The sequence below is a fragment of the Piliocolobus tephrosceles genome, chromosome 21 (genome assembly GCF_002776525.5).
Source record: "Piliocolobus tephrosceles isolate RC106 chromosome 21, ASM277652v3, whole genome shotgun sequence".
Classification (NCBI taxonomy): domain Eukaryota; kingdom Metazoa; phylum Chordata; class Mammalia; order Primates; family Cercopithecidae; genus Piliocolobus; species Piliocolobus tephrosceles.
This window is the reverse complement of record NC_045454.1, coordinates 41,151,549-41,223,279: the sequence shown is the minus strand read 5'-3', so window position 1 is coordinate 41,223,279 and position 71,731 is coordinate 41,151,549. Positions and strand designations below refer to the sequence as shown.

The following is a 71,731-nucleotide window of genomic DNA, read 5'->3' as shown; positions in this document are numbered from 1 at the left end:
CTGTAATCCCAGCTACCAGGGAGGCTGAGGCAGGAGAAGTGCTGGAACCCAGGAGGCAGAGGCTGCAGTGAGCCGAGATTGTGCCACTGCACGCCAGCCTGGGCAACAGAGTGGCCGCTCAGTGGCCAAAAAAAAAAAAAAAAAAAAAAAAATCCACAGATCCCTAGGGCAGAGGCACAGTGCAGCCAAGCGCTCTGCTGAGGAAAAGCAAAAGTGACCTCTGCTTCAGTTCCCAGTAAATACTTGTAAGTATTGTCCTTTCCATCTGAGACTTCCTCAGCGTGAGCTTTATTGTCTGTATCACTATCAGCATTTTGGTCACAACCACTCAGCAAGCCTCTAGAAAGTCCCAAACTCCCTCATCTTCCTGTTGTCTTCTGAGCCCTCCAAACTCTTCCAACCTCTGCCTGTTAAGTTCCAAAGCCAATTCCACATTTTCAGATCTCTTGATAGCAATGCCCTACTTCTTAGTACCAATTTTCTTGTATTACTCCATTCTTGCAGTGTGATAAAGAAATACCTGAGACTGGATAATTTATAAAGAAAAGAGGTTGAATCGGCCCATGATTCTGCAGACTGTATAGGAAGCATGGTACAGGAAGGATGGCATCTGCTCAGCTTCTGGGGAGGCCTCAGGAAACTAACAATCATGGTGGAAGGCAAAGGGGGAGCAGCACTTCACATGGCCAGAGAAGGAACAAGAGAGCAGGGCAAGGTGCCAGACTTTTAAATGACCAGTTCTCACAAGAACTTACTATCACAAGAACAGTACCACAGGGATTGTGCTGAACCATTCATGAAGTACCACCATCCAATCACCTCCCACCAGGCCCCACCTCCAGTACTGGGAATTAGAATTTGACATGAGATTTGGGTGGAGATTCAAATCCAAACCGTGTCCTTTTGCTTTTTTCTGTTTTCTGTTTACAGGGTAGATTTTTCTCCATCCCTTTACTTCAAGCCTATGGGTGTCACTGTGTCTGAGATGGGTCTCTTGAAGACAGCATACCATTGGATCTTGCTTCTTTATCCAGGTTGCCACTGTGCCTTTTAATTGGGGCATTTAGCCTGCTTACAGTCAAGGTTAGTATTTATTTATATATGTAGGCTTGATCCTGTCATGTTGTTAGCTGGTTATTATGCAGACTTGTTTGTGTGGTGGTTTTACAGTGTCACTGGTCTGTGAACTTAAGTGTGCTTTTGTGGTGCCTGGTAATGGTCTTTTCTTTCCATATTTAGCACTCCCTTCAGGACTTCTTGTACAGATGTTCTCTTCTATTGTAATCGCACAGGATGGGCTCTGTCCCCCAAATAACATGTGGTGATGAAACATGTGAAATGTTATCTGCCAGGGTTACTCATTACAGACTCTGTGCCCAGAGTATTTTATCATGGCTCTGTTTTCTGTTAGTTGTAATAGAATACCTGAAATCTGGCTGGGCATGGTGGCTCATGCCTGTAATCCCAACATTTTGGGAGGCTGAGGCAGGTGGATCGTTTGAGGCCAGGAGTTTGTGAACAGCCCAGCCAACGTGGTGGAACCCCATCTCTACTGAAATACAAAAACAAAGCTGGCATGGTGGTGCATGCCTGTAATCCCAGCTACTTGGGAGGCTGAGGCAGGAGAATTACTTGAACTGGGAGGTTGAGGCTGCAGTGAGCCAAGATTACCCCACTGCATTCCAGCCTGTGCAACACAGCAAGACTGTTTCAAAACAAACAAACAAAAAATACCCCTGAATTTGGGTTAATATATAAAAAATACCTATTTTGTACAATTCTCAAAGTTTGGAAATCCAAGGGCAAATGGGGTACATCCATCTGGTAAAAGCTTCTTGCTCTTTACTATCTGAGGCAGTGGAGATCACTAGGCAAGGGGGCTGATTGTGCTAACTCTGGGCTGTTTCTCTTCTTACAAGGCCACAAGTCTTATTTGTAGGATAACCCATTAATTCATTACCTCTTGAGTTCATCAGTGGATTAATCCATTCATGAGGCAGAGTCCTCATGACCTCTTAAAGGCCCTGCTTTCAGTACTGACACATTGGGGGATCAAATTGCGTTGAGTTTTGGAAGGGGAAATTATTCACAGCTAGCAAGGGCCGATTAGGTACACTGCTTCAGCTGAAAATATCAAACTCTGAGGGAAAATGGGAATTAGGCAAATACCATATTGTTTGCATAAGTAGTTAAGGCACACACAACCCCATGTGTTATTGGTGCAGGTCTTCCTAAATCTAGCCCCTAGATACCATCAAAAGTTCAACTTTCTAAATAAACATGTTAGACTATGCAGTTATGTTTGGGACTTTCTCATGAGAGGTAGTACTGACCCACTATGCAGAGAGACACTAGAGGTGGTCCCGGCAGCATATCTCAGTCTCTGAAATCACCAGTGAGAGGCGTGTCCTGTTGGCTGTCACTTTACTGAATATATTCAGTTCTAGCATCAGAATTGCTGTGATGGAGAAAGTGAGTGTAGACAGAAGAGGCTGACCAAGTCATTGAATAAAAGTCTATAGCATTGTGTGAACTTCCTCTAAAGTGAGTGTAGTTTCCTAGTGCTGTCTGTCTGAACCTTCCTCCTCTGCACATGTGAGATGTTTCAGGACTCAGTGACCTTTGAGGATGTGGCTGTGAACTTCACCCAGGAGGAGTGGGCTTTGCTGGGTCCTTCTGAGAAGAATCTCTACAGAGATGTGATGCGGGAAACCTTCAGGAACCTGATGTCTGTGGGTAAGGGTGACATCATTTCTTCACTTAGTCAATTACAGAACAAGTGTTTCCTGGTCATCTCCACTGCTCAATGATTTGGAACATGGTAGGCAATACAGTAGACCCTTGAACAAAGTGGGGGCTAGAGACTCTGTTCACACAATCTTTAGAGTCCCTAAAAAGTTAACTACTAATAGACTACTGTAGACCAGAGCTTTATTGATAACAAAGTCCATTAACACACATTTTATGTTTGGTATATATCTATATACATATATATGGCCAGGTGTGGGGGCTCAAACCTGTAATTCCAGTACGTTGGGAGGCTGAGGTGGGAGGATTGCTTGAGTTCAGCATTTTGAGACCAGCTGTAGCAATGAAGTGATAATCCTGTCTGTATAAAAAATTAAAAAATTAGCCAGGCATGGTGGCACACCTGTGTTCCTAGCTATTCAGAAGGCTGAGGCAGTCGGTTTGCTTGAATCAGGAAGGTTGAGCTTGTGGTAAACCATGATTGCACCACTACACTTTAGCCTGGGCAACAGAGTGAGTCCCTGTATGAAAAAAATAAAACTAAAAAATAAATGTGTGTGGCTGGGCGCAGTGGCTCACGCCTGTAATCCCAGCACTTTGGAAGGCCAAGGCAGGTGAATCACTTGAGGTCAGGCATTCGAGACCAGCCTGGCCACCATGATGAAACCCCATCTCTATTAAAAATACAAAACTTAGCTGGGTGTGGTGGTAGGCACCTGTAATCCCAGCTACTTGAGAGGCTGAGACATGAGAATCACTTGAACCTGGGAGGGGGAGGTTGCAGTGAGCCAAGATCACACCACTCCACTCCACCCCAGCCGACGGGAGAGTTAGTTTTCAAAAAAAAAAAAAAAAGTGTGTGTGTGTGTATATATATATGTTTAAGACAGTGTCTCTTAGACACAGACATGCTAGGTCTACAGGCGAGTGCCACCATCCCCAGCTACTTTTTGTACAATTTTTTTGTAAGGTAGGGGGGTCTTGAACTCCTGGCCTCAAGCTTTCCCCCTCCCTAGCATCCCAAAGTGCAGGGATTACAGGCATGAGCTACCATGCCAAGCCTGTTTGGTATATTATATGTACTGTATTCTTTTTTTTTTTTTTTTTTTTGTTTGAGACGGAGTCTCTCTCTGTTGCTCAGGCTGGAGTGCAGTGGCCAGATCTCAGCTCACTGCAAGCTCCGCCTCCCGGGTTTACGCCATTCTCCTGCCTCAGCCTCCCGAGTAGCTGGGACTACAGGCGCCCGCCATCTCGCCCGGCTAGTTTGTATTTTTTAGTAGAGACGGGGTTTCACCATGTTAGCCAGGATGGTCTCGATCTCCTGACCTCGTGATCTGCCCGTCTCGGCCTCCCAAAGTGCTGGGATTACAGGCTTGAGCCACCGCGCCCGGCCACATATGTACTGTATTCTTACAATAAAGTTTTTCTTTGCAAAAAAATTAGAAGAGAAGATATATTGTCTTTAGTAAGTAAACGTGGATTAGCAAGATGTTCTTGTCTTCACATTGAGTAACCTGAGCAAAAGGAGGGCTTGGTCTTGCTCTTAGGGATGGCAAGAGCTGATGAAAATGTGCATGAGTGGACTGTGCAGTTCAAACCCATGTTGGCCAAGGTTCAACTAAACTTTGGTGAATAAATCAGCCATAGCTACAGTGTCCCATGAACATAAATTCTAATAATTTTTCTATAATTTTGTAATAACTTATGACTTTTATGGGTCTAAATTTTATTCCTAAAATGTAAAGACCAGATCACTGAAGATCAGTACAATAATTCCAGAAGAAATATAAGGTAATATGCACTTACAACCTAGAGCTATGTCCCTTAAGATACTGTTAGAATGGACCAGGTGCGGTGGCTCACACCTGTAATCCCAGCACTTTGGCAGGCTGAGGTCGGTGGATCACAAGGTCAGGTGATCGAGACCATCCTGGTTAAGATGGTGAAACCCTGTCTCTACTAAAAATACAAAAAATTAGCCGGGCGTGGTGGCGGGCGCCTGTAGTCCCAGGTACTCAGGAGGCTGAAGCAGGAGAATGGCTTGAACCCAGAGGCAGAGGTTGCAGTGAGCCAAAATCGCGCCACTGCACTCCGGCCTGAGTAACAGAGTGAGACTCTGTCTCAAAAAAGAAAAAAAAAAATCTTAAAACTATGAATGTGGTAAAGCCTTGTGTAGTTTCAGTTTTCTCTTGAATAAAGTAATTTCCTGGTATTCTCAGGGATTGGTTCTAGCACCCCTTGAGAATGTATAATTTTGCTCAAGTGCTTTATATAAAAGTGTATTTGCTTATAACCTAGGCACATCCTCCTGTATCCTTTAAATCATCTCTAGATTACTTGTAATACCTAATGTATTGTAAATGCTATGAAAACTTACTGTATTGTTTAGGGAAGTATGACAAAAAACATCTGTACATATTCAGTACAAACACAACCACCCTATTGCTACCTACCTGGTACACATCATCTACAATACAACATTTTTTAAAAAAATAGTGATGGATTGGTTTCATTAAATGACCTGAAAGACTGTATTAACATTCTCTAAAACCCTGGTTATTTTCTCCTGGTAGCCCACACATGACGACGATTAGGATGCTCTGTGGTGCCTAAAGTTGCACTGTGTCAAGGTGCCAAGATATGGGGCGGTGTCGATAAGCAATGAGATATCAAATTAACTAGAATCATCTGACAGGACATTAGAAGTATCATCTAGGTTGGAGGTACCAAGTTGTGACTGCAGATGTTGACTCTGGTCAATACAAATGTTGGATCTATGGAATTTAAAACCAGCCAAATTTCTGAGCCCTCCTGTCCAGACTTCCTGGGTTATATTTCCAATTTCCAGATATTTTCAGCTGCCTCTGCCCCCAGTATAGGATTTCTTCTCCATTCTGCCCTACAAGTCTCAATGATCCTCCTCATATTTAAAATAGGCATTTGGCTTCTCTTTAAAATTGTTCTAGCTTGTTTCAACAGATGCCTCCAAGAGACCCCCGCTAGGTTCTTGGTGACCTAATCCTTGAGATTTTAAACTCACTCCAGCTGGAGACTGAAACCAACCTAACCCAAGAGGCTTTGGCTAAAATTTAATAGGTATCTGAGAACCTGTTATAAGTAAATGGCTAATTGCCCAATTGGCCACTGCCCTGCCACTAGGATCCCTGAATGGGATGGACCCAGAGCAGGTCACTGGTACCATGACAGAACACACAAACTTATGAATGCTGTCTGTGGACAGGTTAGAGCCAGTCCTTCGGAAGGGCTAACTGGGCCTACATTTTAAAAAGAGCTAAGCAGGCCAGGCGCGGTGGCTCAAGCCTGTAATCCCAGCACTTTGGGAGGCTGAGACCATCCTGGATAACACGGTGAAACCCTGTTTCTACTAAAAAAAAAAAATACAAAGAACTAGCCAGGCAAGGTGGCGGGCACCTGTAGTCCCAGCTACTCCGGAGGCTGAGGCAGGAGAATGGCGTAAACCCGGGAGGCGGAGCTTGCAGTGAGCTGAGATCCGGCCACTGCACTCCAGCCTGGGCAACAGAGCAAGACTCCGTCTCAAAAAAAAAAAAAAAAAAAAGCTAAGCAGACACTTGTTAACTAGAGGTCACATGTACTATGAGTTTTCTGAAAACCCACACCTTTTTAACTTGGGGGGCTCGAACTAACCAGAGCTCAGCTATACCAACCAATCAGAGCTAAGTGAGTTTCAAGTTTCAAACCTTCATTTGCATAAAAGCACTTGACTGGGAACCTGAAGGAAACTTCTGCTGTAAAACCTAAGCTTTCCCTGCCAGGTGCAGTGGCTCGTGGCTCATGCCTGTAATTCCAGCACTTTGGGAGGCCGAGGCGGGTGGATCACTAGGTCAGGAGATGGAGACCATCCTGGCTAACACGGTGAAACCCCGCCCTTACTAAAAATACAAAAAATTAGCCAGGCATGGCAGATCGCGTCACTGCACTCCAGCCTGGGTGACAGGGTGAGGCTCTATATCAAAACAAAACAAAACAAAAAAAACCTAAGCTTTCCCTTGTTCTCTGGAACAAATAATATTTAGGTTGCAAGCTCCTTATGCCTTTTCCCCAGAAGTATGTAGAAATGACTCCTAAAATGTGATCTTGATACCAGAGTGCAGTGGCACACTCTTGGCTTACTGCAACCTCCGCCTCCTGAGTAGCTAGAATTACAGGTGTGCACCACCACGCCCGGCTAATTTTTTGTCGTTTAGTAGAGATGGGGTTTCACCATGTTAGCCAGGATGGTCTCAATCTCCTGACCTCATGATCCACCTGCCTCAGCCTCCCAAAGTGCTGGGATTACAGCTTGAGCCACCGTGCCCGGCTGATAGCAGGGAACTCCCAGAGCAAAGCACTAAATACTTTCATTCCTCTAAGGTCTATGACTCTAATCAGCAGAAAGTAGAGCAGTCATCACTCCTTCCTCTTCAAGATTTAGGAATGGACATAAAAGGGATTTGTAACTACGACAGATTATGTGGTACAACTTCTATATAATGAAGTTGAGTTTTCAGTTGCCGTGGACCCAACACTGAAGGTCACATAATCTGAGCATGCCCAGATGAACCAAACGTGTAACCCCGGATGGAACCTGTATGCTCGGACTGAGGTGTGGAGATTAAAGTAAAAGGAGATACCAGGCTGGGCGCGTTAGCTCACACCTGTGATCCCAGCACTTTGGGAGGCTGAGGTGGGTGGATTGCCTGAGCTCAGGAGTTCGAGACCACCCAGAGCAACATGGTGAAACCCTGTCTCTACAAAAGATACAAAACAATTAACTGGGTGTGATGGCACAGGCCTGTAGTCCCAGCTAGTTGGGAGGCTGAGGCAGGAGAATTGCTTGAGCCCCAGAGGTGAGGGTTGCAGTGAGTGAGATTGTGCCACTGCACTCCAGCTTGGGCTACAGAGTGAGATTGTCTCAAAACAAAAAAAAAACAAAAAAAAAACCACACATGGCAGAATCCAGGATCTAATCAGGTTGGGCCCTGGTATCATCCCATGGCAGGATCCAATGGAGTCACATCAACCTGGCCATCAGATTATTGCAAGATCCAGTGAGTTCATGTCTTATTACCCTACACTTATAAAACTTGGCAAAGCCCCCAGTTCAGGGAGACAGATTTGAGCATTTCTTCCTTTCTTCTTGCCAAACTTGTTTTTTTTTGTTTTTGTTTTTGTTTTTTTGCCAAAGTTGTAAGTAAAGCTTCTTTCTTCAAAAGCTGGTGCCATGCAATATATTGGTTTGTGTGTACATCTGGAAGTAAGCCAGTTCATTGCTTGCTAACATAACAAAGAATCAGCAACTGTGAAAATGAAACAATTAAAATTATCTAGTCTGTGCTGGGCACAGTGGCTCATGCCTGTAATCCCAGCACTTTGGGAGGCCCGGTTGGGGGGGGTGGGTCACCTGAGGTCAGGAGTTCGAGACCAGCCTGACCAACATGGAGAAACCTGTCTCTACTAAAAATACAAAATTAGCCGGGCATGGTGGCACATGCCTCTAATCCCAGCTACTCGGGAGGCTGAGGCAGAAGAATTGCTTGAACCCAGGAGGTGGAGGTTGCAGTGAACCAAGATTGCGCCATTGCACTCCAGCCCGGGCAACAAGAGTGAAACTCCATCTCAAAAAAAAAAAAAAAAGAAGAAAAAAAATTACCAGTCTGTGGAAAAAAAAGAGGAAAGAAATTGAGAGAATGTTACTAGTATACCTGCCTTGCCAGTCATGTTAAAGTTCTTCAGAGCAAAGGAAACTGATGGAGGTTGGGAAATCAGATGTTTCAAAAACAAAACAAAACTTGTTAGAAAACAATTAAATGAAGGCACAAAAATGACTTTCTTTTCTTCTCCCTCATAGATAAATGTTTGTTCAAATGAATATCAACAATGTATTGGGTGGTTATAGCTTCTAACAGGTCAGATGCTTGACAGTGATGTTATATGGGATTGGAAAGAATTCAGAACACTCTAACATATTGGCACTACCCCCAGAAACCAGGATAGTGTGACTTGGAAACCAAAGTCCATTAGTTGCAAAATGTAAACTGCAAACTATGAAATTCACTAATAAAATTTAAGAAACAATGTAGGGCCGGGCGCGGTGGCTCAAGCCTGTAATCCCAGCACTTGGGAGGCCGAGACGGGCGGATCACGAGGTCAGGGGATCGAGACCATCCTGGCTAAAACGGTGAAACCCCGTCTCTACTAAAAAAATACGAAAAAACTAGCCGGGCGTGGTGGCGGGCGCCTGTAGTCCCAGTTACTCAGGAGGCTGAGGCAGGAGAATGGCGTGAACCCCGGAGGCGGAGCTTGCAGTGAGCTGAGTTCCGGCCATTGCACTCCAGCCCGGGCTACAGAGCAAGACTCCAGTCTCAAAAAAAAAAAAAAAAAAAAAAAACAATGTAAACTTACTATACTAATAGAAGCAAGCAAATGGAATATAGAATGCTCAATTAAAAGAATGCAGGAAAATAGAGCAAGTAGAAAAAAACACAAGTACAACAAAGGATATATATGAACATATTAATCTAATTATGTCTATTACCACTTTGAATTTTTTTTTTTGAGATGGAGTCTCACTCTGCCCAGGCTGGAGTGCAGTGGCGTGATCTCGGCTCACTGCAAGCTCCGCCTCCCAGGTTCACGCCATTCTTCTGCTTCAGCCTCCCGAGTAGCTGGGACTGCAGGCACCTGCCACCACACCCAGCTAATTTTTTTTTTTTTTTTGTATTTTTAGTAGAGACGGAGCTTCACTGTGTTAGCCAGGATGGTCTCGATCTCCTGACCTCGTGATCTGCCCGCCTCGGCCTCCCAAAGTGCTAGGATTACAGGTGTGAGCTACTGCGCCCGGCCTGAATGTGTATTATCTATATACACCAGTAAAAAAGACAGGGCACTGTCAGAGTAGAATAAAAAAGAAGGCCCAGGCTGGGCGTGGTGGCTCACGCCTGTAATCCCAGCACTTTGGGAGGCTGAGGCGGGCGGATCACGAGGTCAGGAGATCGAGACCATCCTGGCTAACACGGTGAAACCCCGTCTCTACTAAAGATACAAAAAATTAGCCGGACGTGGTGGCGGGCACCTGTAGTCCCAGCTACTCCGGAGGCTGAGGCAGGAGAATGGCGTGAACCCCGGAGGCGGAGCTTGCAGTGAGCCGAGATCGGGCCACTGCACTCCAGCCTGGGTAACAGAGTGAGACTCTGTCTCAAAAAAAAGAAGGCCCAGCAATGTGTGAAAGATAACCATTTTAAACAAAAAGACACATATACATTAAATAGAAAGGTATGGAGAAATATATGCCATTCTAGCCCTAATCAAAAGTATGGAACAGCTATATTAAATTCAGATAAATTAGGTTTTTTTTGTTTTTTTGAGACAGGGTCTCTGGCACTCAGGCTGGGGTGCAGTGGTGTGATTACAGCTCACCGCAACCTGTGCCTCCTGAGCTCAAGCAATCCTCCTACCTCAGCTGGGACTACAGGCGTGTGCCACCATGGCTGGCTAATTTTTGTCTTTATTTTTTGTAGAGACAGGGTCTCGCCATGTTGCTCAGTGGTCTTGAACTCCTGGGTTAAGTGATCCACCCATCTTGGCCTCCCAAGTGCTGGGATTACAGGCCTGAGCCACCACGCCCGGCCCAAAACACATTTTAGATCAAGGAAAATTACAAGGGACGGAAGGTTTGAAAATGATAAAGAGGTCAATCCTACCTTGACATACATTAGTATCTATGTCCATAAAACAGAGCACCAAAATACATAAGCCGAAAACGCATGAAACTGCACGGCAAGGCCGGGCACAGTGGCTCATTCCTGTAATCCCAGCACTTTGGGAGGCCAAGGAGGGTGGATCAACTGAGATCAAGAGTTTGAGACCAGCCTAACCAACATGGTGAAACCCTGTCTCTTCTAAAAATACAAAAATTAGCTGGGTATGGTGGCGTGCACCTGTAGTCCCAGCTACTTGGGAGGCTAAAACAGGATACCATGGAACATTCACCAAGGCAGACCACATAGCATAAAATATACCTTAACCAATTTAAAAAAATCAAATCCCATCAAGTATGAAATCAAACCATATTAGCATTAAACTGGAAATCAGTAACAGAAGCATAGTTTAAAAGCCTCCAGAAAGTAAAGATTTAAACCACAAACTTCTAAACTATGCAACAGACAGAATTCTCCAGAGATACTTAAATATTCCAAAAATTGAAAAAAACTTTTAGCAACATTTGTAGAATACAGCAAAGGCAGTGCTTAGAGGGCTATTTAAATAATTAAATGCAAACTCTTGAAAGTAAACATCTAAAAAACAAGGCTCTAAATTCCACTCCAGGAAACTAGAGAAAGAAGAGCAAGATAAATGTAAGTTAAGGAGAGGAAACCAATGAGATATTAATGAAACTGCAAACAGGAAATCAATGGAAAACATCAAAAATCCAAATCCTGGTTTTCTGAAATGATGAGAATTGATCAACACCCATGCTAACTCACAAAAGGGCAGGCATCTCTAAGATTCCCACAAACATTAAAAGAACCATAAAGGAATATTAAGAACAACTCCATGCCCATAGATCTGATACATTATAAGATGAATCAATTCTTTGAAAGACATAATCCAAAAAAAAAAAAAATCATAAAAATAGAACTAAGTAAATTAAAGCAGTTCTATATATCATCTTCCAGAAAAGAGAAGCAGAGGGAACACTTTCTAATTCATGTTAGAAGGCCAACATTGCCCTAATACCCAAACTAGACACATATTAGACTTGAAGAAGGGAGATGAGGCCGGGCGCGGTGGCTCAAGCCTGTAATCCCAGCACTTTGGGAGGCCGAGGCGGGCGGATCATGAGGTCAGGAGATTGAGACCATCCTGGCTAACACGGTGAAACCCCGTCTCTACTGAAAATACAAAAAAGTAGCCAGGCGTGGTGACGGGCACCTGTAGTCCCAGCTACTGGGGAGGCTGAAGCAGGAGAATGGTGTGAACCTGGGAGACGGAGCTTGCAGTGAGCCGAGATTGTGCCACTGCACTCCAGCCTGGGCAACAGAGCAAGACTCCGTCTCAAAAAAAAAAAAGGAGAAAAGAAATAAATTAAAAAAAGAAGAAGAAGAAGAAGGGAGATGAGATCAGGGAGGTACAACAGAATTGCCCCAAGGTTTATCTGCATACCTTTCCCCACATTCAAAAGGTTAGTCCAGTAGCTGGTTGTGGTGGTTCACACCTGTAATCCTAACATTTTGGGAGGCTGAGGTAGGGTAAATTACTTAATCCCAGGAGTTCAAGACCAGCCTGGGCAACATAGTGAAAGCCTGTCTCTACAAAAATTAGCCAGGTGTGGTGGTGCACAACTGTAGTTTCAGCTACTTGGGAGGCTGAGGTAAGAGGATCGCTTGAGCCTGGGGAGGTCGAGGCTGCAGTGGGCTGAGATCACAGAAATGCACTGTAGCCTGGGCAACAGAGTGAGACCCCTTCTCAAAAACAAAGTAAACTTAAAAACAAAAACAAGGTTACTCCACTCTCACTGTGGAGATGGAGCTGTAGGCCACAGTGGCACACTGCTAGGTAGCATGTGATGGAAACCAGAGCAGTCAGGAAAGTTCATTCTGGGAGCTCCACACGCCCTAATCTCCTCTCCTCACATAGTGGAAATGCTCTTTTCCCCGGGATTTCAGTTCTCACCAGGATTACTCCCTCTCCTGGAGAAGTTTAAGGTGATGACCATGGTGCCTTTTTTTCTGACACCACATGTGTGGAGACTGCTGAACACCAACTGATTCTCCAACACCAGCTGGGTGTCCAGGAATTCAATTCTGATAGGGTTAGCTCCAAACTCACAAGCTGACTGCTCATGGCTTCCACTACAGGTGCCATCTGCAAGCCCCACAGACCACCCTTGCAGCCGACTGTGTATATATCCAACAGCTCCATCCTCAGGTTCACACATTTTCCAAAACTATGCACAGAACTCAACAAAAACAGTTTGTTTAGGGTTATCAGTTTATTATAAAGGATATCTCAAGAAGAGCCAAATGGAAGAGAGGTATACAGCTAAGGAAAGGGGAGAGATGAGCAAAGCTTCCTCTGTGGGGTAACACCACCCTCCCTGAACATCAGTGCATTCACTCACCAAGCGGGAAGCTGTTGCAAAGTCTTTGTTCAATAATTTTTATACAACTCAATCTCCACCCTCCATTTCCTGAGGTCGGAAGATGGGGCTTAAAATTCCAACCCTTGTCATCATGCATTTGCTCTTTCAGGTCACCAGTCCTGATCCTGAGGTTACCTCAGCACAACTTCAGGTAAGGTCTAAAAGGAGCTTATGTTTTCTTTTCTTTTTTTTTTTTTTTTGAGATGGAGTTTTGCTCTTGTTGTCCCGGCTGGAGTGCAATGGCGCGATCTCGGCTCACTGCAGCCTCTGCCTCCCGGGTTCATGCGATTCTCCTGTCTCACCCTCCAGAGTAGCTGGGATTACAGGTGCACACCACCATACCCGGCTAATTTTTTGTATTGTTAGCAGAGACAGGGTTTCACTATCTTGGCCAGGCTCGTCTCGAACCCCTGACCTTGTGATCCGCCCCCTTCAGCCTCCCAAAGTGCTGGGATTAAAGGTGTGAGCCACCATGCCCGGCCTTTCTTTTTTTCTTTTTGAAATGGAGTCTTGCTCTGTCATCCAGGCTGGAGTGCAGTGTGCAGTCTTGGCTCACTGCAAACTCTGCCTCCTGGGTTCAAGCGATTCTCCTGCCTCAGCCTCCCAAGTAGCTGGAAGTACAGGCCTGCACCACCAGGCTCGGCTAATTTTTGTATTTTTAGTAGAGACGGGGTTTCACCACGTTGGCCAGGCTGGTCCCGAACTCCTGACCTCAAGTGATCCGCCCCCTCGGCCTCGCAAAGTGTGGGCATTACAGGTGTGAGCCACCGTGCCTGGCTTTGAAAGGAGCTTGTTGGGGATAACAAAACTAGGCACAAAGACCAAACACAGTTTTTATTATATCACAGACTCAAACTCTCATATTCCATAAACCCTTTGTCCTGCAGGCAGAACCAAAAAGTGTTTTTCTCTAAATAGGCTCCTGACAGAATTTCTCATTTTGTGCAACTTACACTCTGATTAAACCAAGTCAGTGAATGCAAAATGAAACTGCTGCTGATGCTGAATTTTATCCAAGCCCTATAATTATAGTGAATAGCTATGATTAAAGATATGATTCCAGCTTCCCCACCAACCAGTCCAGGGTATTCTGGACAAGCAGCCAAATGCATTGTAATAACCTCTACAATACTTAGACTATACCCATTTTTTACCGATAACAAGGCCAGATAAACACTGACCAAATTCTCATTCTTTGTCTCATAAATTACCAAAACAGCTGTGACTTCACTAATCAGTCTGAACAATATACTGTAAAGTAAACGTTACTTAAATTTCTCTCCTTCCTCCAGACCCTTGAACTCTGAAGTACCCTCAGCCTGAGCCAGCACACAGCCTCTCCTTCACCACCCTGCGAAGAACAGGCTGAAGGCAGGGTAAAACACACTCTGATCTAGGATGTGATTTTCACTCTCCATCCTGCCCTCCCCCTCCTACCTTGTTTGTTCTTCTGTTGGAAAGAAAAAACACTTTTCTGCCCAGTCTTTGAGATGTTTGCTTATCTTATGCTTGGTGCTTCTCCCTTTCCCTCTTTGCATTCCTTTCGAATGAAGTCATTTCTTCTAAATCCCAATTTATTATCCCTGAGAATGTCTAGCAACAGCCTTGCATCAGTAACAAATACAGCCTCAGACAGGGCATCACCCCAACTGCTCTGCCTGTGGAATTTCAGCCCTTTTCAGTACAAAGGGCTTCTCTCGTGGTCAGCGTGATCAGGCTGGGACACCTGCAGAGGCTTCCAGAAGAACCAACTGAACTAGGCCTTCAGTGATATTTTTTGTGCTCACAACTGGCCTTAGCTTGGAGTCACTGGCCTCAGGTCTCTGCCCCTCAAGGCTGGTCATTTACCCTTTTATGCCTTACATGGATATTTAAAAACAAAATATCATCTGGGCATGGTGGCTTACACCTGTAATCCCAGTGCTTTGGGAGGCTGATGTGGGAGGATCATTTGAGGCCAGGAGTTCAGTGGGCAACACAGTGACCAGTGTGGGCAACATAATGAGATCTCATCTCTACAAATAAAAATCAGCCACACATGGGGGTACATGCCTGTAGTCTCAGCTACTTGGGAGGCTGAGGTAGCAGGACTGCTTGAGCCCAGGAGTTTGAGGCTACAGTGGGCCATGATTACTCCTGCCTGGGTGACAGAGGGAGACCCTGTCTCAAAACAAACAAACAAACAAAAAACCAATGCTTGATGAATGCAGCAAAATCACTCCAATTCAGTGTTTGTGTTTATAGGAGGGAAGGAAATTGTAAGGCACTTATATTTTATAGCTCAATAGGAAAAGCGTAAGTAACTACCCATTTCAGACAAATATTTAATTTCTACTTCCATAATAAACTGTTTAGTAAACTAATATTATTTCAGTTCCTTAGGCTGTTGCAAATTTCTCTCCCATAGAATTTAGCATTAATCTGTCAGGTGCACATAAAAGGAACAAAAAAAGTTAACCCATTGTCCCAAATTCTCTACCCTATAAAGGAGAGGAACCGAAGTTTTGATGAGTCTTTATAATTCATTGTTGTACCTCCGACACTTTCTCATGAAAATATATTCTTGCCGGGCGCGGTGGCTCAAGCCTGTAATCCCAGCACTTTGGGAGGCCGAGACGGGCGGATCATGAGGTCAGGAGATCGAGACCATCCTGGCTAACACGGTGAAACCCCGTCTCTACTAAAAATACAAAAAACTAGCCGGGCGAAGTGGCGGGCGCCTATAGTCCCAGCTACTCCGGAGGCTGAGGCAGGAGAATGGCGTGAACCCGGGAGGCGGAGCTTGCAGTGAGCTGAGATCTGGCCACTGCACTCCAGCCCAGGAGACACAGCACCACACCTTTTATCCATTATGGCTACAGAAAAAAAAAAGAAAATATATTCTTTTTTTTTTCTGTAGCCATAATGGAAAACAGGTTTTCTCAAATTCTTTTCCCTCGTAGTATTTTCTCTGCTAAGCCCTCAAATTTCATTTGAAATCCTCCAATAAAAAAACAGACCTGAGAAGTTTACTACACAGGCTCTGGGGGGAAAAAAGGTAAGATTTTTAAAAAATGAAGACCAGGCGCAGTGGCTCATGCCTGTAATCCCAGCACTTTGAGAGGCCAAGGTGGGAGGATCACCTGCGGTCAGGAGTTCGAGACTAGCCTGGCCAACATGGTGAAACCTCGTCTCTACTAAAAATGCAAAAATTGGCCAGGTGTGATGGCAGACACTTGTAATCCCAGCTACTCAGGAGGCTGAGGCAGGAGGATTGTTTGAACCCAGGAGGCAGAGGTTGCAGTAAGCCAAGATCACGCCACTGCACTCCAGCTTGAGTGACGAGTGAAACTCCATCTCAAAAACAAAAAAAAGAGTAATATAGGACTAAATATAAAATTTGTTTCCTGAAATCCAACTCTTTCCTCTTGTTTTCCCTCAGTCTATCTCTAATGATAGGATATATTTTATAGTTAATAAAAAAGTAAATCTGAAATGCGTTTACAGATTTATTCAAGGTGACAAATCCATGGAGGGGCAATGCTGACTGAAAACAGACAAATCTGACTCAAGCATCAGGTCAGGTTCTCCTGTCACCTGAGATATACCCCTTCCCATGCTGCTCACCGAAGTGCTGAGTGACCACCCTCCCAGGAGACACTGCACTGTGTGCTTTTGAGGTTCTTGTACCACATCATTGGGGTGGGTTTTCCTTTCCTTAGGGTTAGTTTTTATCCTTAACTATGTGGCGGGCCAGGTCTCACTAACACAGGCCTCATAACAACTGTTTCAGCACTGACTGAGTGGTTAAGTTACATATTAAAAGTTGAGACAGCCAATGCCTCTAAACAAAGGCTGGAATGTAACAAAAACCCACCAAGAGTTTTGCCGAGGCCGTTCCTGGGCCTTGAAGCATGACAAGATAAGGAAGGTATTCTTAATGGGACTCGTTTAGGATTAAACAAATTTTAGTGGGGGTCTGAAGAAACTCCCCAAACCTCCATGATTTAGCAGGAGACAAGATAAGGGTAATCACCCCAGCACCTGGACCCATTTAGATTAAATGAATTTACTGAGGTTTTAGAGGAAGGAAGGTCCTCAAGACTCAGATCTTAGTTATAGATTAGAAGAAGTTAATCACTTATGTGTTTAGAGGAATGCACACTTACATGTAGACATATGGCTTACAAGGTACAGCAGCTCTGGAAAACTTGGTAATTTTGAGTTGGGCTGGTGATAATTTCCAGGTCTTCTCCCTATAACTGGTTATAGAAATAAAAATTCTCTTCTTCCCCAGTTCATTTGCATTTTGTCACTGGGCTTTGAGAATAACCAGCCCCACTGTTTGGGCCGGGAACAACTAGGCTAAGAGTATCCAAAGAACAGGAATCATTTCAATCCTTTCCCTTCAGTACCAGCAGTTGAGTGGCTGACCAGGCATGTGTCTCCATGAAATGGAAACTACACTCGGGGTGAGAAGAGCTGTGTCCCAAGGGCTTTGCTTGTGGTATGAAGGGTAAACCAGGAGACCCCTCCCATCTCAAGGCTTCCAGCTTCTGCCCTAGGACCCCTCACCCCTACATCTCCAGCTCTCCCTATGGGAGAAGTGACCAGGAACTGATATTCGTGAAACCCTCCTAGACAAAGCTGCTGTGTGCACCTTATGCCAGCCCCAGGCAGTTCTGAAATACACCACCACGAAAAGATAGAGGATGGGCTGACGACCGATCACCCTGTAAAATTTTCAAAGGAGAACCTCAACCCCAAGACATTCTAATAAAGTGCCTGTGCCTAGAGAAGATAAAAGGAAGAGAGGCATAAACTTAAGAGCCATAAACAATGGCTCTTTTAAAAAGTGTTTTCTCTTATTCATGAACATTTCATGTGTGAGGAAAGCAGAGGGTAACCAATTAACACTGTTTAAAACAAAAAAAAATGTTTAGGTTGGGTGTGGTGGCTCCCAAGGTGTAATCCCAGCACTTGGGCGATCACAGCGGGCGGATCATGAAGTCAGGAGTCCGAGACCAGCCCGACCAACATGGTGAAACCCCGTCTCTACTAAAAACACAAAAATTAGCTGGGCGTGGTGGTGCGCACCTGTAATTCCAGCTACTCAGGAGGCTGAGGCAGGAGAGTCGCTTGAACCCGGGAGGCGGAGGTTGTAGCGAGCCGAGATGGCGCCACTGTACTCCAGCCTGGGCAAGAAGAGCAAAACTCCGTCTCAAAAAAAAAAAAAAAAAAAAAAAAAAGTTTATTTGCCAAGGTTAAGGACGCATCCGTGACACAGTCTCAGGAGGTCCTGACCACACGTGTCCAAGGTGGTCAGGGTACAGCTTGCTTTTATATTAATACATTTTGGGGAGACATAATAAATCAGTCAATACATGTAAGAGGTACATTGGGTCCGTGTGGAAATGAGGGACAACACAAAGTGGGGGGGGAGGGGCTGGTCCCCAGGTCACAGATAGATTTTCCCATAAGTGGTTGTGGAGACCAAAGTTTCATCAAGCAGGTGAAGCCTTCAGGTGGTAGACTTCAGAGAGAATAGCTTGTAAATGCCTCTTACCAGACTTAAGTTGTGTTGATGTTAATACTGATAGGCTTTTCCTGGATTCCAAAAGAGAGGCGAGTATAATAGGGCACTCTCCAGCTGAAACGGTTTGACTGCGTCCCCACCCAAATCGCATCTGGAATTGTAATTCTTTTGATTTAGGCTATTGCGCCATAGAGCCCGCTTGCAGGAATTGTAATCCTATTTGTAATCCCCATATGTCGAGGGAGGGACCTGCTGGGCGGTGATTGGATCATGGGGGTGGTTTCCCCCATGCTGTTCTCCTGATAGAGTTCTCACGAGATCTGGTTGCTGGATAAGTGTCTGGGCTCCCCGCTTCTCTCTCTCCCTCCTGCAGCCTTCCTTCCCCTTCTGCTATGATTGTAAGTTTCCTAAGGCCACGTGGAACTGTGAGTCAATTAAAACCTTCTTAAAATAATAAATTACCCAGTCTCAGGTAGTATCTTTCTGGCAGTGTGAGAACAAACTAATACACCGACCACCCTTCCATGAACAAGTTTTTTTCAGGTTAATTTTGTAGCGCCCTTCGCCGGGAGGAGGGATCTGTTCAAAATGATTGGGGGGCTTAGAATTTTATATTTGGTTTAAAGAAGGAATAAAGGAATAAAGAACTGGGGACCCCAGACCGTACCTCCTTCCACGCACGAACCCCACACACGAGTTGGAATTTCCCCCCATGATCCTCCCGTGGCCCCCGCATTATCTGGGGAGACGCGGGGCCGCGGGCGCGGAGCTGCTCAGAGACGGCTCAGGGGCCGGGGCCACAGTCACCGCGAAGGAACGGGACAGGACGCCCGGGGTCCCGGCTGCCGGCCCAGCCCCACTCTGCGGCCGAGGGGACCGAGGGCCGAGCTGCGCCAGGGGGATTCCGGTCCACAGAACCCGGAGTCGCCGGCTGGGAGCCCGGGGTCCCGCCACGGCCAGTTCCAACCAGCCCCTCCTCCCGTCTCGGGATCCCTGGCCCCTCACGCTCACCATTTGCCGAATTCCTCCGTGTCCCACTCTCTGCGGCTCCCACGACCACTGCAGGTCCTTGTGTGACAGAGGCTGCCACAGACTCTCCAGAGTGCCTCTCAGCGACATAGACAGGAGCCCAGCGAAGTGGCGTGAAGACGCCACGGGCTTTTTCAACCTCGCACCCTCTTCCTTACAGGGCGCCTGATTGACAGTTCCCGCGAACCCGCCCCGCGGCCCTGATTGGATAGTGCGACAGATCCCGCCCCCTGACGACTGAGTGACAGAAGAAGCGATTTCACGCTGGGGAGTGGAGACCGATGAACGAGTTCCAGACGCAGCCCTTGGCAGGGTGGGCTTCTTCCCTGCGCTGTGCCCTGACCCCCTCCCAGGGGACATCTGCATTTAAGCAGAATCCCCCGTCTGTACTCAGTGGGACCTTCCTGCTTTTTCCTCCTAGACTGGGGGTCACGAGTGTGTGCAGAGAAGTCCGGACACATTGTCCAGTGGAGCCATTCCCTGGCCTCGGAGTAGGAGGGGAGCCGAGGCCACATGGGCCACACTGCAGCAAGAATAAGGGCTTAGGCTGGGCCTTATAGCTCACGGCCGTAATCCTAACACTTTGGGAGCACATTGGCCAGCACATTGCTTGAGCCCGGGAGTTCGAGATCATCCCGGGTAACATAGTGAGAGCCGTTCTCTACAAAAAATACAAAAATTAGCCGGGAATGGTGGCCTGTACCTGTAGTCCCATCTACTCGGGAGGCTGAGGTGGGAGAATCACTTGAGCCTGGGAGGTCAAGGCTGCAGTGAGTCAAGATCGTGCCACTGCACCCCAGCCTGGGCGACAGAACAAGACACTGACTCAAAAAATAAATAAATACAAATAAATAAATAAAAATAAGGGCCCGATGTGTTCCAGGGATCAGGAATTTTGGATGAGGCTGTTGGCTGCATGGCCAAGACTTTCTCCCACCTTATCTCTCAATCTACTCATTTTCAGCCAAGGAGGCAAAAAACAAACAAACAAAAAAGCCAAAAACGGAATAAAATCATTAGATGTATGGAAAAAGTGGAATCACATAGTAGCAATATTTTATAAGGAAATCGAAAGAGAAGAAAAGCAAACACTTGAACTAGTCGAGATAAGTAGCCTGCTGCACCTACAGTTCACAAACCCGCAGTCAGAAGGTGATGATACACATTCCCAAGCCTGTGAGTCAAACTTTGCTGAAACAGAGCCCCAGAGTGGATCACATCCTGTTTATGAGGCAGGGGCACTTAAGGGTTTAACTCTAGGAACTCAGCGTGGCCTCCTGCCCCTTCTCCAGAGTGTGGAAATGCTCCCTCCTTCAAGATCTTATTTTCTTTTTTTGTTTTTGTTTTTTTTGAAACGGAATCTTGCTCTGTCGCCCAGGCTGGAAGGCAGTGGCGCGATTTCAGCTCACTGCAGCCTCCGCCTCCCGGGTTCAAGCAATTCTCCTGCCTCAGCCTCCCGAGTAGCTGGGACTACAGGCGCATGCCGCCATGCCCGGCTAATTTTTTGTATTTTAGTAGAGACAGGGTTTCACCTTGTTGCCCAGGCTGGTCGCAAACTCCTGAGCTCAGGAAATCCGCCCATCTCGGCCTCCCAAAGTGCTGACATTACAGGTGTGAGCCGCTGCTCCCGGCCCACTAATTTTTATATTTTTAGTAGAGACGAGGTTTCGCCATGTTGGCCAGGCTGGTCTTGAAATGCTGACATCAGGTGATCCATCCACCTCAGGCTCTCAAAATGCTGGGATTAACAGGTGTGAGCCATCCTGCCCGGCCAAGACCTTCCTTTTCACCAGCAGGAAATTCTCATCTAAAAATCAGTTTAATGCATGGACCCATATTAACTGTCAAATTCATAACTCCTTTTCCAGAAGGCAATCTAATGAGTCGTTAAGTCTGACCTTCACAGGTTTTCGTCCTATATACAAATTACAGCCTGCCTCCTGTGACTCTGTGCATGCCCAAGGCAAAACACTTGAATGTACTGAGATCTCCCGTATTTACAAAAGAAAATGGTCAGATTAATATATTCTGTCTATGCCCTCAATAAGCAGGTAGTAGAACAGGTTAGAGAGGACAACATGAAATAAAATGGACGTGGAACTTACCCATGATATCACAGTCTATCCTGGAGGATTTTTGTTGTTATTTTGTTTTGTTTTGCTGTGCAGACAGCGTCTCACTGTGTCACCCCGGCTGGAGGGCAGTGAGTGGTGTGCTCCCAGCTCACTGCAGCCTCAAGCTCCTGGGTTCAAGCCATCCTCCTACCTCAGCCTTCCAAGTAGCTGGAACTACAGGCATGCACCACCATGCTTGGCTAATTTAAAATTTTTTTTGAGGTAGACAGGGGGCTCACCATGTTGCTCAGGCTGGTCTTGAACCCCTGGGCTCAAGTAACCCTGCCCCCTCAGCCTCCCAAAGTGCTGGGAATACAGGTGTGAGCCACCGTGCCTGATGATCATTTCTAAAAAGCAATTTACTTCAAAGGATTTAGAGAGCCACAGGTGGGTTCACCTGGGGCCAGTTAGACTGTTTGAAAAGCTATTTACGCAATAATGTGCAGCTGTCTAGGAAATGGCCCCAAAGTACCCAGAGTTACAATCTCAAAAAGGACGCAACCCCCTAGCTGCATCTACATGTGGTTTTCCCGCTTTCCAGGGCACTGCAGCTTCTCAGAATCCAGTCCTTTAGCTGTTCTGAGCAGCTGGAGGCCATTCGCAGGGGCAGGCAGGCTGCCCAGGAAGCTCCAAAGGGAGCTCCATCCTCCTCCCTTTGTAGGCTCAAGATTGCTCTCAGCTTAAAGTCACTGGCCTCAGGCTCTGCTGCCCACTCCAGGTTTGTAGGGCTCAGAAAACAATGCTCCTCAAAAAAGGCCTGGGAAGCAAAAGTTTTTCTCTAACCTTCTCTTGCCCTCCGATCTCTCAGTCCCATTCCCTACCAAGGGTAGCCATAGAAGCTAGAATCCCTCTTCCCCAAGAGCAGTCATAAAACACAAACAGATGACTTTCCCTGTGCCTTCCTTTGGAAAAACTGGTCACAAAGAATTTATCTGACCTACCTTATTTGACTGTAGGTCATAAGACTGTCATTTAAGAGAGGATTCTGGCTGGGTGCAGTGGCTCACACCTGTAATCCCAGTACTTCGGGAGGCTGAGGCAGGTGGATCACAAGGTCAGGAGATCAAGACCATTCTGGCCAACATGGTGAAACCCCTTTCTACTAAAATACAAAAAATTATTTGGACATGGTGGCACGTGCCTGTAATCTCAGCTACTTGGGAGGCTGAGGCAGGGGAATTGCTTGAACCCAGGAAGCAGAGGTTGCAGTGAGCCGAGATGGCACCACTGCACTCCAGCCTGGCAACAGAGCAAGACTCTGTCTCAAAAAAAAAAAAAAAAAAGGATTCTGTCTCATACTTAGAAGGAAGGAATGCTACTCAGACCAAGAAAAATCTAGACAGACAGGTCTTGCTGGGTTTCCTCACTCAGTCTATCAGCATTCAATCATAACTTTTTTGTTCAATCAGATTTCTACATAGCTGTTCACACATTGTTTAAACCCCAGCACAAAAATGTACAACTTTCCCTGTTTCTCTGAGTCTTCATTCTGAAGGCTCCTGTGTATATACATTAAATAAAATGTGTGTGCCTTTTCTCCAGTTAATCAGTCTTTTGTGAGTTGATTTTTCAGTGCAACATGAGAGGGTAAAGGGGAACTTTCCCCATGGCCCTTACAAGGTTATTCACCTGCCTTTTACCAACACTGGTTAGTTAAATGAGACAAAGACCCTCAATCCCACTGTTTGAATAAGAAGCCAGCAGACTCCTGGGTTTTCTCCTATGTTTATATATAAAGTAGGGGAAGAAAACTCTAAGGTATTTTATATGGGTTAAAAAAAATGAAAAAAAAAAAAAAAACCTGGAAATGGCTGGCTGTGGTGGTTCATGCCTGTCATCCCAGCACTTTGGGAGGCTGAGGTGGGTAGATCACTTGAGGCTAGATGTTCAAGACCAGCCTGGTCAACATAGTGAACCCTTATTTCTCCTAAAAATACAAAAATTAGCCGGGCATGGTGGCCCATGTCTGTAGTCCCAGCTACTGGGGAGGCTGAGGCATGAGGATTGCTTGAACCCAGGAGGCAGAGGTTGCAACGAGCCAAGATTGTGCCACTGCACTCCAGCCGGGGTGACAGAGCAAGACTCTGTCTCAAAAAATAAAAATAAAAAAAATTTAAAACCTGGATATAATTATTCCTTTGAGAAAACTAACATGCTAACAAACTTATTTTCATCTTAACAGTTATGTAAAACAACTAATCAGGCTGGGCATGGTGGCTCACGCCTGTAATCCCAGCACTTTGGGAGGCCAAGGTGGACAGATCACTTGAAGTCAGGAGTTCAAGACCAGCCTGGTCAACATGGTGAAATGCTGTCTGTACTAAAAATACAAAAATTAGCAGGGTATGGGGGAGCACGCCTGTAATCCCAGCTGCTTGGGAGGCTGAGGCACAAGAATCACTTGAACCTGGGGAGGTAGAGGTTGTAGTGAGCCGAGATTGAGCCACTGCACTCCAGCCTGGGTGAAAGAGCAAGACTCTGTCACAAAACAGACACAAAAACACACACACGCACACACTTATCAAAAGTGAACTCTCCCCTTTTCCCTCTGTTTCAGCAGCTCCCTGACCTTCACAGTTCATGGTTGTCATCACGTGCTTTGTACTCGGTGATGGACATGTCCAGTTTATCCATTTGAAACTCTCAACCCCACTCCATCACCACTGACCCATCCAGTAATTTCTGCAGCTAAATTCTAAGCATTGTATAAATACCTCTTGCCTTTAACCAGTCCAGCTGGCCCAGGTTGAATACACCTGTGGCTCTCTCAGTTCCCTCAATTTCAATTATTTATTCGAAACTATCTTCCAGGATTGACTGATATCTTGTATGATGACCACATTTATTTTATTTGCTTCTGTTTTTCCTAACCCATGTCGCCACCTGTTCATTGAGGGCACAGACAGAATATTCTAAGCTGACTATCTATCACCTGCTGTAAATTCTGGAGGTCCCAGCGCAACCCTGAGAAATCCACAGCGCAGAGAGGATGTTAATAATGCCATCCTTACCACAAGAGGGAGCTTCTTATTTTTCGCTTCCCGAAAATGACTAGTAACAGAATTTTGGAGGAGTTTTGCATAGAGCAATATAGATGATAGAAGTAAAGGTAACACCATTCAATTTTGTTTCATTTTCTTTCTTTCTTTTTTTTTTTTCTTTGAGACAGGGTCTCACTCTATTGCCCAGGCAGGAGTGCGGTACGACGATCACATCTCATTGCAGCCTCAACCTCCTGGGCTCAAGCGATCCTCCTGCCTCAACCTCCAGTTAGTCAGGACCACAGGTGTGTACCACCATGCCTGGCTTACTTTTCAAAAAGTTGTTTGTAGAGGTGGGGTCTCACTATGTTGCCCAGGTGGTCTTGAACTCTGGGCTCAAGTGATCCTCCTGCCTTGGCCTCCCAAAGTGTTAGGATTACAGGTGTGAGCCACTGTGGACAACCTGGTTTCATTTTTATGATTTAACTTTTCCTAGGTTAAAAAAGCAAATAAGGCCAGGCACAGTGGCTCACCTCTGTAATTCTAGCACTTTGGGAGGTCGAAGCTGGAGGATCACTTGAGCCAAGGAGTTTGAGACCAGCCTGGAGCCTGGGCAACCTAGTGAGACCCTGTCTCTACCAAAAAAAGAAAAAGAGAGAGAGAGAGCGAGCAAAAAAAGTCTGTGAATCTTAACTGAATTTCTCTGCATATAAGAAGTGCAAGGAAATCTCTCTACAAACAGAAAGATGTAGGAGTAACTGAGGTGGTACAAAGGATTCTCTCTGAGATGGTGACATTTACTGTGAGACCTGAAATAATATATTAGGGCAGTAAAAACTTAGGGCAGAGGATTCAGGGAAGATGGCAGAGTAGCAAGCATAAAAAAGCTGGCTCAGGCCGGGCGCAGTGGCTCACGCTTGTAATCCCAGCACTTTGGGAGACCGAGGGGGGCAGATCATGAGGTCAGGAGTTTGAGACCAGCCTGACCAGCATGGTGAAACTCTGTCTCTACTAAAAATACAAAATTGGCCGGGTATGGTGGTGCATGCCTATAATCCCAGCTACTTGGGAGGCTGAGGTAGGAGAATCGCTTGAACCCGGGAGGCAGAGGTTGCAGTGAGCCAAGATTGCACCACTGCACTCCAGCTGACAGAGTGAGACTCCATCTCAAAAAAAAAAAAAAAAAAAAAAAAAGCAAGCTGTCTCAGCTAGGCGTGGTGGCTCACAGCTGTAATCCCAGCACTTTGGGAGGCTGAGGTGGGCAGATCACCTGGGGTCAGGAGTTCAAGACCAGCCTGACCAACGTGGAGAAACCTCGTCTCTACTAAAAATACAAAATTGGCCACGTATGGTGGTGCATGCCTGTAATCCCAGCTACTTGGGAGGCTGAGGCAGGAGAATCGCTTGAACCCGGGAGGCAGAGGTTGTGGTGAACCGAGATCGCGCCACTGCACTCCAGCCTGGGCAACAAGAGCGAAACTCTGTCAAAAAAAAAAGCTTTCTCCCCACCTAGATAACCATTGCATTGACAGAATCATCCGATGTAGCAATGTTATAACTGTGCAGTCTACTGAAGCTTTGCAACTTCCATAAAAAGGATTAGACAGTAAACTATGGCTAATTGTAGTCAGTTTATCACTTAGCATAATACAAGCTATCCTTCCCACCCTTACCCCTGTTGCAGGCAGCTGCGCGTGAGTGTTTTCCTCTAATTTGGCCTCGGGATCTCTCTCAGAAGTGTGGCTATAAACTTTAGTGCTGCATTGACGGGCCTCCAGGACACTTGGTTGTGGATATTTACAGTGTCACTTTCATGGGGTCTAATGTTTACGTGTTAACCCAGACCAAATGTCCTTCACAAGAAACTTGACTATACTGGCAGATGCCCTTACGGTTCTACCTCTGCCAAATTCATCTCTCCCAAGATAGCCACTCTCTGTAGAGCCCTGACCTGGTAATAAGCTGGACGTGAGTGTGGCAGTCAGGTGAGATGTGTGAGACAGCATCAGGCAGGCCAATATATGCACTGTGGGAGTTTCAGAAGAAGAAGAGACAGAGAAAGGTCAGGGGAGACTATTTGGAGAACTAATAGCTGAAAATATTTCAAATTAGATAAAAGCCATGAATGCAGACACACAAGAAGCTCAACGAACTCCAAGTAGGATGAACGCAAAGAGAAGGACATGAAGACACATTATACTCAAATTGTCAAAGCCAAACACAAAGGGAGAACCTTGAAGGCAGCAAGGAAGAAGTGAATCATCCCATATAAATGATATTTTGTAAGATCATGAGCAGATTTCTCATCAGAAGTGTTGAAGGCCAGAGGTAGTGGGCTGATGCATTCAAGGTACTTAAAAAAAATAGCCATGGTGGCACATTCCTATAGTCCCAGCTATTCAGGAGTCTGAAGTGGGAGGGTTAGTTGAGGCCCAAGAGTTCAAGGCCAGCCTAGGCAACATGGCAAGATTCCATCTCAGAAACAAAGACAGTCAAGAATCCAGTATCTGGCAACATCGTCTTTCAAAAGTGAGGAGGAAATGAAGGCATGCTCACATGTACAAAAACTGAGGTAGTTTTGTTCTTTTTGTTTTTGCCATTAGATGTGTCCTGTGAGAAACACAAAAGCCTTCTACAGGTTGAAATAGAAGAACACTGGACAATATCTGGAAGGATATGCCCAAATAAAGATCTCAGCAGAAACAAATGCATGGACAATTATAAATGCGAATATTACTGGACAATAATTGTGAACTCCAGTTTTTGTCTTCTACATAATTGAAGACACAAATCCATTAAAATGATTAGTCTAAAAGTTAGCATTTTAGACTTGGCTTTTGAACTCTATATTTTGTTTTTATACACAGTTTAAGAGACTAATAAAAAAGCAACTCGTCGGCCGGGCGCGGTGGCTCAAGCCTGTAATCCCAGCACTCTGGCAGGCCGAGACGGGCGGATCACGAGGTCAGGAGATCCAGACCATCCTGACTAACGCGGTGAAACCCCGTCTGTACTAAAAAAACACAAAAAACTGGTTGGGCGAGGTGGCGGCGCCTGTAGTCCCAGCTACTCGGGAGGCTGAGACAGGAGAATGGCGTGAACCCGGGAGGCAGAGCTTGCAGTGAGCTGAGATCCGGCCACTGCACTCCAGCCTGGGCGACAGAGTGAGACTCCGTCTCAAAAAAAAAAAAAAAAAAGAAACTAGGCTGGGCGTGGTGGCTCATGCCTGCAATCCCAACTCTGTGGGAGGCTGAGGCAGGCAGATCACGAGGTCAGGAAATCGAGAGCATCCTGGCCAAAATGGAGAAATCCCATCTCTACTAAAAAAAGAAATACAAAAATTAGTTGGGCGTGGTGGCGCACACCTGTAATCTCAGCTACTCAGGAGGCTGAGGCAAGAGAATCGCTTGAACCTCGAAGGCAGAGACTGGAGACAGAGTGAGACTCTGTCTCAAAAAAAAAATAAAAGAATAAAAAAAAAGAAAGAAATGAATGCACCGAAAATATGTTTGCATTTTTGAATACATAAAGTATAAAGATGTAAATTTATGACATCAAACTGAAAGGGGTGTGAACAGGCATGCCATGGAGCACTGTATTTTTATGCTATTGATGTTTAATTGGCATAAATTTAGAGTGTTATAACCTTAGGATGGTAAACGCAATCCCCATGGTAATGAACAAAGCAGTAGTGTATACACAAAAGGCAACAATAAAGAAATTTAAATGTTTCACTATAAAAAGCAATTAAAAAGCAAAATAATGGAGAAAATGCATGAAATGAGAAGAAAAAAGCTACAAGACATATTGAAAATAAATAGGAAAATGACAAAACCAAGTCCTTATCAGGAATTACTTGATCTATTCATTTTGAGACAGAGTCTTGCTCTGTCATCCAGGTTGGAGTGCAGTGGTACGATCTCGGCTCACTGCAACCTCTGCCTCCTGGGTTCAAGTGATTCTCATACCTCCCAAGTAGCTGGGGTTACAGGCATGCGATTCTCCTGCCTCAGCCTCCCAAGTAGCTGGAATTACAGGCATGTGTCACCGCGCCCGGCCAATTTATTTGTATTTTTAGTAGAGACAGGGTTTCGCCATGTTGGCCAGGCTGGTCTGGAACTCCTGACCTCAAGGGATCCGCTCGCTTCGGCTTCCCCAAGTGCTGGGATTACAGGCATGAGCCACAGTGCCTGGCAATGTGAGTTAATTTTAATGTATAATGTGAGAAAGGGTTCTCAGTTCATCTTTCTGCAGGTCAGTATCCCATTTTCCCAGTACGTTGTTGAAAACCCATTCCCTATTAAAGTATCTTGTTGAAAATCAATGAGCCATAAACAAAGAGTGTCTTAATCCATTTGTGCTGCTATCATGGAATACCACAGACTGGGTAATTTATAAAGAATAGAAATTGATTTTCTCACAGTTCAGGAGGCTTAGAAATCCAAGAAGGCACTGGCATCTGGATTCAGCAATGCGCATTCTCACAGGGTAGAAGACAGGAGGGCAAGAGAGAGCAAACTGCATTCACCAAAGCCTGTATAATGGCATTTATTTATTTATTTATTTATTTATTTATTTATTTATTTATTTTTGAGACGGAGTCTAGCTCTGTCGCCCAGGCTGGAGTGCAGTGGCCGGATCTCAGCTCACTGCAAGATCCTCCTCCTGAGCTTAGGCCATTCTCCTGCCTCAGCCTCCCGAGTAGCTGGGACTACAGGCGCCCACCACCTCGCCCGGCTAGTTTTTTGTATTATTTAGTAGAGACGGGGTTTCACCATGTTAGCCAGGATGGTCTCGATCTCCTGATCTCGTGATCCACCCATCTCGGCCTCCCAAAGTGCTGGGATTACAGGCTTGAGCCACCGCGCCCGGCCATAATGGCATTTATCTATTCATGAGGGCAGAGTCTCATGACCTAAACACCAAAAGGCCCCACCTCCCGATAGTGTTGCAATGGGAATTAAGTTCTGACTTTTTTTTTTTTTTTTTTGAGACAGAGTTTCGCTCTTATTGCCCAGGCTGGAGTGCAATGGCGCCATCTCAGCTCACCGCAACCTCCGCCTCCCGGGTTCAAGCAATTCTCCTGCCTCAGCCTCCCGAGTAGCTGGGATTACAGGCATGCACCGCCATGCCCGGCTAATTTTGCATTTTTAGTAGAGACGGGATTTCTCCATGTTGGTCAGGCTGGTCTCCCTGACCTCAGGTGATCCGCTCGCCTCGGCCTCCCAAAGTGCTGGGATTACAGGCATGAGCCACCGTGCCCGGCCAAGTTCTGACTTACAAATTTTAGAGGGAACACAAATATTGAAACCATAGCAAAGGGACTCTTGATTCTGTCTTGCTGGTCTATATAGCTGACAATTTGCCAGTAAATCCGGTTACTTTACTACCCACCCTGATGATGGAGCACCCCATTCTATTCCACATGCTAGTCATGCAGGTATAGAAATGGTTTTAAAGCCACAAGAGCATCCCTTAGACAACCTAGATGTACTTCTATTTTAGGATACATCCTGTAAATGAAATTTTCTGAAAAACATAAAAATGGGTCACAGTCTTCACTCACTATTAAATCAGCCCAAGGACTGAACCCATAGCTCTTAGGAAAGCTTGCATATTGGGCAGAGAAGAAAACTGCCACAGACAGTAACCTTCCCCACCTGTAATCTCAGCTCCTCAGGAGGCTGAGGCAAGGGGATTCTTGAGGCCAGGAGTTGGAGGCCAGTTTTAGCCACACGGCCAGATTCCACCTCAAAAAGAAAAAAGAAAAAGAAAACAGCTACAATTGACACTGACACCAGACATGCTTTGGGAGTCTTTCATGCAGTGCACACAGTCTCAAAACCTGAAGGATTTACAACTTATTCTGGTTACCTATTACCTATCACCTATTACCAATGGACATGTCATTCATGCACTATTACAGGTTATTCATCTTCCTACCAAAGTGGCTACTGTTCACTGTTCAGTCCATATTAAGGAGATTTATCCTATGTCTTTCAGGAATGATAAGGCTTAAATACTGCTAAACAGAAAGACAGAAATGTACCCCTTTGTCCTTTCTCCCCCCAATTTATAAGCCTGCCTTTTTTCTTTTCTTTTCTTTTCTTTTTTTTTTTTGAGGTGGGGTCTTGCTCTGTTACCCAGGCTGGAGGGTAGTGGTATGATCACAGATCACTGCAGCCTCGATCTTCCAGGCTCAAGTGATCCTTCGACTTCAGCCTCCAAAGTAGCTGAGACCACAGACATGTGCCACCATGCTCAAATAATTTATTTTTTTATTTTTTGTAAAGATTGTCTTCAACTCTGGTTGATATGACTATCAAGTAAATGTCCGATAATCTGAAGGAGACCAGTAGATACAAAAGGGAGACAGGCCGGGCGCGGTGGCTCAAGCCTGTAATCCCAGCACTTTGGGAGGCCGAGACGGGCGGATCACGAGGTCAGGAGATCGAGACCATCCTGGCTAACACGGTGAAACCCCGTCTCTACTAAAAAATACAAAAAACTAGCCGGGCGAGGTGGCAGGCGCCTGTAGTCCCAGCTACTCGGGAGGCTGAGGCAGGAGAATGGCGTAAACCTGGGAGACAGAGCTTGTAGTGAGCTGAGATCCAGCCACTGCACTCCAGCCTGGGCCACAGAGCGAGACTCTGTCTCAAAAAACAAACAAACAAACAAAAAAACAAAACAAAAGGGAGACAAACAATTGTTGGAGAGATTATATACCTGTCTCATGATTAATAATTATAATAACTTGTCATTATTAATGAAAATCAGATTATACCAAACATACTCCCTGTACCCCTTTCTTTTTTTTTCTTTTTCTTTTTTTTTTGAGATGGAGTTTCACTCTTATTGCCCAGGCTGGAGTGCAATGGCATGATCTCAGCTCACTGCAACCTCCGCCTCCCAGGTTCAAGCAATTCTCCTGCCTCAGCCTCCCGAGTAGCTGGGATTACAGGCATGTGCCACCACACCTGGTTAATTTTTTGTATTTTTTTAGTGGAGACAGGGTTTCACCATGTTAGTCAGGCTGGTCTCAAACCCTGGAGCTCAGGTGATCCACCCGCCTTGGCCTCCCAAAGTGCTGGGATTACAGGTGTGAGCCCCCACACCCAGCCAGCCCCTTTCTTTTGATCTTTTGCTTTGCACTAATCTCCCACCAGTTGGACATTTACAGAGATGGGAGATAGTTAAGAAAATAAAAGGCAATTGGCTGTGCCCTGGCATTTACAAAATTTCTGGCCCAATTATTTCTCACAGCACTACTTACTTGTAAATGTCACACAATTTCATTCCTATGTATATATTCAAGAGAATTGAAGGCAGGGACTCACACAGACACATGTATTCTAATTCTATAGCAGCCTGACCTTTTCACAGTAGGCAAAATGTGATTGTGGAAACCCACATTTTTATCAACATATAAATGGATAAGAACAGTGTGTTTTGACTATACAATGGAAAATTATTCAGGCACTAAACAAGAATTTCTGATACCTGCCATCACATAGGTGAATCTTGAAAATGTTATGCTAAGGCCGGGCGTGGTGGCTCACACCTGTAATCCCAGCACTTTGGGAGGCCGAGGCGCGTGGATCATGAAGTCAGGAGATCGAGACCATCCTAGCTAACACGGTGAAACCTCATCTCTACTAAAAATACAAAAAATCAGCCGGGCATGGTGGTGACAGGCACCTGTAGTCCCAGCTACTCGGGAGGCTGGGAGAACCCGGGAGGTGGAGCTTGCAGTGAGCTGAGATGGCACCACTGCATTCCAGCCTGGGTGACAAAGCGAGACTCTGTCTCCCCCACCAACACACAAAAAAAGAAAAGAAAATATTATGCTAAGTGAAATTAGCCAGATATGGAAGCACAAATATTGTATGCTTTCACTTATATGAGGTGCTTAGCATAGTCAAATTCACCCAGACAGAAAATAGAATAGAGATTATCAGGACCTGGGGGTAGGAAAGAGTAGGGAATTATGTGTATGTATATGGAATACTAAGTAGAAATAGCAAGTGGTATGGTAACATGTATAGTATGATCCCATCCAGTATGTATTTTAGTTTGTACCAGCATTGAAAAAGCATCTTCCAGATGGATAGTCCCAGTGGTTACACTTGCCATAGGTAACCGTGTCCCCCAGGCCACATCTTGGAAGTCTATCTGAATTACATTTCAGTGCAATTTATTCTTACAATACTCTAATAAAACAGCTCTTATCAAGGCACCCAGTGACCAAACCCCTGCCAAAATCTACATCAACCCTGTTTCCTTGTCTTATTCAAACTCTCAGTTACCTGTGACAGAGTTGGCCACTCTCTCATCCTGAAATACCTTCTTCTGGAGACTTCCCTGAGAGGAAATCCACCTCTTACTCCTCCTGCCTCACTGGTCTGCCCAGTCTCTTTCAGGCTCTTCTGCTAACCTCAGGGGTCGCCAGCACCTGGACTCCTCTTGAGCACTCAATTTTTTTTTTTTTTGAGATGGAGTCTTGCTCTGTTGCCCAGGCTGAAGTGCAGTGGCATGATCTTGGCTCACTGCAACCTCCACCTCCTGTGTTCAAGCAATTCTTCTGCCTCACCCTCCCGAGTAGCTGGGACTACAGGCGCCCGTCACCACACCTGGCTAATTTTTGTATTTTTATTAGAGATGGGGTTTCACCATATTGGCCAGGCTGGTCTCAAACTCCTGACCTCATGATCTGCCCACCTTGGCCTCCCAAAGTGCTGGGATTACAGGTGTGAGCCACCGCACCTGGCTGAGCACTCATCTTCTGTTATAATTTGCTCCTAACTCTGAAAACAGGTGGCCTGTTCTGGACTCAGGGCTTCAAATAACCTCCACTTGATAATATTCTCAATATTCCATCCAGATCTTCCTCGCAAGCTCCAGACTCCCAGGTCCAGTGGCCTGCTCAACAGCTTCCCTTGTTTGGCTCAAATATATCATGGCTGAACCTGAAGCGTAACCCTTGACTTCCCCTCTTATCAACTCCCCTGAGTCTTGTTCCTCTGAGTGAGAGGCAGCACCCAGGGCTCTGAACAGTAGGATGTATCCTGGACTCTCCTTTCTCTTTTCACTTCATCAGAAGTTGTATAGGAGCTACCTCTGCCTGATTCACTCCTACTCACGCTTCCGGTTTTATTTTGAGCATCAGTCCCCACACCAGGGAAGCCCCCACTAACCTCTCAGACTCGTTTGGGAACCTCCTCCGTTGTCTTATGCCCTCAGATCCACACAAACTTCTCTACTGCACTGAACACGATCAGCACTGGTCCTTTATCTCTATGTCCGGACTCTACTAAATAGTGGGAATGGTGGGGCCTTTCTCTACTGTCCTACCCGGCTCCAAAAACACTGCTCAGGTTCATATCTAGATTTCTAAATACACAACCTTCTGTTAACATCCACTAACACTACCCAAGTCCAGGCCAGCACAACCTATCTTGCAACTACTAGTATGGTTTTCAAACTGGTCTTCCAGCTCCTCTCTACCATCTTTTTTTCCCACCCAACAGAAGGAGTAAGCTGCTTCAAATGCTAATGAAAATTGCTGCTTTGCTCAAAATCCAGTAACTGTCTATCACATGGTGACAAGATCCCATGTGATCTGGCCCCTGCCTATCTATTGAAGCCCGTCTGTTATTACTTGGCACTCTATCTGTGGTCCAAGGAACAGCAATATAGATGACACCTGGAAGCAAGTTAGGAATGCAGACTTCCTTTCTTCCTTCCTTTCTTCTTCTTTTTCTTGAAATGGACTTTCGTTCTTGTTGCCCAAGCTGGAGTGCAATGACGTGATCTCGGCTCACTGCAACCTCTGCCTCTCGGATTCAAGCAATTCTCCTGCCTCAGCCTCCTGAGTAGCTGGGATTACAGAGATGCACCACCACGCCTGGCTAATTTTTGTATTTTTAGTAGAGATGGGGTTTCACCATGTTGGCCAGACTGGTTTCGAACTCCTGACCTCAGGCAATCCACCCGCCTCAGCCTCCCAAAGTGCTGGGATTAGAAGCGTGAGCCACCGTGCCTGGCCAGGAATGCAGATTTTTATGCCCTACTCTTAATCTGCTGAATCAGAAGCTGAATATGAAGATCCGTATTTCCTGTGAAAGTTTGAGAAGTGAGTCTCATAAGCTTCCCCTTCAGCCTGATTCAGCCCTAAGGGTATTGCATATTCCTCACCACTGAGATATTTGAATCAACAGAATGTCTGAGGTGGTGGAGACCCAGGAGGGCTGCAAAAGGCTTGGGCTGGAACTGGGAGAGGACACTAGAAAGACGGTCCCAAGAAGACCATGCGGCCAAGGGCGAGGCTGCCTTTCCAGCACTGCCATGGCATGTCTCACCACTCCTGACGTACAAGAATGGCCACTCATGGGAACTGATGGGGAGTGACTGTGCGCTCAGTCAGCAACACACTGAGGCTGGAGTGCTTGTAGCAGGACGAGCCACAGACAAAACCCCTAAGACATCGAGTTAAAGAAGGAAGGGCTTTATTCAACCAGGAGCATCGACAAGACTCACATCTTAAAAACCGAACTCCCCAAGTGAGCAATTCCTGTCCCTCTTAAGGGCTGACAACTCTAAGGGGGTCTGCATGAGAGGGTTGTGATCGATTGAGCAAGCAGGGGGTACGTGACTGCGGGCTGCATGCACCAGTAATGAGAACAGAACAGAACAGGACAGGGATTTTCACAGTACTTTTCTTTGTTTTTTTCTTTTTTTGAGACGGAGTCTCGCTCTGTCACCCAGGCTGGAGTGCAGTGGCGCAATCTCGGCTCATTGCAAGCTCTGCCTCTCGGGTTTACGCCATTCTCCTGCCTCAGCCTCCCGAGTAGCTGGGACTACAGGCGCCCGCCATCTCGCCCGGCTAGTTTTTTGTATTTTTTAGTAGAGACGGGGTTTCACCCTGTAGGCCAGGATGGTCTCGATCTCCTGACCTCGTAATCCACCCCGTCTAGGCCTCCCAAAGTGCTGGGATTACAGGCTTGAGCCACCGCGCCCGGCCTTCACAGTACTTTTCTATACAATGTCTGTAATCTATAGATAAAATAACCGATTAGGTCAGAGGTCGATCTTTAACTACCAGGCCCAGGGTGCGGCGCCGGGCTGTCTGCCAGTGGATTTCATTTCTGCCTTTTAGTTTTTACTTCTTTGGAGGTAGAAATTGGGCATAAGACAATATGAGGGTTGGTCTCCTCCCTTATGCTCACACCCTGAGGCTGCGGTGCTCTCACCCTGAGGCTGGAGTGCTCGCACACTGAGGCTGGAGTGCTCGCAACCTGAGGCTGCAGTGCTCGCACACTGAAGCTGGGATGCTCGCACCCTGAGGCTGGAGTGCTCGCATACTGAGGCTGGAGTGCTCGCACACTGAGGCTGCAGTGCTAGCACCCTGAGACTGGAATGCTCGCACACTGAGGTTGGAGTGCTCACACCCCACGACCGATGTGCTCACACCCTGAGGCTGGAGTGCTTGCACCCCTCGACCGATGTGCTCACCCTGGGATTCAGGGAACCATGCACACAGGCAAGCAGGAAAAACACGAGGATCCTGGAAGGGGATGGGCAGAACGTGATGGAGGAGAGAGGTTTCTGCTTCCTCCGAGAGCCAAAAGTCACTGTCTGCCATGAGAACGACAGACTCTAACAGTTCGGGGTGGGATAGGGGCGGATATCCAGTACCTGCCACACAAGGCCAGTAGTAAAGTCACAACAAATACCAGAATGTCATGTTTCAAAGGTTCTTTAGATAAGCATTGATTTTAAACCCATATAAGAATTAAACTTGTTGCCAGGCACCATGACTCATGCTTGCAATCACAACGCTTTGGGAGACTGAGGCGGGAAGATGGCTCAAGGCTAGGAGTTCAAGACAGCCTGAGCAAGATAGCGAGACCCCATTTCTACGAAAAAAAAAAAAAATAGCTGAGTTTGGTACCATGCACCAGTAGTCTTAACTACTTAAGACTGAGGCAGGAGGATGTCACGAGCCCAGGTGTTCAAGGCTGCTGTGAGCTATGATCACACCACTGCACTCCAGCCTGGATAACAGAATAAGATGCTATCTCTAAAAATAATAATAAAGCCGGGTGCGGTGGCTCAAGCCTGTAATCCTAGCACTTTGGGAGGCCGAGACCGGCGGATCACGAGGTCAGGAGATCGAGACCATCCTGGCTAACATGGTGAAACCCCGTCTCTACTAAAAAATACAAAAAACTAGCCGGGCAAGGTGGCGGGCGCCTGTAGTCCCAGCTACTCGGGAGGCTGAGGCAGGAGAATGGCGTAAACCCGGGAGGCGGAGCTTGCGATGAGCTGAGATCCGGCCACTGCACTCCAGCCCGGGCGATAGAGCCAGACTCCGTTTCCAAAAAATAATAATAATAATAATAATAAAGAAATAAATCTACTTGTCTATTACACATAAACTTCAAGCAACTCAAGGATCCAAGAGAATACAAAATGGAAAGAAAAATTTTATTAACTGACTTTACCAAAACAAACCCACCACCTATTCAACCTATGAAAGCTCTTTTTTAAATCAACTTTTATTTTAGATTCAGGGAGTACACATGCAGGTTTGTCACTTGGGCATTTTGTGTGATGCTGAGGTTTAAAGTATGATTGATTCCATCACCCAGGTAGTGAGCATAGTATCCAACAGGTAGTTTTTCAGCCTTCCACCTCCCTCCCTCCCCCATCTACTAGTCCCCAGTATGTATTGTTCCCATCTTTATGTTCACGTTTACTCAATGTTTAACTCCCATTTATTATTATTTTTTTGAGATGGAGTCTCGCCCTGTCGCCCAGGCTGGAGTGCAATGGCACGATCTCGGATCGCTGCGACTTCCACCTCCCGGGTTCAAACGATTCTCCTGCCTTAGCCTCCCGAGTAGCTGGGATTACAGAAGCCTGCCACCATACCCAGCTAATTTTTGCATTTTTATTAGAGACGGGGTTTCACCATGTTGGCCAGGCTGGTCTTGAACTCCTGACCTCGTGATCTGCCTGCTTCAGCCTCCCAAAGTGCTGGGATTACAGGCATGAGCCACTGCACCGGGCTGTTTAACTCCCATTTCTAAGTGAGAATATGTGGTACTTGGTTTTCTGTTCCTGTGTTAATTTTTTTAGGAGAACAGCCTCCAGCTGCATCCATGCTGCACCAAAGGACATGATTTTATTCTTTTTTTTTTTTTTTTTCGAGACAGAGTCTCGCTCTGTCGCCCAGGTTGGAGGGCAGTGGCTCACTGTAACTTCTACCTCCCAGGTTCAAGCAATTCTCCCACCTCAGCCTCCCAAGTAGCTGGGACCACAGAGATGCACTACTACGCTGGGCTAATTTTTGTATTTTTAATAGAGACGGGGTTTCACCATGTTGGCCAGGCTGGTCTCGAACTCCTGACCTCAGGTGATACATGCCTCCCAAAGTGCTGGGATTACAGGCGTGAGCCACTTGCACCTGGCTTTTTTTTTTTTTTTTTTTTAAATGGCTGTGATGAACCTTTGTGTAAAGAAAATTTACAAAGATACCTCACATTAATTTATCAATATAAGACTTAGGAATCCATAGTGAAGATCCACTTTGTCAATGAGCGACTGAGAAAGATAATATTTACATATTTTATAACATCTCTTTGATGTGGCAACTTTTCTGGAATATTATACATGAATTAATTTGGTTAAAGCTTTCCTGAATTACTTATGTACATTTACCTCCAGTTGGGTGAAGATGAGGAGCCTTCAATCCAACACAGTTGTAGACATATATCCATGGAGGTGACAAGCAGGTCATTTCATCAGGAAACTCTCACACTTGTCAGCACATAGATGCTGCACATGGAATTAGTTCTATTCCTCAGAAATTTATATATATTTGTAAGAAATGTGATTTTAATTCAATAGTATATAGTTTATGTTATTGTGTACACAGCATACGTTTATTCCGTAAGCAGGAACTTGACTCCATTCTCAGGTTTAATACTTTTCCAGGTGTTTTGTTTTTAGTTTCCTGGGCAAACAGTGCTATCACCTCCAATCACAATACTTGTGTCTTCTGTCTGGTTCTTCATAGTGATTTTTTTTTTTTTTTTTTTGAGACTGAGTCTCACGCTATCACCCAGGCTGGAGTGTAGTGGTGCAATCTCAGCTCACTGCAACCTCTGCCTCCCGGGTTCAAGTGATTTTCCCACTTCAGCCTTCTGAGTAGCTGGGATTACAGGCACCTACCACCACACCCGGCTAGTTTTTGTATTTTTAGTAGATATGGGGTTGCGCCATGTTGGCCAGGTTGGTCTTGAACTCCTGACCTCAAGTGATCCGCCCACCTCGGCCTCCCAACATAATGATCATTTTTTGACAGTAAGTAATATAGACTACTGTAATAATAAATGACTTGGGTGAAATAGACATATTTGCTTTCTTTTTTTTTTTGAGACGGAGTCTCACTCTGTCACCCAGGTTGGAGTGCAGTGGCGTGATCTCGGCTCACTGCAACCTCCGCCTCCTGGGTTCACGCCATTCTCCTGCCTCAGCCTCCCGAGTAGCTGGGACTACTGGCACCCGCCACCACGCCTGGCTAAATTTTTTGTATTTTTAGTAGAGAGGGAGTTTCACCGTGTTAGCCAGGATGGTCTCCATCTCCCGACCTCGTGATCCACCCGCCTCAGCCTTCCAAAGTGCTGGGATTACAGGCGTGAGCCACCGCGCCTGGCTATATTTGCTTTCATTAGATTCTGTTCCTCCTTTCACTGGGAAACCTCTCACCTACCAGTTCCTCATCATGCTGTGCTTTGAAACATACCTTAATGAAGAATCCTATATCCAAAAAATTCATCTTCAAAATAGAAGACAAAAGAAAAACTATCCCAGGCTTAAAAAATATATATATATATAAAGAGAATGTGTTCCTACTACACCAGCCCTACAAGAAAGATCAAAGGAAGGTCTTCAATTTGAAATAAAAACATGTCAAAATCTACAGGGAAAAACAAAGAGCACCATTAGAGATTAAGTAAGCGGGAAAGACAAACAGTATGTGTATTTCTTCATCTTTCTTCTCGTTATAGATTTAAAAGGCAACTGCATAAAATAATAAGTAGTTAATGGATTGTGGGGCCTGCAATATAGAATAATGTAACATGTACATTATATTTACAAATGAAACCATAAAAAAGTGAGCTAACTAAATGACTACCATAGCAAAGTAGAAAGAATGTATTGTTGGATGTGTAAACCTAAAGGTTGTTAACACATGCAACAAAATACCTCAGAAAGGCAAAAATATAATAGGACTTTAGGTTGGGCGCAGTGGCTCACGCCTGTAATCCCAGCACTTTGGGAGGTCAAGGCGGGCGGATCACGAGGTCAGGAGATCGAGACCATCCTGGCTAACACAGTGAAACCCCATCTCTATTAAAAAAATACAAAAAATTAGCCGGGTGTGGTGGTGGGAGCCTGCAGTCCCAGCTACTCGGGAGGCTGAGGCAGGAGAATGGCATGAACTCGGGAGGTGGAGGTTGCAGTAAGCTGAGATCACGCCACTGCACCCCAGCCCAGGCAAGAGAGTGAGATCCTATCTCAAAAAAAAAAAAAAAAAAATAGGGCTTTAGAGGATAAATATGTTTGTATATCACTGGAATTTATCCATAGATCACTGGAAAATTGACCCTGATTGTGGTAAGTTATTTACATGATAAACACTTGAGTAAACATGACAGAACCTCAAGTCAACCTACATTGTAAAGACATATAGGATGAAAGCAGAATTTACTGTCCTTCCTAAATTAAAAAATGAACTCTACATACATTCTATAACATTATGAGGACAAGATTTCCCTCATTCATCCAACCTGGAAATTTCCATGTTATATTACATATTTCCCCTTCACCATTTACTCTACAATTAGAATCAGAAAATTGCTTCTTGTGCAGGTCATGATCTCTCTATATCTATTTCTTGAACTTCTAGCCCAGGTACAGAATTACATTTCAATGATCCCTTATGTTGCATTATATGTTCTCAATTTTTTATAGTTAGGAAATTCTTTTCTACTTTATTGTTATTTTTAGTTTGTGCTGCTTAATTTTTCTCATATTTTAGAAGGCTCAATCATGAATAAAACTTTTTCGTGGCTCAACTTCAGCTTATGAATATTATGCAGAGGAAATTAAGACAGTTCCTTCTAAACAGACAATAGGAAGGTGTTAGCATCATCCACGGGTCCAAAGTCAGTATGGCACAAATTGGGAGCAAAGCTGTGTGGCAGTAGGTGACCTAAGCCTGGGGATCAAATCTAAAGGTTGCCTGACAGTCAAAGAGATTGCATGGGAACAGGTTTTTCATGGACAGAAGAAAATGAACAAAGTGCTCAGGACAAGGAAACATGTGACCAAGGGCTCCTTGGTATCTTGATAATCCAAGTCTCTGCACTACTGTGGCTTTTTCCCGTGACTGTATTTATGGTGCAAAAATACACATAAAATAAAATTTACTCTCTCTTTTTTTTTTTTTTTTTTTGAGACGGGGTCTCACTCTGTCACCAAGTTGGAATGCAATGGCACGATCTCGGTTCACTGCAACCTCTGCCTCCTGGATTCAAGCGATTCTCCTGCCTTGGCCTCCCGAGCAGCTGGGACTGTAGGCGTGCGCCACCACACCCAGCTAATTTTTGTATTTTTAGTACAGACGGGGTTTCACCATGTTGGCCAGGATGGTCTTGATCTCCTGACCTTATGATCCCCCTGCCTCGGCCTCCCAAAGTTCTGGGATTACAGGGATGAGCCACTGTGCCTGGCCAAAATTTACCCTCTTAACCCTATTCATGAGGGCCCTACTCTCATGGTCTCATTTCATCCTAATGACCTCCCAGAGATCCCATCTCCTCATTCCATATATTAGAGAGTAGGCTTTCAACGTATGAATTTCAGGGAACAAATAAACTCAATAATATTGTACTCGCCACCCCAATTTATTTCCTCACATGCGGAATCATCATTCATTCCATCCTAATACCACCAAAAGTCTTGACTCATTCTATCATTAACTCTGAAGCCTAAAATCAAAGTCTCATTTAAATAGCATCTGAATCAGATAGAGGTGAGAGTTGAGGTCACATTCATGCTGAGCCAACATTCTTCTCCAGATGTAAAATCAAATCAGTTGTGTGCTTGTAAAATATAATGGTGGAACAGTTAAGAGATAAACAATGCTATTCCAAAGGGGAGCAATATAACAGGTGGAAGACTGACAGTTCCCAAGCAAGTCCAAAACCTAGAAAGGTAAACTTCCTAAGATCTTAAGGCTAAATAATAATCCCTTTTCATTCAGTACTGTGCCCTTAAGGAATTGGGACACAGCAATTGTGTCCCAGCAACTCTGTTAGACACGGGTCAAACCCAAATAGTGTTTGACGGCACCACATCCACACTTCTGGGTTTAGCTCATCTTGTTTGTGGACACTCCAAAATGTCCCCTACTGTTTATACTCAGGAGGCAGCCTTCGTGACCTCTAAACAGCTACAGGGATCCTTCTTCTCTTGTCTCTAAGAATACCACACATTCAGCTCTATGGATGAGTCCTGTAAAATAACACAGGTTCAACAACTTTCATTCCTTTCTTCCTGTGACCTTCACTTTCAGTTCAAAGGGGCTATTTTACTGCTGAGGTGGCTAAGTCCATGGTTGGCAAGCATACCACTCTTCCTATCCAAAGGTCTTGGACACACCCTTGGTGCACTCTTCCCAACATGCCTTTTCATCTTTGCAATAATCCTTTTCTAAACATTTTCATTTCAATTTCTTCTTGCTTAATATTTCCATCTCCAACATTTTTCTCTACTCACATTTTATTTATTTATTTATTTGAGACATCCTGTCGCCCAGGCTGGAGTGCACGGATGTGATCTCAGCTCACTGCAACCTCCGCCACCTGAGTTCAAGCGATCTCCTGCCTTAGCCTCCCGAGCAGCTGGGATTACAGGCACGCACCACCACACCTAGCGAATTTTTGTATTTTTAGTAGAGACAGGGTTTCACCACGTTGGCCAGGCTGGACTCGAACTCCTAACCTCAAGTGATCTGCCCGCCTCAGCCTCCCAAAGTGCTGGGATTACAAGTGTGAGCCACCGCGCCTGGTCTCTCCTCACATTTTAGTATATGCAGTCAAGAGGAACCAAGTTGATTTTTTCAACATTTCCAAGAACTATTGTCAGCTCAATATCAAGTTTCATCACTTCTTAGTTCTACTGTCTCCAAAACAGCACTGAAGTACAGTGGCAAAGTACAAGTTCTTTGCCACTTTCTACAACGGTTTATCTTTTCTGTATTATTTAATCATATTATCCTCAATTCTGAGACCACATCAGTATTGCCTTTATTGTCCATATATCCACCAAAATTTTGTACATGATTTTTTGTGTGCCCTAGTAAGATGAAAACTTGCTTTATGCCTCTTTTTATTTTTATGTTTTAGAGATGGGGTCTTGCCACACTGCCTAGGTTAGTCTTGAACTCCTGGGCTCAAGCGATCCTCCTTCCTCATCCTCCCAAAGTGCTGGCATTATAGGCATGAGCCACCATGCCCGGCCTGCCTGTCCTCTTTTGTGAGCTCTTACCAGTGTCCAAAGACAAAATTACAACAAATTTAGGTAGTGGCAGATTTAGTGTCTGATGAGGGCCTATTTTCTGATTCACAGATAGCTTCGTTTGTTTGTTTGTTTTTTGAGACACAGTCTCACTCTGTCACCCAGGCTGCAGTGCAGTGGCATGATCATGGCTCACTGCAGCCTTGGCTTCCCTGGGCTTGGGTGATCCTCCCACCTCAGCCTCCCGAGTAGCTGGAACTACAGGCATGTGCCACCATGCCCAGCTCATTTTTGTATTCTTTGTAGAAATGGGACTTTATCATGTTGCCCAGGCTGGTCTTGAACTCCTGGGCTCAAGTGATCTGCCCACCTCAGCCTCCCAGAGTGCTTGGATTACAGGCATGAACCACCATGCCTAGCCTCATAGATAGCTATCTTAATGTATGCCCCAAGGCAGTAGAGCAAAAAAGCAAGCTGTTGGGAGGATTCACAATAGGTAACCGATTGCATTATTGAGGCTCCACTCTCATGATCTAACCTAGTCTGTATTATATTCCAAAGAAGACATTCCCTAATTCTCTCACATTAGGGAAACGGATTAGAATGAGTGAATTTTATGAGGACACATTTATTCCATAACAGGTGGTCTGCTTTTTGTTGTTGACTTTTTAGAGTTCCCTCAGCAGTCTGCATATTAATTTCTTGTCAGATGCATGAATGGAAATGCTTTCTCTCATTCTATGGGTTGTCTATTTTGATGCCAAAAGTTTTAAAATTCCATACATTTCCATTTATTTTTTCTCTTACGGGTCATATCCAGAAAATCATTGGAAAATCCAGGTTCATAAAGCTTTTGCCTTATACTTTTTTATTTTTATTTTTTGAGACGGAGTCTCACTCTGTCACGAGGCTGGAGAGCAGTGGCGCGATCTCAGCTCACTGCAACCTCCACCTCCTGGGTTCAAGCGATTCTCCTGCCTCAACCTCCCAAGTAGCTGGGATTACAGGCATGCGCTACCATGCCCAGCTAATTTTGTATTTTTAATAGAGACGGTGTGGTCAGGCTGGTTTTGAACTCCTGAACTCAGGTGATCTGCCAGCCTTGGCCTCCCAAAGTGCTGGGATTACAGGCGTGAGCCACCGCGCCCGGCCAGGAAGGGGACATTTTCATTCTGTTGCATATGGATGTGCATTTTCCCCCAGCATCATTCTATGGAAACACGATCTTATCCTCCATTGTGTCATCATAGTATGCGTGTCAAAAATTGTTGGACTCACTAGGCAAACATGTATTTCTGTCCTGTGTATTTTGTCACAATGGTCTATTTCTGTGTCAGTATGCTGACACTAAATTTTTTTTATTAGTATAAATTTGCTCTAAGTTTTGGAATCAGGAAGTGTCAGTCTACCAACTTTGCTCTTGTTTTTCAATTCTTGTTTTGTCTGTTCAGAGTCCCTTGAGATGCTATATGTAAAAAAATGGAAAAATGGGTCCTAAAAACTAATCAAGTGGTCGAAGTTATCCCTAAAAGGCTAGCAGGGAGCAAAAAGTGCTATTTCTCAATGAGAAAATAAAAATCTTAGAGAGATGTTTTGAAAAATGCCATGTCACTTTTGAAAGTGGGCCACATGGTAAGAACAAACTAAGCATTCACACACTAAAGCAGAAAGAAGCTGAAATTCTTGGAAGTCTTAGAGCTGCCTCTATAATGGGAAAAACGACCCCTCTGCTTCATGATAAACTGTGTGTAAAGACTGAGAAAGCATTAAGTGTGTGGCTAGAGGACACGTCGCTAAACAACATCCCTTTTGATAATAAAATAAAGTGTGAAAAAACAGCCTCTATGAATATCACTGTGAGAAGGTTGAGGAGAGCAAGAAAAAGGAGTTTCAGGCCAGTATTGCCTGGCTGTGCTAGCTACATAAAGCACCAGAGCCTCAAACATTTAAAGACCACAGGAGAATTGACACTGGCTTATGCCAATGCAATATTAGCATTCCCAGCAGAGCTCACAAAACTCATAGAAAGAAAGTCTACCTTCCAAAGCAAGTCCTCCATTGCAATGAATTGGGTAAGCCCTAGAAAAAGAAAGAGGTCCAGTGGTACCTACATCCATGACTGCCAAGGAGGCCCTGGGGTTCAGGGCTTGGAAAGATCACCTACTCTGGTGCAGTGTGGCAATGTGGCAGGTCACAAGAACAAGCCAGGCCTTGGCTCCTGAGCAAATAATCCCTAGGTCCTTTAGAACAAAAGCAAAACTTGCCTGCCTCCATTCTGGCAAAAATACAGGAAGGCTTGGGTGATGGCCATCTTGTCCTTGGAATACTTCTACCAAGGCTTCATCCTGATGTGAAGAAATACCTTGAAGAGGCTGGGCGTGGTGGCTCACGCCTGTAATCCCAGCACTTTGGGAGGCCGAGGTGGGCGGATCACGAAGTCAAGAGATCAAGACCATCCTGGCCAACATGGTGAAACTCCATCTCTACTAAAAAAATATATATATATATACAAAAATTAGCTGGGCTTGGTGGCGTGTGCCTGTAGTCTCAGTTACTCGGGAAGCTGAGGCAGGAGAATTGCTTGAACCCGGGAGGCGGAGGTTGCAATGAGCCGAGATCGCACCACTGCACTTCAGCCTGGTGACAGAGCGAGATTCCATCTCAAAAGAGAGAAATACCTTGAAGAGAAGGGACTGCCACTCAAGGTCCTTCTCATAATTGACAATGCTCCTGGTCATCTCCAATCTCTGCTTTTCCACTAAGAATGTGAAGTGATGTCCCTGCTCCTAACACTACATCACAGTGACAGCTACTCAATTAAGGTATAATCAAGTAGATTAAGGTGACTTATACTCACCTGACCTTCGGGAGGATTCATGCCATCCTGATGCTAACTCTGACTGTACCATAGTGGATTTATGAAAGCACTTCACAATTGCACATGCAACAGTTCTTACTGCAGAGGCTCTAGATGCCCCAAAGCTCAAGAACCCCAAAGCAAGCTGGAAGCCATTATGGAGTGAGGGAGTCAATGATTTCAGGGGCTTCCCCACTATTGATGCAGTAGTTAGGAATATCTTTTACTTTTTATGCTTTATTTTTTTTGAGATGGAGTCTCGCTCTCTTGCCCAGGCTGGAGTGCAATGGTGTGATCTCGGCTCACTGCAACCTCCACCTCCTGGGTTCAAGTGATTCTCCTGTCTCAGCCTCCTGAGTGGCTGAGATTACAGGTACATGCCACCACACCTGGCTAATTTTTGTATTTTTAGTAAAGACAGGGTTTCATCATATTGCTCAGGCTGGTCTCGAACTCCTGACCTTAGGTGACCCACCCTCCTCGGCCTCCCAAAGTGTTGGGATTACAGGCATGAGCCACCGCGCCTGGCCAAGAATATCTTAAATATTGCAAGGGAAGCTGGTAAGAAAGGCTATCTCTGACAGGACTGAAGACGATGTTGAGGAACACACAGAAGAGCATAAATTCTTACAACAAGGAACTCAAAGATGTGCTGAAATGCTGTATAGATTGATGATGATGACGATGACTTAAAAGAGGCAGGGCCACAGATTTGGACACTTGAAACATGTGCAGTTTTTCAATAGACAAAAATATTAAGAAAGTTCCTCATCCTCAAGTAAGATCCGTTGATGGAACTAAGCCTCCATGTCACCCACGGAATAACATGCCAACAAACAGTGCAAGATTTTTTTGATGACTCAAAAAAAAAAAGAAAAACTAGTCCTACACTTCTCACTAAGCACCTGCAAACGTAAACACAGAACCTTCCATGGTTAAGGATCTGCAGCACTGAAGCTGAACAGATCTTGACAGTAGTATTATTTGATCTCCTCCAACAAGTCAACATCTGCATCAGAACCTAGTTCTTTCAACACTGATGATCATCCTGACATTCTGTCAAGATTCAACTTAGCCTGGTGTCTCACTGCTTATCTATAATGCTACAACACATGACAGTGTTAGGCACCATCCAGCAATCATCATCACCATCATTATACTTGGGTTATCAAGAGAGAAGCAGGATTTTGATGAGTGTTAACATGCTCGTTCAGGTCACAAAACAAAAGCAATCTGTGAATGTTAAAACAAAGAAATTTTAATGTTCTGGGTGACATATACTCTGTAGGCGGGCCTGCAATGGTTGTGTCTGTGTTGAACATGTAGAGACTATTTTTCTTGTCATGATTCTCTAAACAATACAATCAAACAACTATTTACATAGCTTTTACAACGCATGAGGTATTAAAAGTAATCTAGAGATGACTTACACAGTATACAGGAGGATGTGCATAGGTTACATGCAAATATGCCATATAACAAAGGACTTGGCATCTGTGGATTTAGGGGGTGCTGGAACCAATCCCCTGCAATATATTGGGGGATAACTATATTTAAAAAATTGAAACTGCTTAAGGCTTTATCCCGTGTTTACATTCATAGGGTCTATCTCCAAAGTGAGTTCTTTCAAGTTTCTGAAATTAAGTAAAAGTACTGAATGTTTTCCCACATTCCATACATTTACAGAGTATCTTTCCAGTGAGTCCTTTTATGTCTATGCAAGGAACGGAGAGAACTCAGTGCTTTCCCACATTCCTTACATTCATACAGCTTCTCTCCAGTGTGAGTTTTTTCATGTCCTCGAAGGAAACGGGAACGAGTGAAGGCTTTACCACATTGGAGACATTCATAGGGTTTCTCTCCAGTGTGAATTCTTTCATGTCTTAGAAGGCAAGTGAGCCAAGAAAATGCTTTCCCACATTCCTTACATTCATACGGCTTCTCTCCAGAGTGAATCCTTTCGTGGACTTTTAAGTTACTGAAATGACTGAAGGCTTTCCTACATGTTTTACACTCGTAAGGTTTTTCTACTGTGTGGATCCTTTTATGCTGAGAAAGGTATTTGAAACAACTGAATGCCTTCCCACATTCCTTACACTCATACGGCTTCTCTCCAGTGTGAGTTGTCTCATGATTTTGAAAGGAAGAGAGATCACTAAAGGCTTTCCCACATTTACATTTATACGGTTTCACTCCAGTGTGAGTTGCTTCATGTCTTCGAAGGGAACCGGAAAGACTGAAGGCTTTACCACATTGTTTACATTCATAGGGTTTCTCTCCAGTGTGAGTCCTTTCGTGTCTTTGAAATAAACTGGGACAACCGAAGGCTTTCCCACATATCTTGCATTTCTGGGGTCCATCTCCTGTGTGTGTTATCATGTGACTTCGAAAGCTTGAGCTATGAGATAAAACTTTCCCACACTGTTTACATTCATAGAGTTTCTCTCCAGTGTGAGTCGTTTCATGATTTCGAACCGAACTAGGACAATCAAAGCCTTTCCCACATATCTTACATTTATGAGGTCCATCTCCAGTGTGCCTTATCATGTGTCTTCGAAAGCTGGTGTGATGATAAAACGTTTTCCCACATTGCTGACATGCGTAGGGTTGTTCTCCCGTGTGAGTCCTTTCGTGGAGTCGAGTGTAATAGTAACAGCTGAAGGCTTTCCCACATTGTGTACATTTATAGGGTTTCTCTCCGGTGTGAGTTCTTTCATGTCTTAGATAGGTACTGTAATCAGGAAAGGCTTTGGAACACTGTTTACATTCATACGCTTTCTCTCCCGTGTGGATTCTCTCATGTCTTAGATAGGAACTGTAAAAAGGAAAGGCTTTAGAACACTGCTTACATTCATACGGTTTCTCTCCAGTGTGCGTTCTTTCGTGCAAATGAAATAAACTGGGCCAAACAAAGGCTTTCCCACACAACTTACATTTATAAGGTCCATCTCCATGGTGTGCCGCCATGTGTCTGCGAAGGTTTCCAAGAGAACTAAAGGTTTTTGCGCATTCTTTACAATCGAAGGGTTTCTTTCCGGTGGGAGGCCTTTCATGTGTTTGAAAGGAGTGCTGATGACTGATGGTTTTCCCACGTTGTTTATGTGTATATGGCTTCTCTCCATATTCCTGATGCTCACATGATTTGTGTCCAGTGTCAACTCTGATGTTGCAATTAAGAGATGAATGACCCATGGCGACTTCTCCACACTCACTGCTGTCACATGAATTTCCTCGAGGAGTGTTCTTGGTCACAGTACTATCTGGAATCTGGCCAAAACTTTCTCCACATTGACTATCATCTTTAATTTCACATGGATGACTTCTGTAACGAATAAGAAATACATTACTAAAGGTTTGTTTACAAGTGATTTTATGTGTATTGAAGTACTAGATTTACATTTTTAACATTATCATGCAAAGTACAGGCTTCATCCCCTGTTTGAATGTGAAGTGACAGTGCTGTGTAAGATGGTCCCATGACAGCTATTAGCAAAACAGTGATATTCACATGGAGATTCTTTCTTTTTTTTTTTTGAGACAGAGCTTCGCTCTTGTTGCCCAGGCTGGAGTGCAATGGTGCAATCTTGGCTCACCGCAACCTCTGCCTCCCGGGTTCAAGCAATTCTCCTGCCTCAGCCTCCCAAGTAACTAGGATTACAGGCATGCGCCACCACGGCTGGCTAATTTTGTATTTTTAGTAGAGACGGGGTTTCTCCATGTTGGCCAGGCTGGTCTTGAACTCCCAACCTCGGGTGATCCACCCACCTCAGCCCCCCAAAGTGCTGGGATTACAGGCGTGAGCCACCGCTCCTGGCCCACATGGAGATTCTTAATTCCATTTCCAAGGGAACTGTTTTGCAAAGACTGAATAGCTATGTCACATTTAACTATATGTTCCTGGGGAAATTTTTTTTTATAGAGATGGGGATCTCACTATGTTGCCCAGGCTGATCTCAAACTCCTAGACTCAAGTAATCCTCCCACTTTGGCCGCCCAAAGTGCTGAGATTACATGTGTGAGCCACTGTGCTTGGTCAGAAAAAGAATTATTAGAATGAATAAATTTAAGCTGGGCTTGTTTATTTTCTCTGCTTGTTTTTAAAATTTTCTTATCATTCTATGAACCACTGTAGGGGCATAGCTTTCTTTTGTGAGCGCAAATTACCTTAGATTTCTCCTGGGATTTTGGCACTGATCTCCAATGCTCTGGTCCTCCCATTTCGTTTCTAAAAGGTAGACCCAGGAAAATCACTAAAAATTTTTACAAAATTGTAGAAAAACTCTTAAGATTTTACGTGTACTGCAATCATGCATGATTCACTCCCCAAAGTACACGCGAGTCTTCAATAACACGGGTTTGAACTGCACAGCTCCACTTATACATGAATGTTCTTCAGTCTCTGCTACCCCTGGGATGGCAAGACCAATCCCTCCTCTTCCTCAGCCCACTCAATGTGAAGACGACAAGGGTGAGAACCTTTATGATGATCTACTTCCACTTAATGAATAGTAAATATAGTTGCTCTTCTTTTTTTTGAGACGGAGTCTCGTTCTGTCTCTGAGACTGGAGGGCAGTGGCGCGATCGGCGCGATCTCAGCTCACTGCAAGCTCCGCCTCCCAGGTTCACGCCATTCTCCTGCCTCAGCCTCCCTAGTAGCTGGGACTACAGGCGCCCACCACCATGCCCAGATGATTTTTTTTGTAATTTTAGTAGAAACGGGGTTTCACCATGTTAGCCAGGATGGTCTCAATCTCCTGACCTCGTAATCCACCCGCCTCGGCCTCCCAAGGTGCTAGGATTACAGGCGTGAGCCACCGCGTCCGGCCACTTTCTCTTCTTATGATTCTCATCAACATTGTCCTTCCCTAGCTCACTTTATTGTGAGAGTACAAGACATACAATATATGGATTAATCTAATGTTTATGTTATCGATAAGTGGGCCAGTCAACAATAGGTTATTAGTGGTTAAGTTGTGGGGGACAAAAAAAATTCTTAAAGGATGTAAGTCTGTTTGAGGGGCTGGCACTTCTAATCCCTGTGTTGTTCAAGGGCCAACCATATGCTCTTTCCATATTTCAATCCATGAACAGGGTTGATGACCAGGAAACAAATGTCTCCAATTGACTGAGTGAAGAGATGACGTCATCCTTACCTATACAGTCCAGGTTCCTAATGGTTTCCTGCATGACATTTCTGTAGAGACTCTTCTGTGATGGACCCAGCAAAGCCCACTCCTCTTGTGTGAAGTTCACAGCCACATCCTCAAAGGCCACTGAGTCCTGAAACATTCCACATGTGCAGAGGAGGAAGGTTGAGACAGACAGCACTGAGAATCCATACTCACTGCATAAACTTTGCATGATGCTGTGGTTTCCAAGCATTTATTCAATGACATAGTAAACCCACTCTTATTCTGTCTACACTCACTTTTCCCCCACAAAACCATTGTGATGCTTTAGTTGAATGTGTTTGGTAAAGTAACAGTCGAATAGGAACCTGCCTCTTGTTGGTGAGTTAAGTGAGTGAGTCTTATTGCCTGTGTCACCCCGATGTCTATTTCTACAGCGGTTTGTGTAGTTCTTGTCATGACAACGTATAACTACCTATTGTGTAGAAGAATTACCACTCCCAGTCCTGAAACTGCATATCCTGACAAAGGCTCATTTGCAAACTTGGATCTTTCATGGTGTCTAGGCACTGGACTAAGAACGGGGTCCCACCAACGTAACTAAAGCAGAGGCTGAGCGTACCTAAACTGTTTATGCAAAAATATAGGGGCCAGGCACGGTGACTCAGGCCTGCAATCCCAGCACTTTGGGAGGCCGAGACGGGCGGATCACGAGGTCAGGAGACCGAGACCATCCTGGCTAACACGGTGAAACCCCGTCTCTAATAAAAAACACAAAAAACTAGCCGGGCGAGGTGGCGGGCGCCTGTAGTCCCAGCTACTCGGGAGGCTGAGACAGGAGAATGGTGTAAAACTGGGAGACGGAGCTTGTAGTGAGCTGAGATCCGGCCACTGCACTCCAGCCTGGGCCACAGAGCGAGACTCCGTCTCAAAAAAAAAAAAAAAAGAACAGGAGTTTAGGCCGGGCGCAGTGGCTCAAGCCTGTAATCCCAGCACTTTGGGAGGCCGAGACGGGCGGATCACGAGGTCAGGAGATCGAGACCATCCTGGCTAACACGGTGAAACCCCGTCTCTACTAAAAAAAATACAAAAAACTAGCCGGGCGAGGTGGCGGGCGCCTGTAGTCCCAGCTACTCGGGAGGCTGAGGCAGGAGAATGACGTAAACCCGGGAGGCAGAGCTTGCAGTGAGCTGAGATCCGGCCACTGCACTCCAGCCTGGGTGACAGAGTGAGACTCCGTCTCAAAAAAAAAAAAAAAAAAAGAGTTGATTGGGACTGGATGCGGTGGCTCACATCTGCAATCCCAGCACTTTGGGAGGTCAGGAGATTGAGACCATCCTGGCTAATACAGTGAAACTCCATCTCTACTAAAAATACAAAAAATTAGCCGGGCGTGGTGACGGGCGCCTGTAGTCCCAGCTACTTGGGAGACTGAGGCAGGAGAATGGCGTGAACCCGGGAGGCGGAGCTTGCAGTGAGCCAAGATCGTGCCACTGCACTCCAGCCTGAGCGACAGAGCAAGACTCTGTCTCAAAAAAAAAAAAAAAAAAGAGTTGATTGGATCTTGAGGGTTTGGACCTCAGGAATGGACTAATCCATTCGTAGATAAATGGCTTAATGAATAAATACGGTATCTCAGGAGTAAGCCTAGTGTCCTTATGAGAAGAGGAAGAGACCTGAACTAAACACTGGGCCCCTGGCCATGCAATATCCTGTGCCACCTAGGGACTCTGCAGAGTCCCCACCAGCAAGGAGGCTCTTACCAGATGCTAAGCCTTGATCTTGGGCCTCCTAGCCTCCAGAAGTATAAAAAACAGTGTTTTTTATAAATTACCCAGGCTCAGGTAATCCTGTTATAAGTAACAAATCAGACTAAGACAGTTATGAGAAAACACTCTGGACACTGGATCGCTACTGAGGGACCCTAGTAGCTAACGTTTCACATGTTTGGTTGCAATTTGTTACATGGGATATTCAGCCCATCCTATGTAATTACACTAAGAGACAACATTTGGAAACTGGCAACTGGTTTCCTCTAGACCAAACGTAGTTAAGCATGACAAAAGACTATTAAAAATATTTTGCAGGCCGGGCATGGTGGCTCACACCTGTAATCCTAACACTTTGGGAGGCCGGATGGGCGGATCACCTGAGGTCAGAAATTCAAGACCGGCTGGCCAACACGGCGAAACTCCGTCTCTACTAAAAAGTACAAAAATTAGGGAGGCATTGTGGCGGGCGCCTGTAATCCCAGCTACTTGGGAGGCTGAGGCAGACAGAATTGCTTGAATCGCAGAATTGCAGACAGGTTGCAGTAAACTGAGATCGCGCCACTGGACTCCAGCCTGGGGAAAAGAGCAAGCCTCTGTCTCAAAAAAAAAAAAAAAAAAAAATTACAAATTTTGCATTGGATAATGACAAAGGAGAAGGAAAGACGGGGAAAGATTGCACATGTTCTAAGAAAAAACTCAATGTTACCTCTCATGATTATCTATAATATTCCCTAAATTCCTAAAGAGACTTTTAGTAGTCAACAAAGATTATATTGCCAAACCTAATAAAAGTCACCAATGTCTGAAAAGGTTAAAAACCGTCTAACCAGCCGGGCGCGGTGGCTCACGCCTGGAATCCCAGCACTTTGGGAGGCCGAGGCCGGCGGACCACAAGGTCAGGAGATTGAGACCATCCTGGCCAACATGGTGAAATTCTGTCTCTACTAAAAATACCAAAAAACTTAGTTGGGTGTGGTGGTGTGTGGGCATGTAATCCCAGCTACTGAGGAGGCTGGGGCAAGAGAATTGCTTGAATCTGGGAGGCGGACACTGCAATCAGCCAAGATCGCGCCACTGCAGTCCAGCCTGGTGACAGAGTGAGACTCCGTCTCAAAAACAAACAAACAAAAAAAAAACAAACAAAAAAAACAAAAAGAAATCCCCCAAAAAACCCTTCTAACCAAGAAAGTTATAGCTTTCCAAAAACAGATAAAGGATTTTGAAACTATAATATTTGGCATCCCATACTATTAACAGGGAGATAAACAGACAGAAGAAGGAAAGCAAAAAATGGTAGAAGAGCTTAGTGGAGTTTTTATCTGTCCTTGGCCCAATCCCTCCTCACATCAGAGCCAATCTCGAAGACAGCAGACCAAGTTTTCAGTGTGGATCCCTAGAGGCAGCAGATCAGGTCTTATTTGCAAATTATTGCCTTTGTATTTTCCAATCGGTACGGGGACTATCCAAAGATCTGAAAGGAGGTTCTCTTTTCTACTTCATCAGTAATGGAACCCAATCAGGGTCAAATGTGTCAAGAACTGCTTCAAAATGTTGCAAAATACACAGAAAGCCTGCAATCTCCTGGAACAACAGATTACAGTTAAGACGCACAGCAGACCTACTAAGTCGTGGGAAGAAAAGCTGGACATAAAATTTCCTTCTGAAATTAGGGTACTGAAGGCCAGGCACGATGGTTCATGCCTGTAATCTCAGCACTTTGGGAGCCCAAGGCAGGTGGATCACCTGAGGTAAGGAGTTCAAAACCAGCCTGGCCAACATGGCGAAACCCCGTCTCTACTAAAAATACAAAAAAAATTGGCCAGGTGCGGTGGCTCACGTCTGTAATCCCAGCACTTTGGGAAGCCAAGGTGGGTGGATCACGAGGTCAGGAGATCGAGACCATCCTGGCTAACACGGTGAAACTCCTAATACAAAAAACAAATTAGCCAGGTGTGGTAGCGGGCGCCTGTAGTCCCAGCTACTCAGGAGGCTGAGGCAGGAGAATGGCGTGAACCCGCGAAGCAGAGCTTGCAGTGAGCCAAGATTGAGCCACTGCACTCCAGCTTGGGCGTGGTGGTGAGCTCCTTGTAATCTCAGTTACTCAGGAGGCTGAGGCAGAGAGAATTGCTTAAAACCCAGTAGGCGGAAGTTGCAGTGAGCTGAGGTCGCACCGCTGCACTCTAGCCTGGGCAACAGAGTGAGACTTCATCTCGAAAAAAAAAAAAAAAAAAAAAGAAATTAAGGTACTGAAAAGCACCCAGTTATATTAGGGAATATTTTTGTTATACCTACCTGATCTAACAGATACAAACCTGTTTGAAATAATACTAGCAATGTATTGGGTAGTAACAGGTTCCAATAGGGCAAATGAATGACAGTGATGTTATATTGGATGGGAGGAAGGAATTTGGAACAGTAAGTAATACCAGTGCTACTCTCAAAGCCAGTATAGCATTATTTGAAACTGAAGGTCCATTAGCTGTAAATGGTATACTACAAACTCTAGGGAATTCACTAAGAAAATTTAAGAAACAAGTAGACTTATGGCTGGGTGCGGTGGCTCACGCCTGTAATCCCAGCACTTTGGGAAGTGAGGCAAGTGGATCACGAGGTCAGGAGATCAAGACTAGCCTGACCAACATGGTGAAACCCTGTCTCTACTAAAAATACAAAAATTACGGCCGGGCGCGGTGGCTCAAGCCTGTAATCCCAGCACTTTGGGAGGCCGAGACGGGCGGATCACGAGGTCAGGAGATTGAGACCATCCTGGCTAACACGGTGAAACCCCGTCTCTACTAAAAAATACAAAAAACTAGCCGGGCGAGGTGGCGGGCGCCTGTAGTCCCAGCTACCTGGGAGGCTGAGGCAGGAGAATGGCGTAAACCCGGGAGGCGGAGCTTGTAGTGAGCTGAGATCCGGCCACTGCACTCCAGCCCGGGCGACAGAGCGAGACTCCGTCTCAAAAAAAAAAAAAAAAAAAAAAAAAAAAAAAAAAATTAGCCGGGCATGGTGGCATGCCTGTAATCCCAGCTATTGGGAGGCTGAGGCAGGAGAATCGCTTGAACCTGGGAGGCGGAGGTTGTAGTGAGCCGAGATCGTGCCATTGTACTGGGTGACAAAAGCAAAACTCCGTCTCAAAAAAAAAAAAAAAAAAAAAAAAAGAATCATACAGAATGCTCAGTTAAAATGAAAGCAGAAAAAGTGAAGAAGTTGAAAAAAACAGTCAAGTATAAGAATAGAAAATAATAACATGTATACATATTACCAATTATGTCAATACCACTTTGAATGCATATTAGCTATATATACCAGTTAAAAAGACATGGACTGGCCGAATAGAATTAAAAAAACAAGGCTGGTCGGCACGGTGACTCATGCCTATAAGCCCTGCATTTTGGAATGTTGAAGCGGGTGCATTGCTTGAGGCCAGGAGTTTGAGACCAGCCTGGCCAACGTGGTGAAATCCCGTCTTTACTAAAAATACAAAAAAATTAGCCTGGCGTGGTGATGCATGCCTATAATCTCAGCTACTTGGGAGGCTGAGGCATGAGATTCACTTGAACCCAGGAGGCGGAGGCTGCAGTAAGCTGAGATTGTGCCACTGTACTCCAGCCTGGGCAAGACAGCAAGACTCTGTCTCTAAAAAAAACCAACAAATAAAACAAGACTCAGCAATGTGTACATGAAAACCATTTTAAACTGAAAGACACACGTACATGAAATATAAAGATATGGAGGAATATATGCCATTCTTACCCTAATCAAAAGAAATATGGAATAGCTATTTTAAATTCAGATAAATCACGTTTTAGGTCAAGGAAAGATACAAGGGATGAAGAGATTTCATAAAGATAAAGAGGTCAATTCTACAAGAAGACATAATAATCCTTAATATCTATGCTCATAAAACAAATCATCAAAATACATAAGGCAAAACTTATAAAACCACGTGGCAAAATACACATGCCCTAGAAGGCTTCCCAGTACCTACTGGCATTCAATGCTTGCTAACCTCTTCTTTCTGGGATCTCTAAGTAATACATAGTTTCTGTTATTTCTTGCATTTTGTTGAGTTGCTTTCTCTGTGTCTTACCTGACCAATATACCTGAATCTAATTTCTACCCAGTCAGGGCTTTCTTTGTAAGATTATTTTGGCAGTGGCTACCTTGGTAATAATAAAATAAAAACAGGTCAGACAATGGGCCATAAGGTGTCTACCAGGAAAAACAATTAGGTCACCTGGCCAGATAAAGAAGTACTATCCTACAGGTTACGTTTGGAAATTAACCTGTTTGGGGAGGTCTTATGATTTAGGGCTTACATCTTGCCCCTGAGTAAAGAATCTTTTTTTTTTTTTTTTTTTTTTTGAGACGGAGTCTTGCTCTGTCGCCCAGGCTGGAGTGCAGTGGCTGGATCTCAGCTCACTGCAAGCTCCGCCTCCCGGGTTCACGCCATTCTCCCGCCTCAGCCTCCTGAGTAGCTGGGACCACAGGCGCCTGCCACCTCGCCCGGCTAATTTTTTGTATTTTTAGTAGAGACGGGGTTTCGCCGTGTTAGCCAGGATGGTCTCGATCTCCTGACCTCGTGATCCACCCGTCTCGGCCTCCCAAAGTGCTGGGATTACAGGCTTGAGCCACCGCGCCCGGCAAGAATCTTTTTTTTTTGAGACAGAGTTTCACTCTTGTTGCCCAGGTTGGAGTGCAATGGCGTGATCTCGGCTCACTACAACCTCTGTCTCCTGGGTTCAAGTGATTTTTCTGCCTCAGCCTCCCAAGTAGCTGGGATTACAGGCCTGTGTCACCCTGCCCAGCTAATTTTGTATTTTTAGTAGAGACAGGGTCTCACCATGTTGGTCAGGGTGGTCTTGAACTCCCGACCTCAGGTGATCCACCCGCCTCAGCCTCCCAAAGTGCTGGGATTACAGGCATGAGCCGCCGCACCCGGCCGTTTTCTTATGTAAGTAGGTCCTAAAGGAAGGAACTGAGAAATTCAACTCTGAAAATTAAGAAGAGTTGTGCGTGACTTACGCCTGTCATCCCAACACTCTGGGAGGTTGGGGCGGGAGGACTGCTTGAGTTTGAGATCAGCCTAGGCAACATGGCAAAACCTCATCTCTACAAAAAAATTTAAAAATTAGCCAGGAATGGTAGCATGTGCCTGTAGTTCCAGCTACATAGGAGACTAAGGCAGGAGCATTGTTTGAGCCCAGGAATCTGAGGCTGCAGTGAGCCATGATCCCAGAACTGCACTCCAGCCTGGGTGACAGTGCAAGACCCTGACTTAAAAATTAATTAATTAATTAATGAGAAAATGGCTGAAAATTATTTCACAGAAGATGAAAGACCATATAGAAAAAATGCTCAGCTAATCAATAAAAAGCAACATATAATCACATGGAGATAAATATTTGTAAGGAATAAACACACATGCACACATGGTCTGCCAGTTAATCCATATGTGCCAACAGGTTTTCCTAGTACATTTAAATTTATCCATAATCTACAACCCAGCACATTTCCCCCCATATGTACAAAATTTATAAAGTGTTATCATTTGGAGACAAAAATAAAGATGACATTGTCAACAAAGTCCAACAAAAATGAAACAATTCAAATCCCATGAGCTGTGGAATATGAGAGTGAAGTGGGTGACCCACGCCTCAGACAGCAGCATGTATCAAACAGACGGAGGCAAAGAAACTAAAAAAAAAACCGGCCAGGCACGGTGGCTCACTCTGCAATCCCAGCATTTTGGAAGGCTGAGGCAGGTGGATCACCTGAGGTCGGGAGTTCGAGACCAGCCTGACAAACATGAAGAAACCCTGTCTCTACTAAAAATACAAAATTAGCCAGGTGTGGTGGTGCACGCCTGTAATCCCAGCTTCTCAGGAGGCTGAGGCAGGAGAATCACTTGAACCCGGGAGGCAGAGGTTGCCATGAGCCGAGATTGTGCCATTGCACCTCAACCTGGCCAACAACAAGAAACTCCGTCTCAAAAAAACAAAAAACCTTTTCAGCATCATATTAATGGAATTTTTTTTTTTTTTTTTTTTTTTTTTTTAGAGGGGGTTTCCCCCTCTCTCCCCCAGGGGGGGGGGCGGTGGCCGGATCTCAGCTCACTGCAAGCTCCGCCTCCCGGGTTTATGCCATTCTCCTGCCTCAGCCTCCCGAGTAGCTGGGACTACAGGCGCCCGCCACCTCGCCTGGCTAGTTTTTTGTATTTTTTAGTAGAGACGGGGTTTCACCGTGTTAGCCTGGATGGTCTCGATCTCCTGACCTCGTGATCCGCCCGTCTTGGCCTCCCAAAGTGCTGGGATTACAGGCTTGAGCCACCGCGCCCGGCCGTTAATGGAATATTAAGTGTAATATCAATTAACTGAAAACTCAGAAGAGAGAAAACTATGCATCTGGATTCATACATGTATAAACATATAATGAATAATAGACAGTCAGTTTAAGGCTTTGACCTGTGGTGCCCCTGACTTCTCATAACAAAGGTGTGCTGTTCGCTGAACACCAACCAATTCTCCAGCAACAATTGGGTGTCCGATAATTCAATTCTTACCCTACCCAGAATTAACACAGATCCCTTAAGTTTCTTACTAGAGGGCTCAGTCCCACAACAGGCCCCCACTGCAGATGTCATTTATAAGCCCCAGGAACTAACCTTTCTAACCTTTTAACCAACTGTGTATAAATACAACAGCACCATCCTCCAGTTCAGTAATTGGCTAAAGGCCGGGCACAGTGGCTCACGCCTGTAATCCCAGCATTTTGGGAGGCCAAGACAGGTGGATCACCTGAGGTCAGGAGTTCGAAACCAGCCTGGCTAACGTGGAGAAACCCCACCTCTACAAAAAAGGCAAAATTAGCCAGGCATGGTAGTGCATGCCTGTAGTCCCAGCTACTTGGGAGGCTGAGGCAGGAGGATCGCTTGAATCTGGGAGGCGGAGGTTGCAGTGAGCCGAGATGGCGCCACTGCACTCCAGCCTGGAGAGAGAGTGAGACTCCACCTCAAAAAAAAAGAAAAGAAAAAAAGAAACAACTACCAAATTTTTTTTAGGCTGGGCACGGTGACTCACACCTGTATTCTCAGCACTTTGGGAGGCCAAGGTAGGAGAATCACCTGAGGTTGGGAGTTCAAGACCAGCCTGGGCAACATGGCAAAACCTTGTCTCTACAAAAAATACAAAAATTAGCTGGGCATGGTGGTTCACGCTTGTAGTCCCAGCTACCTGGGGGGTTGAGGCAAGAAGATTGTTTGAGCCCAGGAGACGGAGGTTGCAGTGAGCTGAGATCATGCCACTGCACTCCAGCCTAGATGGCAGAACAAGCCTCTGTCTCAAAAATTTAAAAAGACCAAATATTTTTAAAAATTATATCACAGACCCAAATAAACTCTCAGATTCATAAACCCTTCATCCAGCAGGCAGAACCAAAAGGAGTCTTTCTCTAAGTCAGCCCCAACAGACTTTTAAATTTATACAATACTCTGATTAAACAAACACAGTGAATGTAAAACCAGACTTCTAATAATGTTGAATTTAACCCCAGCTCTGTAATCTCGGTTAATAGCTAGAATTAAATAAATCACCTCAGACCAGGTTAGGTGGCTCACACCTGTAATCTCAGTACTTTGGGAGGCCGAGGCAGCTGGATCACTTGAGCCCACGAGTTCAAGACCAGCCTGGGCAACATGGCGAAACCCCATCTCTAGGAAAATATAAAAATTAGCTGGGCCTAGTGGCGCATGCCTGTAGTTCCAGCTACTGGGGAGGCTGAGGTGGGAAGATCGCTTGAGCTTGGGAGGCAAGGTGGAGGTTGCAGTGAGCTGAGATCATGCCACTGCACTCAAGCCTGGGAAATAGAGTGAGACTCTGCCTCAAAAAATAAAAAGAAAAGAAAAGAAAAGAAAAGAAAAGAAAAGAAATCACCTCAGCCTTCTACCACCTAAGTCCTGTGTGTTCTGAACAAGCAACTGAATGCAATGTAACACCCTCTGCATTGCTTCAACTATGCCTCCTTTTTAACCTGTAAAAAGACCAGACAAAAACCCCACCAAATTCCCACTTTTGCCTCAGAAATGATTAGCCGAACAATTTTGTCTTCACTAACCAGCCTGCACAAAATTAATATAGAGCAAACCTTCCTTAAGTTTCTCTCCCTGCTGGACTTAGTCTGAGCCAGCATACAATTCCTCTTTTTAATTAATCAATTTATTTATTTATTTTGAGATGGAGTCTTGCTCTGTCACCCAGGCTGGAGAGACAGGGTTTTGCCAAGTTGGCCAGGCTGGTCTCGAACTCCCGACTTCAGGTGATCCACCTGCCTTGGCCTCCCAAAGTGTTGGGATTACAGGTGTGAGCCATGTGCCTGGCCACAATCCCTCCTTTTTAACCTCTCCTAAGAACTGACTGAAGTCAAGGTGAAACATTCTCTGATGTAGGATCTGATTTTCACCTTCCATCCTGCTCTCTCTCCTACCTTCTTTCTAATATTGTTTGCTCTTCACTTTGAAAAGCAATTTTTCTGGCTGTGCGTGGGGGCTCATGCCTGTAATCCCACCACTTTGGGAGGCTGAGGCGGGCTGATCACTTGAGGTCAGAAGATTGAGACCATCCTGGCTAACACGGTGAAGCCCCATCTCTACTAAAAATACAAAAATTAGCTGGGCACGGTGGTGGGCACCTGTAATCCTAGCTACTCAGGAGGCTGAGGCAGGAGAATCACTTGAACCTGGGAGGCGGAGGTTGCAGTGAACTGAGATCGCACCACTGCACCCAGCCTCGGCAACAAACAGAGCAAGATCCCGTCTCAAAAAAGAAAAAGGAAAGCAATTTTCTGCCTAAGCTTTGAGATCCTTGCAGATCTTATAGTTGGTAGTTTTCTCCTTTTGCAATATGCTTTTAGAATGAAGTCACTTCTTGCCCAAATCCAGATTCATTTTACTTGAGAATGTCTAGCAACATCCCTATAACAGTAACAAAGACTACCTCAGACAGGGCATCACCCCAAATGTCTCTGCCTGTGGATCTCCAACTTTCCAGTGCTCTGTAGCTTCTCTCAGTATAAAGGGCTCCTCCCATGTTTGGAAGGAACAGGTTGGGACACCTGCCAGGGAGGTTCCCCAGGAAGAACCAACTCAACTGGGTCTTCAATGACCTCCCTTTGCAGGCTCCAGATTGACCTTAGCTCAGAGTCAGTGGCCTCAGGCTTCTCCACCCCAGTCAAGGCTACTCACTTACCCTTACCTGCCTTACACCGGTATTTAAAAAAAACATACCCATGTGTGATGAGTTCAGCAAAATCACTCCTCCAATCCAGCGTTTATATTTATAGGAGGGAAGAAAACCACAACGCATCTATATTTTATAGCTCAATAGAAAAAGCACAAGTATCTATCCGTTTCAGAAAACAAATGTCATTAATTTATCATTTTCCATAATAATAAATCATTTAATAAATGAATAATGAGATTTGAGTTCTTTAGCTGTTGGAAAGTCCTGTCCCACAGGATTTAGCATTAATCTGTCAAGTCCACATAACAGGAACAGAATAGAGTTATCCACTGTCTCAGATTCTCCACTCTACAAAGGAGAGGAACTAACATTTTGGTAAATCTTTATAACTCATCAATATATCCACCACACTTCCTTGCACAAATGTATTCATTTTTCTGCAGTCATAAAGGAAAAGAGTTTTTCCCAATTTCTTTTCACTGCTAGGCCCTGAAATTCCATTTGAAATCATCCAATAAAAAAACAGACCTGAGGCCAGGCGTGGTGGCTCACTGCTGTAATCCCAGCACTTTGGGATGCCAAAGCAGGTGGAACACTTGAGGTCAGGAGTTCGAGACCAGCCTGGCCAACATGGTGAAAGTCTGTCTCTACTAAAAATATTCAAAAAATTAGCTGGGCGTGGTAGCGTACGTCTGTAATCCTAGCTACTCAGGAGGCCAAGGTGGGAGGATTGCTTGAACCCAGGAGGTTAAGGCTGCAGTGAGCCGAGATTGCGCCACTGCACTCCAGCCTGGGCAACAGAGTGAGACTGCGTCTCAAAAAAAAAGTAAATAAAAGTTTAAAAAAGAAATAAAATATAGGACTAAATATGTAATTAGTTTTCTGAAACCCAACTTGTTCTTGCCGTTTTGAACATACTTTACCTTCTTTATTGAGCTCTAATGATAAAATGCATTTAGCAGTTAATAAAAAGCTGAAGCTGAAATGAGTGAACAAATCTTTTCAAGATGACAAATGCAGGGAGGGGCTGACTGGAACACAGACAAATCTGACTCAAGTGTCAGGTCAGGTCCTCCTATCACTTGGGACATCTTCCACCCCCATGAACTGCTGAGTAATTACCCTCCCAGGAGAAGCTCCCTCAATACCGCCAACCAGCTGGCTCACCAGCCACGTGTCCCCAAGGAATGGAAACTGGGGTTGGGGAAGAAAAACTGAATGTGTTAAGGGCTTCGCTTTTTGAGGAACAGTATACCAGGGAACTCCTGCCATCCCAAGGCATCCCGCCGCTTCCCTATAAGGTCCCACCCCCCACCTCAGGCTGTCCTCTGGGAGGAGTTACTCAAAGCTGATATTCACTAGACACTACCAAAGACCTAGCAGCTCTGAGCATCTTGGAGCAGCCCCAAACAGTTCTGTAACCCAGGACCAGGACACCACAGAGACTGGGCTGAGGACAGATCACCCTATGCCATTTGCAAAGAGGAACCTCAACTGAAAATATTCGGGTATCTCTATGTAGACAAGATAAAGGACAGTCACACATACACTTTTTTTTTTTTTTTTGCACTGGAGTCAAGAGGGCATTCTTTCCTTCCTCACATGTGAAATGTTCACAAACCCAAAACAAATCTTTTAAAAAGAGCCATACTTGCTATGTGAAAAGAAAGTGACAATTAAAATAATGCCTCTGTTTGAAATATTGCCTAAGGGACAAACAGTTCATAAAGTTGCTGTGTATTGAGAGAAAGTTAGCCTGGGGAAGGCTCTGAAACCAAGGGATTTGCTGCCAGCCCTAGGAGGAGTTAGGATGGGGGACAGGGTGGTGGATTTGAGACCCTGCTGCCCACATCTGTGGAAGACTCGGAGGGGAACCGGTCACCCTTGGGAAGAAAAAAGGGACCGAGGAATCCACAGACCACAGCTCCTCTTCCCAAGCACAAAGCTCACACACACGAGTCTGGATTCTGCCTGGTGACCCTCCGTTGTCACCGTGCAGCCTCCTTACCGGGTTCACAGGAACTGCGAGCCAGGCTGGAGGCGAGATTGCAGTTAGATATTAACCAGGTGCCCTCAGCCCCGCTGCCTCACGGGGCCGCCTCCCTGAGAGTCAGGTCACAGCAGACGCTGACCGCCGGCTTCCCCACTGTGCCTGGGATAAGATCTCTGAGAGTTGCTCAAGAGTCGCCTGAGTTCTTTCTCGGATCCTGAATTGCAGCGGAAAGGCTGGCGCCAAGCAGGCTGAAGACCCCAAGAGGGAGCCCACTCAGCAGGAAAATAAGGTTTCTTCACCTCCAGTCCCAGGAGTCACCCCTCACCAGCGACCCCACACCCCAGCCGCCCCTGTCCACACCCCCAAACACCCCATCCCCAAACCTCTCAGGGACGCGGATCTGGGGTTTCCTCCCCTCTCCCCATATTAAACTGTTTCTGATGTAGCCTTCGGCGTCTCGGTGCAGTGACTCGGGCCGCGAACCTGTGCCGGTTACAGCCGCACAATCTGGGCAGACGCAGAGCTGCGGGCGCGGAGCTGCCCAGAGAGGGCGCCGGGGCCGGGGCCGCAGCGGCCGCGCAGGGACGGGACAGGACGCCCGGGGTCCCGGCTGCCGCCCCAGCCCCATCTTGCGGCCGAGGGGACCAAGGGCCGAGCTGCGCTAGGGGCACTCTGGTTTGCAGACCCCGGAGTCGCCCACGACGAGGCCCGGGTCCCCTCACGGTCGGTTCCGGCCAGTTCCAACCTGCCCCTTCTTTGCTTCGGGACGCCGGGCCCCGCACACTCACCATTTCCCGGCTTCTTGGTGTCCGGGTGTCCTCCCTATAAGCCAGCGTCCAGTGTGGGTCTCGGCGCGACAGACGCTGATAGAGACCTTCAGGGCGTCTCTCTCTCAGCGACAGACCCAGGACTCAGAGCGCAGGGGCGTGGAGAAGACTCCGCGGGCTCTTTGAACGTCGCACCCTCCTCCCTGCAGCGTGCCTGATTGACAGTTCTCACACCCCCCGCCCCCTCGGCCCTGATTGGATAGTGCTCCAGATCCCGCCCCTTGGCGACTGATTGACAGAAGAAGCGATCTCACAGTGCTGAGTGGAGCCGGATGAACCCGTTCCAGACACTGCCCTTGGCAAGGCGGGCTTCCTCCCAACGCAGTGACCTGACCCCTCCCGAAGTGACGTTTGCATTTTAGAATTTCCTGATTGTACTCAGTGGGTTCTACCTGCTTTTTTCTCCTCGACAGGGACTCGCAAGTGTGTGCAGGGAATTCGAGGCTCCCTGTCCGGTGGGGCCATTCCCGGACCTCGGAGCAGGAGGGGATCCCAGGGCACACAGGCCACCCTGGAGCAGGAGGGAGGGCCTGATGTCCTCCAGGGATCAGGAATTTGGGATGAGGCTGTTGGCGACGTGGTCAAGCCGTTCCCTCACCTTATCTCACAATCTACTCATGTTCAGCCCAGAAGATAAAAACACGACAACAAAATAAAATTGTTAAGTATGTGGAAAAACTGGAATTATATGGCAGCAATATTTTCTAAAGAATCAAAAGAGAAGAAAAGCAAAAACTTGAACTAGCTCAGAGAAGCAGCCTATTGCACCAACAGTTCACAAGCCCTTTCAGGAGGTCAAACGTATCCCCAAGCTGGGAAGCCAGACAATGATTCCTAAAATGGAGCCCCGGGGTGGATCAGAAGCTGGTGATACGGGAGGGACAGTTGAGAATTTAACTCTGAGATCTCAAAATACCTGTCCCCTCTGGACAGCGTGGAAATTCTCCCTCCTTATGTCATTAAATGTTAATAAATTAAACGCTTCAATCAAAAGCCAAGACATTAGACTTTGAATTTGAAAACACTAGCCTTTCTCCATATATTTATGAAGTAAGAATACTAGACTTAAAAGCGTTATGGCCGGGCGCGGTGACTGACGCTTGTAATCCCAGCACTTTGGGAGGCCGAGGCGGGTGAATCACCTGAGGTCGGGAGTTTGAGACCAGCCTGACAAACATGGTGAAACCCCGTTTCTACTAAAAATACAAAATTAGTCGGGTGTGATGGCCCATGCCTGTAATCACAACTACTCAGGAGGCTGAGGCAGGAGAACCCGAGAGGCGGAGGTTGCGGTGCGCCGAGATCGTGCCATTGCACTCCAGCCTGGGCAACAAGAGCGAAACTCCGTCTCAAAAAAAAAAGAAAAAAAGAATAATAAAGATCACGAGGTCAGGAGTCCGAGACCATCCTGACTAACATGGTGAAACCCCGTCTCTACTAAAAATACAAAGATGAGCTGGGCGTGGTGGCGCGCGCCTTTAACCCCGGCTACTCAGGAAGCTGTGGCAGGAGAATCGCTTGAACCCGGGAGGCAGAGGTTTCAGTGAGCCAACATCACACCACTGCAACTCCAGCCTGGGCGACAGAGCGAGAAAAAAACAAAACAAAACAAAACTCCATCTCAAAAAAAAAAAAAAAAGAAAAAAGAAAAAAGAATTGTTATAAACTAGAAGCTGGTACCCATGGCGAAATAGAAAGGAGCTGAACATGAGATGTCAATAGATGAAATGAAATCTTCAGTCAACTTCTAGAAACTATAGCATTTTCTGCCTGGACAAATGGACATGTTTAGAAAATGAATGAAAAAAATGATGTCTCGGCCGGGTGCGGTGGCTCACGCCTGTAATTTCAGCACTTTGGGAGGCTGAGGCGGGCAGATCATGAGGTCAGGAGATCAAGACCATCCTGGCTAACACGGTGAAATCCCGTCTCTACTAAAAATACAAAAAATTAGCCGGGGGTGGTTGCACGCGCCTGTAATCCCAGCTACTCAGGAGGCTGAGGCAGGAGAATCGCTTGAACCCGGTAGGCGGAGGTTGTGGTGAGCCGAGATCAGGGCCCTGCACTCCAGCCAGGAAGACAGCCAGACTCCGTCTCAAAAAAAAAAAAAAAAAAAAAAAAAAAAAAAAAAAAAAAAAAAAATTAAGCGCACACACACGCACATACACACACACTCCCAGTCTGTTATGCTAGAAACTGCTTTCTGAAGGATAAACTACTATTCTATGAAATGCTCCACCCCTCACTCCTCACATTAACTGCTTCTGGAACAATGTTCTATTTATTTGTTTCCACACATGTTAAAAGAGAGCACAATGTATCAAACTAACTGATTGTCAGGGGTTTATATACAGATTTTGTATATTTTTACAAATGGCAACAAGTAAGTAGTTGATTTCTGCAATGATTTAAATACATATAAAAGCTTCCAGACAAAAATAGCTGTTCACAATACCATGATGAAGGAAAAATCAACAATCGTGAGACTCACTCTCCCCAACCCCCAACAGGGAGAAAGGATAAAAGAAATCCTAAGAGAAGCTAGAAAGCTCAAAATTTGTGTGTGCAAGTTTAAACACAATATAGAAATTATTGCTGTTAGTTTCCTCACAGTCAGTTCTATGGCAACACTACGCTTTTCTGAGTTAAGATGTTTATTTCTGAGTTTCTTTTCTTTTTTTTTTTTTTTTTTTGAGACGGAGTCTCGCTCTGTAGCCCAGGCTGGAGTGCAGTGGCCCAATCTCAGCTCACTGCAAGCTCTGCCTCCCAGGTTCACGCCATTCTCCTGCCTCAGCCTCCCGAGTAGCTGGGACTACAGGCACCCGCCACCGCGCCCAGGTAATTTTTTGTATTTTTAGTAGGGACGGGGTTTCACCGTGGTCTCTATCTCCTGACCTTGTGATCCGCCTGCCTTGGCCTTCCAAAGTGCTGGGATAACAGGCGTGAGCCACCATGCCCTGCTGAGTTTTTTTTTTTTTTTTTTAAAGAAAATGAAACACAACTCCTTTCCCAACCCTCTGTCACAAAGATCCTCTAATATCTGCTGCTGAATTTATATATATTTTTACCATTTCAGTGTGAGTTAACTTTAATGCATGCTGTCAGGAGCTCAGTTCATGTTTCTGAAGGTCAATATTCAACTTCTCTAGTAACTTGTTGAAAAGACTTTCCCCTTTAATTTATCTTGGTCTATATGTTGAAAATTAATTAACTATCCATGAAGAGTGTCTTAGTCCGTTTGTGCTGCTATAATGAAATACTGCCAAATGGGCAATTTATAGAGAATATTAATTAGTTTTCTCATAGTTCTGGATGCTGGGAATTCCAAGATAAAGGTGCCGGCACCTAGGGAAGGCCCTCTTACTGCATCTTCTGGAGGGAAGGAACACTGCATCCTCACAGAGCAGAAGACAGAAGGGCAAGAGAGGGCGAACAGCATCCATCAAACCCGTCATAGTGGCATTAGTCTATTCATGAGGGCTCTGCCAAAAGACCAAAAGTCCCCACCTCCCAAAACTGTGGTGCTGGGGATTGAGTTCTAACCTATGAATTTTGAGGGAACACAAACATTCAAATGATAGCAAAGGGGGTTATTTCCAGACTCTCAGTTCTGTCTTATTGATTTATTTCTGACATCTTCCCAGTAAATCTGGCCACTATACTACCTTGACCTGATGTTGGAGAGCCCCACCCCATTTCACATGACTGTCATGCACAGATAGAAATGGTCCTAAAGCCACAGGAAGATCTCCTACACACCTCCGTGGATGACCTAGACTTACTATCATTTTGAGAAGGCCCCTCTTAACACAAATGTGGGGAAAACATAGTAACTGGTTTTGTCATAATTTCTCCACATGAAACAATTGAGGCATACTCTTTACTCACTGCAAAATCAGCCTGCGCCTCTAGCTCATTGCTCTTACTAGATCTTGCATGTTGGCAGAGGGGAAACTACTACCATTGACACTGATTCCAGATATGCTTTGGGAGTATTTTTTGCTGTTGGCACAATCTGAAAATCCTTTGCATTTACAACTTGTTCTGGTACACCCATTGCCAATGAACATACATAACTGGGACACTATTAGAGGTTGTTCACCTCTCTACTAAAATGGCTATTGTTCACTTTCTAGCCCATGCTAAGGAGACTTCTACTACATCTCCGGGCATGAAAAGACTGCTAAACAGAGTGGGGCGGGGTGGCTCATGCCTGTAATCCCAACACTTTGGGAGGCTGAGGCAGGTGGATCTCCTGAGGTCAAGAGCTCAAGACCAGCCTGTCCAACATGGAGAAACCCCATCTCTACCAAAAATACAAAATTAACCGGGCATGATGGCACATGCCTGTAGTCCCAGCTACTTGGGAGGCTGAGGCAGGAGAATCACTTGAACCTGGGAGGCAGAGGATGCGGTGAGCTGAGATCGCACCATTGCACTCCAGCCTGGGCAATAAGAGCAAAACTCCATCTCAAAAACAAAGCCAAAAAAAAAAAACAAGAAAAGACTGCTAAACAGGAAACCAAAAATGGCACCTTATCTCTGCTGAATTTACAAACCTGCCGTTATCCTTGATTTATATTATCAAGTAAAACTCAATAATCGGAAAAACATCAATAGGTACGAAGGGGAGACAACTATTGCACAGATTATACATTAGGCCAATCACACTGTAGCTCCTTTCTTTTCTTTTCTTTCTTTTTTTATTTTTTTGAGACAGAGTCTCCCTCGGTCGCCCAGGCAGGAGTGCAGTGGCCGGATCTCAGCTCACTGCAAGCTCCGCCTCACGCCATTCTCCTGCCTCAGCCTCCCAAGTAGCTGGGACTACAGGCTCCCACCACCACGCCCGGCTAATTTTTTTGTATTTTTTAGTAGAAACGGGGTTTCACCATGTTAGCCAGGATGGTCTTGATCTCCTGACCTCGTGATCTGCCTGTCTCGGCCTCCCAAAGTGCTGGGATTACAGGCTTGAGCCACCGCACCTGGCCTGTAGCTCCTTTCTTTTGATGCTTTGCTTTGTGCTAATCTTCCACTGGGTTGGACATAGATGCAGATGATGGATACTTAATAATCTAAAAGGTAACTGGCTGGCTGCCTTGGCATGCACAAAATTTATGACCCAACTATATGTTGCATGAAACCAACATATCTCAGAGAATACTCCAATGCCCATGCTGCCCCTCACAGTATTCCAAATGGATTAGTTTCTCTCCAGCTTGAGGCCATTCCCATTGTTTGGAGATTGTCTGCGTGTTTAATGGATGGGCTCAGTGGCTGTACAGCTACACATGCTCATGTGTGAATGGTGAAGTAATTGATAACTGAAATTATTTCTCAGTTTGGCATTCCTTCGTAGACTGAATCAGACCATGGAAGTAATTTTATAGCTGATGTAAAACACATTCTTCCAAAAACTATGGAGGACTTACTAAAATTTTACACCATCCTTAATCATCAGGGCAAATGTAAAAATCTAAACATACAGGGCAAGAGGGGCTTTACGGTAGTATCTGTCAGAACACTGGACATCAATGGCCAGAAGAACAAAATATGAACTGACATCTTGCGGGGCAGAACATTATGATGTACCCCTGCCTGCCATCAAAGTAAGAGCCATCGTCATTCAAAATGAGAACCATGTTTTATATATAAGAGCCATGAATTCACGTAAGCCATGTGAAACTTGACATGTATCAGCATTTCAAGGACAATTGGAAGACCATTTCTACAGGTAACCACCAAGAAGGATCATCAGAGCCAATTCCCAGGCTCCAGAAATAAATGGTATCACAACATATAGACAAAAACAAACAAACAAAATGACCTGATTCAAGATAAACAAAGGACTTGAAATACAGTCGTTCAGCTGGGCGCAGTGGCTCACACCTGTAATCCCAGCACTTTGGGAGGCTGAGGTGGGCAGATCACCTGAGGTTGGGAGTTCGAGACCAGCCTGACCAACATGGAGAAATCCCATCTCTGCTAAAAATACAAAAATTAGCCAGGCGTGGTGGCGCATGCCTGTAATCCCAGCTACTCAGGAAGCTGAGGCAGGAGAATTGCTTGAACCCGGGAAGCGGAGGTTGTGGTGAGCCAACATCATGCCACTAAACTCCAGCCTGGGCAATAAGAGTGAAACTCTGGCTCAAAATAAATACATAAGTAAATAAATAAATTAATTAATTAACAAAGTTGTTCAAAGAAGATATATAAAAGACAATTATGTACACGAAATGATGCTCACCATCATTGGTCATTAAGGAAATGTAAATCAAAACCACAATGAAATTCCAATTCACACCCATTAGCATGGCTATTGTACAGCCAATGTGGGAGAGAATGGAAGAAATGACAACCCTTGTACATTGCTGGGAAGAATGTTAAATACTGCAGTCACTGTGTAAAACAGTATAAGTATTCCTGAAAAAGGTGAACTTAGAATTTCTCTGTAAGCCAGCCATTCAACTCCTAAGTATACATCCAAAGAAATAGAAATCAGAAACACACACAGACACACGTACCCCAATTTCATGGCAGCCTTATTCACAATTCCCAAAACAGTATTGTGGATGTAACCCACATGTTCATCAGCCTCTGAGTGAAGAAGCAAAGTGTGGTTTACCCATAAAATAGAATATTCAGGCATAAAAAACTGAATCACTGGTACATTCTGCGACATGGAAGAACCTTGAAAACATTTTGCTAAGTGACATAAGTCAGACACATAAGGAGAAATATTGTAGACTTTTACTTATGAAGTACCTAGAATAGTC

The 71,731-nt window shown here is 45.3% G+C and overlaps 1 protein-coding gene and 1 long non-coding RNA gene across 6 annotated transcripts; one reads left to right on the top strand and one right to left on the bottom strand.

The window, feature by feature from the left end:
- Positions 1 to 1,024: 1,024 nt before the first annotated feature.
- LOC111523783 lies at positions 1,025 to 14,886 on the top strand. Of its 2 annotated transcripts, none has more exons than XR_002725611.2 (4): positions 1,025 to 1,083; positions 2,610 to 2,736; positions 13,020 to 13,061; positions 14,203 to 14,886. It is a non-coding gene; the product is annotated as an uncharacterized LOC111523783 (long non-coding RNA). The 2 variants fall into 2 exon arrangements; XR_002725610.2 differs by having other exon boundaries at positions 1,039 to 1,083; positions 2,601 to 2,736.
- Positions 14,887 to 35,513: 20,627 nt separating this feature from the next.
- On the bottom strand, positions 35,514 to 65,118 carry ZNF823 (zinc finger protein 823). Of its 4 annotated transcripts, XR_002725612.1 has the most exons (5): positions 64,920 to 65,118; positions 51,152 to 51,278; positions 50,162 to 50,222; positions 47,625 to 49,319; positions 35,514 to 35,570 (listed from the first exon to the last, which is right to left on the bottom strand). XR_002725612.1 is itself a non-coding variant. In XM_023188639.1 (4 exons), exons 1-4 carry the CDS (start codon positions 64,920 to 64,922, stop codon positions 47,678 to 47,680), a joined length of 1,833 nt encoding a protein of 610 aa, XP_023044407.1. In that variant the 5' UTR covers positions 64,923 to 65,118; the 3' UTR covers positions 47,234 to 47,677. The 4 variants fall into 4 exon arrangements, 3 of the variants coding, with proteins under 3 accessions (XP_023044407.1, XP_023044408.1, XP_023044409.1); XM_023188639.1 differs by lacking the exon at positions 35,514 to 35,570 and having other exon boundaries at positions 47,234 to 49,319; XM_023188640.1 differs by lacking the exons at positions 35,514 to 35,570; positions 50,162 to 50,222 and having other exon boundaries at positions 47,234 to 49,319.
- Positions 65,119 to 71,731: the final 6,613 nt, after the last annotated feature.

Bases quoted from the DNA above. Each gene is read 5' to 3' on its own strand.
- ZNF823 (XM_023188639.1), bottom strand. The intron at 50,223-51,151 runs GTAAGGATGACG...TCTACCTTTTAG, and splicing joins TAGGAACCTGGACTGTATAG to AAACGAAATGGGAGGACCAG. The intron at 49,320-50,161 runs GTAATTTGCGCT...TATTCGTTACAG, and splicing joins AATCCCAGGAGAAATCTAAG to AAGTCATCCATGTGAAATTA.